The 72089-nt window shown below is 36.4% G+C and overlaps 5 protein-coding genes and 1 long non-coding RNA gene across 7 annotated transcripts; 3 read left to right on the forward strand and 3 right to left on the reverse strand.

The window, feature by feature from the left end:
• The first annotated feature begins 566 nt into the window (after positions 1–566).
• Positions 567–1718, forward strand: LOC123701003. The gene is made up of 3 exons (XM_045648408.1): positions 567–929; positions 1000–1407; positions 1698–1718. Exons 1-3 carry the CDS (start codon positions 567–569, stop codon positions 1716–1718), a joined length of 792 nt encoding a protein of 263 aa, XP_045504364.1.
• Positions 1719–13672: 11954 nt separating this feature from the next.
• Positions 13673–14623, reverse strand: LOC123701004. The gene has a single exon (XM_045648409.1). The coding sequence runs from the start codon at positions 14621–14623 to the stop codon at positions 13673–13675; it is 951 nt and encodes a 316-aa protein (XP_045504365.1).
• A 906-nt stretch (positions 14624–15529) lies between these two features.
• On the reverse strand, positions 15530–58117 carry LOC123701005. The gene is made up of 10 exons (XM_045648411.1): positions 57963–58117; positions 46318–46414; positions 24529–24654; positions 21032–24152; positions 20316–20724; positions 19848–19978; positions 19470–19617; positions 19202–19305; positions 17843–17901; positions 15530–15821 (listed from the first exon to the last, which is right to left on the reverse strand). Exons 3-10 carry the CDS (start codon positions 24615–24617, stop codon positions 15689–15691), a joined length of 4194 nt encoding a protein of 1397 aa, XP_045504367.1. The 5' UTR covers positions 24618–24654; positions 46318–46414; positions 57963–58117; the 3' UTR covers positions 15530–15688.
• Positions 16335–17233, reverse strand: LOC123701082. The gene is made up of 3 exons (XR_006752675.1): positions 17212–17233; positions 16800–16861; positions 16335–16376 (listed from the first exon to the last, which is right to left on the reverse strand). It is a non-coding gene; the product is annotated as an uncharacterized LOC123701082 (long non-coding RNA).
• A 3946-nt stretch (positions 58118–62063) lies between the features above and the next one.
• On the forward strand, positions 62064–67411 carry LOC123701081. Of its 2 annotated transcripts, XR_006752674.1 has the most exons (3): positions 62064–62560; positions 63584–64207; positions 66935–67411. XR_006752674.1 is itself a non-coding variant. In XM_045648505.1 (2 exons), the coding sequence occupies exons 1-2, from the start codon at positions 62356–62358 to the stop codon at positions 64123–64125; spliced, it is 747 nt and encodes a 248-aa protein (XP_045504461.1). In that variant the 5' UTR covers positions 62064–62355; the 3' UTR covers positions 64126–64262. The 2 variants fall into 2 exon arrangements, 1 of the variants encoding a protein (XP_045504461.1); XM_045648505.1 differs by lacking the exon at positions 66935–67411 and having other exon boundaries at positions 63584–64262.
• Positions 66905–67375, forward strand: LOC123701006. The gene has a single exon (XM_045648412.1). It carries the CDS (start codon positions 66905–66907, stop codon positions 67373–67375), a length of 471 nt encoding a protein of 156 aa, XP_045504368.1.
• Positions 67412–72089: the final 4678 nt, after the last annotated feature.

Consider the following 72089-nt stretch of genomic DNA (forward strand, 5'->3'; position numbering starts at 1 on the left):
GGACTAAAACATCCGCAACCACTGGTTGCCATACCTCGCCGCAAAAGCAGCACTGTTCGAATATGAACCCAGCACATTCTCTGCAAAGCAGAAATTGCAACAAGGACGTGGCAGCCCTCGAGTTCCTCCACGCTGGTTTTGGTCCGCGCCGGCAAGACAACCGGTACCCCCCATATCTGGGGGGCCTCCCCCTATCCGCCACCTGAGGACGCGCCCGATGGGAGACCAGAAACTCCACACGGGAACCTAACCTAACCTAACCTAACCTAACCTAACCTAACCTAACCTAACCTAACCTAACCTAACCTAACCTAACCTAACCTAACCTAACCTAACCTAACCTAACCTAACCTAAGATATTAGGCCTTACAATTGACAGCGGCCTCACCTTTAACGCCCACGTCGGGACGGTATGCCAAAAGGCAATCGCCCGGTATAAACTCTTGGCTAGGGCAGCCAGAGTTGGTTGGGGACTTAGCCCAGATATTATAAGAACTATTTATGTAGCTGTTATCGAACCGACTATTATGTATGCATCGGCAGCGTGGGCACCCACCGTGGAAAAGATGGGGGTCCAAAAAAGGCTGAACACCGTACAACGGGGGTTCGCCCAAAAGATCTGCCGAGCATATCGGACCGTCTCCCTGAACTCAGCTATGCTGTTGGCTGGGATACTCCCCCTTGACCTCAGAATACTCGAAGTTTCGAGATTATATGGGATCAAGAAGGGGGTGTCGCAGCCAGCGTTGGGAGACAGGGAGGTGGAAAGAATGGCTCCGGCGATTGAGGACCCACATCCGGCAGAGCAGGAAGGGCTGGGGTTCGGGCTGGTGGACGAGGACTCGTATTCCGACGTGGCTGATAGCCACGTACATAGGATCTACACGGACGGCAGCAAGATTGAGGGTCGAGTCGGAGCCGCCCTTTCCGTATGGGAGGGGGGAGGCCGAGACGAAGGCCGTCAAGCTTGCATTGCCGCCGTATTGCACCGTCTACCAGGCCGAACTCCTAGCGCTCCAAAGAGCAGTAGATAGAGCCTGCAAGAGTGGAGTGTCGAAGGTCGGCATCTTCAGCGACTCCAGATCGGCCCTCCAGGCAGTCACACTCGGTTCCCCCCACCCCCTTGCTGTGCAAACAAGGGCGGCCCTCCGAAAAGCTGCTTTGCAGAGGCGGGAGGTCGCTCTGTTTTGGATCAAGGCGCACGCAGGGCTAAGGGGGAACGAAAGAGTGGACCAGTTAGCCAAGGAGGCCGCTCTGGGGTCGAAGAGGAAACCCGACTACGATCTGTGTCCTGTTTCATTCGTCAAGCGTATCTTGAGACAGGATACGATCGGGGAATGGGACAGGAGATACGATGTGGAGGAGACGGCTGGAGGCACGAAGCTCTTTTTCCCAAGCGCTGCTGCTGTATTCAAAATAGTTCGGAAAATAAACATCACTCACCACACCACACAAGCACTGACTGGACACGGTGGATTCGCCTTCTACTTGAACAGATTCAAGCTGAAGGAGAATCCATCGTGTCTGTGTCAGCCCGGAGTCGACGAGACGGTTTCTCACCTGTTGCTCGAGTGTCCGATTTTTGCAAGAGATAGATATGTTATTGAGCAAAAATTGGGAATCGCGATGACGGGTGAGAATCTGCCTGCGGCCCTGGGGGATAATACGAGGACTGAATTTTTGGAATTTTGCGAAAGAATTGTGAGGGTGGTGAATAAACGAAATTGTGATAAGCTACTGTGATATTAGGGTTAAGTTTTATAAGTGTTGTGCCGTATTGTTTTATTATTTTCATTCTAATGTTTTAAATTAATGTAAGTATTTAAAAAAAAATGTAATATTTAATTGTAGTATTTTATTATCAGTTGGAAATTTTACTGTCAATTATTGTAATATAAGTAATATGTATGTGTTGTAATATTTTAATTGTAATCTTTTGTTTTAAACGTGATCTTTTAATAATGTATTTTAAATTTTTAATGGATATTGTTAATTTGTACTTCATATTTGTAATTGTAATTTTAATTTAAATAATAATAAAATAATAAAATATCTTTATTTCACAACTTCAATACAAAATATAGACAAAAACGATGGTCCCGTACTAGACTATTGTCTGTATTACGGGTACCGATGACCTTCCAGTGTTACAGTTGAGAAATATTGACGTAATTTAACAGAGATCCAAAAAATAAAAATAAAATAAAAACAATAAATATATATATATATATATATATATATAGATATCTCCATGGGCACTATGTTGATCAAACGTGCCATATAGTTAGTAATTATTTGATCCGTTTTCACTTGTTGATCCGGTTGGTATTTGTGGATCCATTGCCACACCACCGTCCGTATGTGGATCCGAACGGAGCCACAAGTGTCACCATCAGTAATAATAATAATTACGTGCTTTTTATACAAATCCACCTTTTTTGCGTTTTAGCTCTTGTTGATCCGATTCAAATGAGCCAATCAGAGCCCACCGAGCTCAGCCATTGGTCGCTTGCGGCCTTAGCCATTTGAAGGTTTAAAGACATTTATTCCCGTTATAGAAACGTATGTTGCCGTTCGCCTTCCATAATTTGTTCGGATCTTCGGGAGGGCAAGATAGCTAGCTCGTCTATTAGGATAGTGGCGATTTGATGTTGAGAATATAATATTTGTATTTATGTTTTTATGTAGCGCTTTGCGGATGAACATACACGTATTATAAAAGTATAATTGTTTTAAATTCATTATTTTAGTGTCGTCGTAGATTTTTTTAGTTAAAAAAGGATAGTAAAAGATAGTTTTAATTATTTTATTTTTTTAAATTTGGAGTGGCGCTAATTTATTTTTGTAAGCACTCCCCCATACTTCTATTAAATACATTAGGTGCGGCTTTACTAACGTGTTGTAGATGGTGTGGCGTAATTTATGAGGAATGCAAGAAAGATATTACGCAGAGATCTAAGAAGTGCTGATAATTTATTTTTTAGGTGGTCGATGTGATGATTCCATTTTAGAGAGCTGTCGATTCGCAAACCTAGTAGATAGGGAGTCATTGACACAAAATTTCGAGTCATTTGTAACAGGATGGCGGTTCTACAGGGGTACGCAATGACAGAAAGAAAAATGATGGTGTGAACGCTGGTACCGGCGGCTTAGTCGCGTGGGCGTTAGTCAAACTCGTCGGAAAAATAGCGAAAGTCAAACGATTTGTAACACAAAAATTTTAGAATTTACCGATAGCCCATAAAAAAGATGTAGACGGTAGTGTCATGCCATACTTTTCCGGTGTGACATAAAGCCCGCCACACCGACGCGAATGCGTTGATTAAAAAAAAAAACAATTCAACCATTGTATAATTATTGTGCAATTCAAATCGTATACTTTTATTTTCTTAATCGTTTACTTTGTATCCTTTATCATTAGTCACTAAAATTTATTTTGTTAACTTGCCAAATATAATGTAACATGGAATTTGCAAGGGAAGGCACTGCCTTCTGAGATATAGGAATTACCTAGTTCAGAAGGCAGAGCAATATTGTAATGTTATATTTGAAGTTACTAATAAATTTTATTTTATTTATTATTTTATTGGTACCAGGCTAACTTTTGCACAGGTAACCATCGTCGTGCAGCCATTTACGAAAATCGCCATGCATCCCCATACTTTTCAGACGATTCTAAATGGTCGCCATACCGCCGAAATGATTTCGTTTAATTGAATGAAATGTTGAAATGAATGTTTAATTGAATGAATTTTGTTTACTATTTGTTCATTTGAGCATACATATTTTTCAAATAATGTACTAATACGGCTCAACTCCGACCGAATATCCTTCATATCATCATTACATCTGCAATCTTGTTCTAGCGGTTGTTTCCGTTTTCTGTAAGTAATTTAAGTATCAGTTGGCGTAGAACTCGTAGAAAACGAACTTAGCTTCGATAGATCGGGATGCGATCCACCGGCAGTACCCACTGCACCACTGCTGGTTAAACGTGTTGGCGATCTGCGTACACTCATATTTACTCCGCAATGGATAATTTGTGCAAGAATATGAGTCGTCATTTGTTTTTGACCTAAATCTAACATTTTAATTATTTTATCAGATTGATATCAGAATCAGGGCAAAGGCGAACGCTACACGTCAATAAATATTATGATAATTATCTTGATATTTACTGATGTATCTTGGGAGGGATCACAGCACACCCAACACCATCAATACGTATCGCGTCAGTACTGAAACGTTCTTTGTATGAGCCAGACGTGATGACGGCAAGATAAATATTGCGATGTAGGTCCTGGGATCAGATCACAAGGAGTTCCAGAAATCCAGCGATATACAGGGTTAGTTCTCAATGACCGGCCAAATTTTCAGAAATGGTTCAGAATCGATAACATTTTAGAACGAATGAAAAAAAAACTTTTTTTTTTTTAATTAGATTTCATTCCTGTCCACCACTAAAAAGCGAACGTGTGGACATTACAAAAGCAACAATTCAGTTCAACAACCTAGATAGGTAGAAGTTAGCACACTCATAAATTTGGCAATGCGCGCACGCACACAAGTGCATTGATTCTGGGGGTGTTTACGATTTAGGAAATTTTTAAGACATTTTCAAATGAATGCTATTATTTTTATTTAATTTTATTCGACAATAATTTTTCAAATGCACCTTTAGTTTAATATCTAGATCTTAATTTTAAATTTTGGCTGGTCATTGAAAACTAACCCTGTATTGTGATCCGTCAATACACTACCCTACACGTCAATAAATATCGTAATCCGATAGTAAATATTGACGGATCACAATATGGATCTTACGTGTAGCGTTCGCCAAAGAGTTGCCCTGATTCAAGAGGTAGGTTGTTATTTGTAGGCTGCATACTACTTGAGAATTATCACCGTCACTGTATGACGAAAGGTTCGTCCAAATCTATCTTTTTAGGGTTCCGTATTTTTAGTTTCACAACGTTTTCTATAAGTTTCAATTGTATTACGGTCGACTTCTTCAACTTCCATAAAACTCAGGAGATTTTTTGGAAGCCCTAATTTCATATCCCCATGTCAATGTCATGCAAGTGCATATAAATGGAACAGATCAACATACGACTTATGATTTGGTATATAAAACGGAGTCAAGAAGTATTTGAGCATTTCAAAATTTGAACCGTTACGAAGTCGAGTTCGTCTAGTCTAGGCGGATTTAGCAATGTATGGGACATTACCTATCTATAATATGTTTGTGTACGGAGCCAACAAATACTGTAGTGTTTACGAAAAATTAATTAACGTTACATAATATACAGTTTCGTTTTGTCGGATCAAATAAAGCTGTAATTTTGATAATATAAATGGATCTGATCAACATACGACTTTGGATTTGGTATATAAAACGGAGCCAACAAGTGTTTATGGGTTTCTGAATTTCGGCCGTTACGGAGTCGACTCAGTTCGAGATCTTAACAATAAAAATGTTGAGTATATCAATTTCTCCATGAATATGTTTGGCAACGTCGCCCAAACATTTGCGCCGTTGCCACTCCGGGCAAGATCTATGCAACCGGAGTCGAGTAATATGGGGGAAAAGGTGGAGTCAGGAATGCACGGCAGTCGGGCTGGATCAACTTAGTGCCCAAGTTGGTATTTATATATATATAAATATATATATCTACATATAATGTTTGTGTCTGTGGGTGTGTTTGTGAGTGTATGTGTGTGTGAGTGTGGGTGTTGTGTATCATGTCTTTATGTGTGTGCATGATTGGAGGAGTGTGGGTTCATGTATTGGTAAAGAGTATGAATAGAATTAAACTCTCACGTTAACAGCGGGTTCTAGAAAATATAATAACATTTTCTGTGTTACAGTAATCCTTAGAGAGCAGCCACTTAGTTACAGTTTCCCTACATTTGTATCTAGATAAATTAATTATTCTCAACTCCCTATTTATCACATTATATAAGTGTGGTCCCAGATATAAAAATTGCCTACGGAAAAAGGTCGTATTGAAAGTATGATGTTTTACTACATCTCTAGTAGAACGCTGCGTTAAGTTTATGTTAGAAAAGTTTACATTAATGTCTATTTGATTATGGAATTTAAGGACAGTGTCTAGTATATAGAGTTGTCTAACAGACAATACATTGAATAAGTTATATATATCATTTGTGGGAAAACGAACTGGCTTAAATGCTGACACCTTAAGTATTGACCTCTGGCATCTCTCTAAAGGTAGGAGAACAGTTTTATGAGTACCGCCCCAAGCTACAATACAATACCTAAGTATACTCTGACAAAGAGAAAGATAAACAGTTTTAAGTAGGTTAAGTTCGGCTACCTGACGGAGTTTTTTAAAGATCCAGATCAGTTTACGAGTACGAGAACACAAATTATTAATATGCAGATGCCACGTCAGACGGGAGTCCAGAATAACCCCTAAGTATTTAATATTGTTAGTATTCTCAATTGTATGACACGAACACAAACTTAGGTTGTTATAATTACAAGTGTGAGCTTTAATTGAGAGGTCCATCGGCAAAACATCATTTTTTAAACTGAAGTTAATACATTTAGTTTTTTTAAGGTTTATTGTGAGCTTATTACAACGAAGCCAGTCCAGTATGATTTGAAAACCACTTTGCGCGTTGTGAAAAACATGCCTCCAACTTAAAATAAAATAAAATAAAAATAAAAAAGCCTTTATTTCTCTTTTCACAATATAATCTTACATGCTAAACAATAAGGTAACATTAACTTATTTTAATATACTACATTATAGTTGGACTTATAATTATTAATATAAAAAGAGTTATACATTAATAGATTTAGTGATTGTAATATATAACTAATAAAATGGTAACATAAGAGACCCCCTTTATGCAAGGGTGAAGGCCTCCTCCAGACTGTTCCAGTGGTCTCTATTTTGCGCTTGTGCCATCCACTTTTCGCCAGTTATTTTTGTTATGTCGTCCGCCCAGCGATATAGGGGTCTGCCGTGTTTTCTTTTGCCTTTCGGACCAGGCCAAGATGTTAGGCGTATAGTCCAACGGTCGTCCTTCATTCTGGCTATGTGGCCAGCCCAACTCCATTTTAGCTTAAGTGCGTATGAAAGGGCATCCTTAAATTTTGTTTTGTCTCTTATAGTGGTGTGACGAATTTTTTGACATTTGCGTATTTTAAGAATGCTCCTTTCCATACTACGCTGACATGTTGTTAATTTGTTTTTAACTCGTCGGGTGAATTTCCATGTTTGACATCCATATGTGAGTATAGGTAGCAAACAAGAATCCATAACCTTCTTCTTGAGTTTCAAGGGAAGGTTGCTTTTTAGGATTTCCTTGAAACTCCAGTATCTTTTCCATGAGCTGTTTACCCTTCTCTCTATTTCCAGTTCATTGTTTGTTTTGTCGAATGATATTTGTTTTCCAAGGTATATGAATGATTCAACATATTCTATGGGTGTACTGGCTAGCTTGATGGGAACGATACAGTGGTTTGTCATGATTTTTGTTTTGCTCATGTTGATGTCGAGGCCAACTCTGTTGCTAGACACGTAGAGCTCTGATAACATTTTGTCCAAGTCCTTAGCGTTGTTAGCAATTATTACAATATCATCTGCAAACCTTAGATGACTAATGTAATTTTGTTGTATCTTGACTCCCATTTTTTCCCATTTAAGTTTGCTTATGATCGCTTCCAGTACAGCAGTAAATAATCGTGGAGACAGTGGATCGCCTTGCCTAACGCCCCTTTTAATTGGAAAGATAGGTCCTGGTTTTTCAAGCATTATCTGGCCAAAGCTGTTTTTATATAGATACTTTAATGTATTTATGTACTTAATTTCCACATTTTGTGCCTGTAGAGTTTCCCAAATTGCGTCATGCGTTATAGTATCGAACGCTTTTTGATAGTCGATAAAAGCTAGATACAGTGGCGCCTGGAACTCCTGGTGCTTTTCAATGAGTTGTTCGACAGAGTGGATGTGGTCCATAGTTGAGAAGCTTCTGCGGAACCCCGCTTGTTCTATTGGCTGAAAACTGTCCAATGTTTTGCTGACTCGTTTTTCCACTATTGATGAGAAAAGCTTGAAAAGGGTTGGTAGTAGACTGATTGGTCGATAATTGTTTATTAGAGTAGGGTCTCCTTTTTTATATAAAAGAATTATTCTACATTCTGACCATTGCTGGGGGGTTATGGATGAATTGATTATTAAATTAAAAAGTTGTGTCAAAGGTTTTGCTAGCAGATCGTCGGCGTTTTTTATAGCTTCATTTGATATTCCATCAGCACCTGGGCATTTATCTATTTTAAGCCTTTTTATTGCGCATTTTATTTCGGACTCGGTTATAGGCTCTATATCTCGAGAGTTGCACGGAGGGTTCGTATGACTGGTAGTTATATTATGAGGTTTGGCTGAGTCGTATAAGTTCTTGTAGAATGAAGTTGCTATGTCTAAAATGTCATTTCGGTTGTATGAAAGAGAAGGATTAATTGGGTTAGATGAATTCGTTTGTAGGCTCTCTATCCACGATTTGTGGTTACTTAGTTGTTTCAAGGCCTTTTTGAGGCTTCCCGTAGTATTCAGGTACTTTTCAATAACAGAGCCGCGATGTGTTATATAATCCCTACGTATATATTTGCTAACTAACTTGTACAGTGCTTTTAGCTCGTTTTTGATGGATCTCGTTTTTGGCTTAATTTTTTGTAGTTCGCGTCTTCGATCGAGTAGTTTTCTAGTACGTTCCGAAATAATGTGTTTTTTATTGAAGTTAGTTCGATATTTGGCAGCGTTTTTTAAGCTTGTTTGTATGGCATATATAATTTTGTTGTAGTAGTTTTGGACAGTGAAGTTATTTCCAGTATTGATTAATTCGGTTTGAAACGATTCTAATGATTTTAAGTATTCTTTTATTTCAATTTCTGTTGTAAGCGGCTGTTTAAGCGCATTGGTGTAGTTTCTTCTGATAGGTTTAGGTTTTTGTACGGTGAATGATGCTCTTAAAAATCTGTGGTCTGATGGGAAAGAGACATTAATTATTTCTATATTTTGTACACGGTTTGGCATATTAGACAATATGAAGTCTACTTCATTCTTGGTATTTCCGTCAGGAGAGCGCCATGTCCATCGCTGGCTGTCTTTTTTATTAAAAAATGTGTTTAGTATATGAAGTTTGTTTTCGTATGCGTATTCAATGAGCCTTTCACCTCTGATATTTCTTTCTCCATAGCCATATTTCCTCATAATTAAGTTTTCGTCGGGCCTAGGCTGGCCTATCTTAGCATTAAAGTCGCCCATGAGTATAATGTTCTTTTTACAAAGGGTTAGAGCCTTGTCTAGAGTGCCGTAGAATACTGCTAGTTCGGAGTCATCAGCTGTGGCGGTTGGTGCGTAGGCTTGAATTATACTTATTTGTAGGTCGATAAAGTTTATGTTTAGAAGGGTTACTCTTTCTGATAGGCCTATAAAACTTTCTATATTGTTTTTAAGATGCTTCTTTACAAGGAAGCCAACCCCGTATAAACCAGAAGTCTCACCAATAAAATGAAATATGCTATTTTCATATTCTTGTATTGAATTACCAACACGTCTCACTTCGGATAAACCAATTATATCGTACTTAGTATTCTTTAGAGCGTCTAAGAGCTCTATTAATCGGTTATGGGTTGATAAAGTTCGTATGTTGTAGGTACCGATGTATAATATATTAGAATTTAGAGTATGGTTACAATGAGTTGAATTATTGTCTGGAGGGTTTTGGTCTACGTCTCCCACGGGGACCGGCCGTGTTGGGAGAGTCTTATCTTTATTTAGAATTAGTTGGTTTATGTTGTTAATATTGTTTTGTCGCTCGATGGTATTCGCGGTTGAGATCGGCATTAGTTGCTATTCTAGGGTGCTTTCGTTTTGGCCCGGGCTTTTTCTTGGTTGTGGGGTCCGTTTTATGTAGGATGACATGGATGCGGAGGGTGTCGATCTAATGTTTGTAGAAGTTTTATTTTTGTTAAGAACGACGTTCGGTGAAAGGGCAAATTTTGATTTCTTCTTTGTTTGGTTGCGGTCGACCGTCCCTGTAAGTATAGAGTTAGATTTTGAAAGTTCTGGAGGGCTCGTAGAAAGTGCTCTTTTCTGGTTGGAGTTCGAGCTTTCTTTTATGATTAATCGGTCGTATTTTAAAATGGCTTTATTACCCTTCTCTCTTTGTTCTTTTAATTGTGGTATTAATTCCTTTCGAGCTTCCAAAACTTTACGCGAAAAATCCTCTTTTATGTAAGATCCTGATCCGTTCAGAGCTGATCGGCGTTGTAGAATTGCTAGTTTTTTTCCATAGGTAGTGAGTGTTAATCTGATGGGCCGCGCCCTTGTGCTCTTTCTCCCGATTCTGCCAACAAACTGAAAATCACGCTTTTCGCAGTCCAGTTCCAACTTGAAATTTATAATTTGTAGCACTAAGTCTTCCAGTTCAGAATAGCTTTTTTCTTCTTCAGATATTCCAAAAAATATGAGATTATTTTGTCTTAATTTTCTATCAATATTCTCTATCATCCTTTCATGCTCCTCTTGTTTATTCTGTATTTTATCTATATTTTGAACTAAGTTTTCAAGCTTGGTGTCTAAGTTTGCATTGATTGTTTTGGTTATATTGTCCTCGGCTTGTTTCAGACTTATATTTATATCTTGCTGTATTTGCAAGCGCAAAGAGTTCAATAGTACACTCATAGTTTCAGAATCAGACATTTTTAAAATTATTTTATTTTATAACAACGCCCTCTATTGGTTGTATGCTGATCCTTGTATTTAATCGATTTGATCAATTTAGTTGTAATTCTAGGATAGTTGACTAGATGGCACTTTTAAAAGTAGCCTTATTAGGTCGGTAAAATAGAATAATGGTAACGTCGGTAATGCAGTTTGTTTACAATCACAGTTTGAAGATCGTTATTATACCGTTTGAATAATTACCGTCCTTTTTTACTAAAATGAATATATTTTTTCTTCTTATTCTGAGATTTCTTTTACTTGGTGATTTATAATAGCAAGTGTATTAATATTACTCACAGTTTTATGTAAATTCGTGGTTTTCTTGCTGGATTATTCAGTTTGCGCCGGTTTGAAGTTGAACAGCTGATCGAAGTTTTGATTTTGGAACTGCTTGTGTATGATGTAGTTCCTTATTCTGCATCAGGACTCCTCATGCCTCCAACTTGTACCATTAAAAAGCAGGACTGTGTCATCCGCAAATGTAATTATTTTACAAAAGTCTAAATTTAAAAGACACAGATCATTGATGTAAGCTAGGAATAGACTAGGTCCGAGTACACTGCCTTGCGGAACGCCATAAAGTACAGGCATGTCGGTACTCACAAGAGAATTTATTTTAATTCTTTGAGTTCTGTCAGTTAAATAATCGGTAAAAAGATTTAGTGCAACCCCGCGTATTCCAAAACTTTCCAATTTAGACAAAAGGATAGGAACAGAAACAGTGTCGAAAGCCTTGGTTAAGTCGAGGAAAATGCCTATACATTTTTCTCTTTTATCTAGCTTTTTTGTTATATAATTAGATAAGTCCAATACTGCTCCCTCTGTAGATTTATCCGCCTGAAAACCAAATTGATTTTGAGCTATAAGCTTATTAATAGTAAAAAAGTTCATCAATCTCTTATTTATAATTTTCTCAAAAATTTTACTGAAAACTGGTAAAACTGATATAGGTCTATAGTTTTCGACACTGTTCCTGTCACCGCCCTTAAATACCGGGGTTATGAGAGATTTCTTAAAATAGTTAGGGAAACTACCAGTTTCAATGGATAGGTTGAAAATTTTAGTTAGTGGCTTAGCCAAAATATTTTTGTTCATTTTGATTAAATGGGTAGGTATACCATCCCAGCCAGTAGCAGAATCATTTTTTAAATTATCTATTATTGATATAATTTCGGTTTCACTAGTAGGGAGCAGTACAAATGAGTTGCAGGGAGGATTTAAATTTGCGTTTTTATGTTGAGACTGGAAACTAGAGCAATCAGTAATTTTTTCAGCTAATTTCCGACCTATATTTGAAAAATACCTGTTTATATTATTTAATGTTTTTATTGGAGATTCTTTACCGCTTATTAAAGGTGTTGGGGAATTTTTATTAGTATTAATTTGAGCAATTTCTTTTAGGGACCGCCACAAATGTTTTGGATTATGAAGGGATGTTTGCAATTTAGACTTCTCATAAGTTTTTTTGACATTTTTCAGTAATTTATTACAAAAAGATCTGTATCTAGTATAAGTTAACTTTAGAATTTCATTGTTAGGCTGTTTCTTAGATTTAATGTGCAATTTATCGCGGTTTTTAATACATTTTAATATACCCGGGGTTATCCAGGGCTTAAGAATTTTTTTGCGTTTAGATCTAACAATTTTTTTGGTGTGACTATGAATCATTTCTTTAATGGTGTCAACTAATATGTTTGCAGCAGTGTTTGCGTTCGTAGCCTGTAAAATAGTAGTATAATCGATTTTATCTAGATCACGAGAAACCTCTTCCCAATCGGTCCTATTTATAGAGTTCTCAGAGATCATAGGTTTGACAGCATGTGTATTGGTGTCCATTGTGAGCACAATCGGTCTATGATCAGTTATGAAAGAATTTATAATAAATACTTGAGCATTACAATGAGAGCCTAAAAGAACATGATCCAAACAATTCAATTCTCTTGTAGGTATGGTATGAGCTGGCAATAAACCTAGCTGAGAGGTTAGAGTTAGATAAGAACCCGAATTTCTGTCTCTAGAATCTGTCTTGATATCTATATTCATATCACCGATTAGAACTATATTTTTGACATGTTTCACACTATTCACGACAGTTTCCAAGCCGTTTAAAAACTTGTCAGTGGAACGAAATGATGGAGGCCTGTAGACAGCAATAATAGCGCAGTCGTTAACAGATAGAATTAGACAATTCGCTTCATCAAATTTCGGTTCCCTTACTTGATATTTAAGATCGCTTTTGATATATAAAGTAAGACCGTCATTTTGATTAATATTATGGTTTGAAAAATGATGATTATAGCCTTTAAGATTCGGAGGATCTTTTTCCTCGGACAACCAACATTCCGTCAGAACCAGTACATCTAAATCTATCCCCATACTGTCTAATAGGAGCTCCAACTGATCCATGTTTTTGTATATACTACGAATATTATGCGTCATTATTTTTAGTTTATCATTTAAACAGCCTATAAAAGTGATACACTGGTCAGGATCGCAAACCCTTGAGTCAGCTATCGCCACCATATCAAGATCTACTTGAATATCATTTAACGAAGCCATTTTTAAGTATTATAATATAAATAACAGTAATAAAGTAACTATTGTAGATAGAGGGTCTGAAAGAGTTCATGATTTGACCAGTTAAAGAGTTGAAAAATAAATGCCATACTATAAAACCCGATATAAATATTATGATACTAGATGAGATTATACGTATAAGAGGTACATGTATATTAACGTGTTTTTGTAAGTTTTTAGGTGTGTTTTTTGTGTTGTAATAAGAGTGTAGTAGATATATATTAACTTTATACATGCTCAAGAAGATTTTGAAAATTATTAAACAATAATAGAATAAAAATACTAATAAAACATAAATTACAGAATGAAGAGAAGTTATGTCTAAAAAGTATATATTAATCCTGTTTATGATGGGCTTTAAGTTGATCCAAATCCTCCTCTCTTTCGATTCTAATTGGTGGTAGACCTTCTTTCCTGCGTAGAAACACTTTTCCACTCGCAGTCCAGCAGAATTTATAGCCAGATGTGTTAGCAAAATCTCTAGCAAGAAAAAATAGTCTTTTTGTTTTAGGAGTGAGATATTCCGATATATATATTTTATTGCTATTACCAACAATATCGAGATCGGCTGTGCATAGTTTGTTTTCCTGTTGATCTTTGTTGTACTTCTTGAAATATGACAGAACCTTTTCCTTTATAAAAACGTTTGAAAACTTAACCACTATTGGTTTTGATTCTGGTTTCGAACCTATGCGAAAGATGTTAGAAATATCATTCGGATTAAGCGGTACTCCAATTAGTTTCGTGGCTTTTGATACAATTCCTAAGAGATCATGCGTATTCTCCTTTTTTTGTGGAGGTATGTTTCTAATTTCTACAGTTGATAAAAATTGATTTCTTTCCAAATGTTCAATTTTACTCTCTAGTAAGTGAATACGGTGTTGGTATTCTTTTTTTTCCTTGTCAAATAAATCCAATTTTATTTTCATATCATCATATTGCTTAGAAATGAAAGTGACAGTCTCCATAATAGAACTATTTTGACATTTAATTTCACACACAGTGCTATTTAATTCAGAAAACTTTTTTTCTTGTTCTTCTTTGAATTCATTCAGGCACCGATGGAGATCCGACATAACAGTTTCTTTAAATTCATCAAAAGTTCTTTTCATTTCTGTCATAAATAAGGACAATTCGTCATCATGCTGTCTTTTCCGTGTACGGGTTCTTTGCTTCATAATACAAGTAGCGCCCTCTGTCTCGGTGTCTGTCGCAGCAGATGATATGTTCTCGGAAGTAATATTAATCATTTGTTTAGTTTTTGGAGGAGTTCGTTTTAGCGGCATTTTTATTTTATAAAATATATGCACTCTTACTCACACCAGGATATCATAAAATATTAGGTGGTGTTTTAATTACAATTTATTTAGAATCCAAACTTATCTTCATTTAAAATAACACTCCAAGTAAGAAACAAATGTACTAGGAAAGCAGAAGTATCGAACAGTTATCGTATAAGCATTACAAGCTGAGGGGTCTTGTATAATGGTCGTCGATCGATGATTTCATACAAATAACCAATCCGTCCAGTTAAGCGAGACCTCTGCTAGAATAACTTACATAGGCGAGTTGATCACGTGTTACTTGAGCAGCACTGCTTTTATTTTATGCACTCCTATTATTTCGCACTGAATTACTTTGATATAAATTATTTTTAAATTTAAATTTAAACAAAAAATACGTCCACTTCGAATGAATATCCAAGGGGAAGGGAAGGAAATATTTTAGGCCTAATGTATTAATAAATAATAGTGTTGTATTTATTTGATTAAAGAAAAACAAACATCTCTGGACAAAATTCCAGAGGAAAGCAAACAACACCCTGAGATGGCGGGTGCTTAAAAAAAAAAAAAAAAACCTAACCTAACCTCACCTAACCTAACTTATCCTAATTAAATCCAAGATGGCATCGACGAAAATTTTACATCTTTTCATGATGGATGTCATTTTTATGGTTTTTGGGGTAGCTATTAAACAATATGAGGTCAAAACTAATATCCAAGATGGCGCCGACTAAAATTTTACATCTTTTCGGAATGGGTGAACCATCCTCGTACTTCAAGGAATATAATAAAAAAAGAATTATCGAAATCGGTTCAGCCGTTCTCAAGTTATGCGCTTACCAACACATTTTGGGATTCATTTTTATATTATAGAATATCAGAGGTGATCAAAATAAAAAACAAGATCGATTAAGTATATACATTTTAATTTTGTAAAATATGAAATATTTATTTAAGTACAAAGATTCATTTTTCTCCATATTATGTATAGAAATTGTTTTTGAAATAACTCTGGCACGATGGCGCTGCCCAGCACCGATACGCCGTTACGTGCTCTGTAACATCACTTCACGGTCGCACGCAAGAGAAGCGGCGTCGCGGCGCGCACAGGCGAGTGAGGTCGCGCTCGCTCATGGTGGGCACGCGCGGCTTCTGCTCCGGCACGATGGCGCTGCCCAGCACCGATAACCCGTTACGTGCCCTGCAACACAACAAACAACAAAAGTTGACATCAACTCTCAATAGTTAGAAACTATAATTTGAAATAACTCAAAAATGCATGTTGTATTTGCCTGTAATTAGATCTACATCTTGATATGCATGCTTCTTATGTCACAATTACTCAAAGTATATTACGTATAAGATGTACATCTGTTGGCAAATCAAATAGAAATACCTAATAATTAAATACGAAACTATAATATTATAAATGTATACACACATCAACAAAGTCTAGTGCCTCCTCCACATTACTCGCGAAGTTGAACGAGGTTAGACGAATAGAATAATGTAGAGAGGCACTTCGGCTTACTTCGTCCAACTTTACCTCGCCTCGGCCTACTTCCGTTTGTTGTCGGTTTTTGCGCCCGAGTCAAAGGGCACGAAGTTACCTGAAGTTCGTTCTGAATATGAACGTATGCGCTCCTCACGAAGTTGAACGAGTGTGTAGTGTAGCACCGCGGACTTCAGTCAACTTCGGCCGAGTACTTCGCCGAGGAACTTCGCGAGTAGTGTGGAGGAGGCATAGGGATATTATCTATTGTACGAATATATTTAAGGTCTTTATAACAAAATAAAAACATTTCATGATTTTCTTTTATTTTCACTGATAATGTTAATTATTTTTCTCTCTAGGGTGGAAACTTGAGTGATAACTTGATAAGGATCTTCATTTATTGTTAGAAAACTTTAAATTTTGACTAAAATTTGAAATTTACATTAATTTAGCAAGAATGTTGGTTGTTCTTACTTAAAATTTAATACCTATGTCTTACAGCGGTATGAAGACCTGTGTTCTTTGGAAGTGTTCGTAAAGATGTTAGTCCGTAGTTAAATTTTGCGGAAAATCTCACAGAGCTCTTTATTGTGACATAGCCTAAGCATTTTTGATAGAATTAAAAGACGAGTGAGTGTGCAAGATCTTAAACTTGAATATCGTAGTAAGGAAGAGCGGCCGCACCTTGTCGTGCCGTCGCGTATGCATCATCGCTGATGAGTAGAAATTTTTGGTCCATTTGCACTCTGTGTGGGAAAAAAACACTGTTTAGCTTAGCCACCTTAGCCACCCATCACTTGAAAGATTTGATTTGATATTAAAACTGAAAAATACAAAGTCCGGCCGTCAGAATAATCTGGTCACTAAGGCTTTCATAATTTTCTTGATTTGACCGCGGACCCCTAGGGGTCCTCGGACCCCAGGATGGAAAACGGTTGGTTAACAGCAAGGACATCAACTTGCACCACACATGCTAAATATGCTCTCGTTCCTATAAAAGCCGTCGTCCGCGTTTGCCACATTGCTATGCTAAAACATGTCTTCAGACATAAAGATCAACTTCCTGCGATCTCCTGTGCACGGTTTCGTCACTTACCAACTGCTGGTGCTTGTCTTAGAGCCTTTACATAAGTTGCGCTGTTGTGATGTTGGCTCATCTTCTGACGTTCATTTGGTGAAGCCAATCCTGTTTCTGCATTATTATTAGATATTTACCCGTATGGCGTATGCCGACCAGCCACATCCTTGGTAGGTGCATTAAGTCCTTATCCGCCAAATTTAACTACGGATCAACAACTTTACGAACACTTCAGAAAAACACAGGTCCTCATTCCGTATTAAGATGTTGTTATTCAATTTTAAGTAAGAACAAGCAATATTGTTAGTAAATTGATTATATGGATGGTGGCAACACCGATTATTAATTATACTTAGTTTTTTGAAAAAAAAATGCCAAATTTTGAAATTTAGTAAAAATGTTTTCTAACAAGAAATGAATATCCTTATGATCCAAATTTCCACCTTGGTAAGAAAAAATAACATTTTTAATGAAAATAAAAAAAAAATCATTAAATCTTTTTATTTTTTATTAGACCTTAAAATGATCTATAATTCTTCCATTTACAGTATGACAAATTTCTTCATAGATTTTTAGTTATTCGTAAGTACAATACAAAATATCCCTAGACTTTGTTGATGTGTGTATTTGTAAAGGATTTCTATATCACCTTATCTGCGTAGGATCTTCTTCTGGAAGCCAGCAGTGAAGGGAGTACCCCCGACGCGTCTGAAACAACCGCCTTCTCGATGTAAATAATTGGCCAGCAAATATTATTTCAAATAGGCACGTCATCAAAATGTAAATTACGTTATTCAATAAATAAATACAATATGCACATGTGCCACTGCATACCTACTCTATGTATTATAATCGATTGAGATAAAGAAGTGCGAGTCGAACACGCGATACTAAGGGTTCCATACAAATAAGCTCTGCAACAAAGAAAAGGTACATCATACTTATGACCGTGCCAACCGTTGCTCAGCCGATTTTTTATTATAGCGACAAGTGACAACAGAAATACAATATCATCTCTGAAACTGATTATCTATATATCACGAAACATGACGCGTCGCCACGCAACATTATGGTATCTATGTACAATGTACTTAGTCTATATCACAGTCTATATGCAACAATCTGTTATTTTCTGAATTCTTTACAAAATAATATAATTGTATAAAGAGAACAAGTAGGCTGACTCCCGGCGTTTAGGAGCGCACGGTACCTAAACTCGCGAGGCGCAGGGTTTTCACTTGTCACGTTGATAATATCTATAATTATTTAAAATATTATTTTATCTATTATTTTAAATATTATTTTTAATAATTATTTTATATATTATTTTAATAATTATAGACCAAACACCGACCGCTCACAGAAGGCTCTCAGCAGGCGGGGCCCTCACGAAAACGGTCCATACAAACGGCGCGATGTACCTTTATTCCAAGATAACTTACTTGTTCTCTTTATACTGTGATAATGTCGATATATTTTACAACTGCCAGGCGTCCCGTGACGCCACAGCGTGACGCCCATTGAGATAATATTACTACGTATGGAGGAGACACCACGAACAAAATCTGTGCGCCATTTTTTTGTTCTAACTAAGTTTTAAAAATTATTATCTAGTTAACTAGGTACTTACCGATGAAAGTTATTCCTTTGCACTTTTCCGTATTATTTGTATTATTTGTGCAATATCGTAACACACACGAAGGCATATTTGATGCGTTTCACTTTATAACAAATAAAAAATGAGCGTGCAGTTACGCCATATGGCGTATGTTGAGCGGAATATAATTAGTGATGTAGGCAGTAGGCGGTGTCGTCTCCATAATATGTATATCTCAATGGTGACGCCTCACATTTTTCTCCTATACTTTAAAAATATTGTATATTAATAGTTTAAGAGTCTGTAGTGTATTGAGCTCATGAGTCATGGTGATACCTAAATAGAAATTAAATAATACCATTAGGTATGTGTATCAAAAAAAAAATCAAAATAAAAAGAATGATAATGTACCTTAAGAGAACTTTTAGTTTTACACCTTGAAGCCCGGAATGTCTCTAAATCAGGCAGAAGGTCAGAAGATTTCTTCACGCTCTTAGATGCAAGAACTGAAGAATCTGTAGACGTTTAAAAAATATTTTTACGGATTAACAATAATTAGTAATTTTAATGCTGATTGCTTTAACATGCGAACATTTCATAATATAGGTTTTGAAAAACATGATCCAAATACTTATTTTGTCTTTCTTGGGGTATTTATTTATGTAGAAAAGGGCGTTACCAGACGCCTCTTTCTTCACAGTGAGCGTGAGTCTGCCTGCGTCGTCACTCGTGCGCCGGCGCGAGTGCGGCGCGTGCGGCCCGTGCGGCGCGTGCGGCGCGTGCGGCGGCGCGCGGGACGCCCTGCTGCAGTCAGTGCCGCATTCCACCTGCCGCGAGAGACATTCTTGTGCGTTCATGTAATACGGGAACAAATCCAAGGAGGGGAAAAAATTATACTGGTCAATCAGGTTACTCTAACGTAATATAAATTTATTTTGAAATTTAAAATATTATTTCTAGAGTGTTCGTTATTTTAACGGCTCTTTGAAATTTTCAAATGTGTAACAGTTCATGAGATACAGGATAAGTTAAGTAAGTCGAGTGTACGTGCACTCACAGCGCTGAAGGAGGGCGGGGCGCGGGGCGGGTGGGGCGCGCGCGCGTGCGGGTCGGGGAAGCGCAGCCGCATCTCCACGTCGTTGGGCAGCGCGGCGGCGCACGAGCCCGCCACCGTCACCGCCCAGTCGCCTGCGCCGTCGTATGCGAAGGGAACAGACAAGTACATTACAAATGTATTCCCTGGTAGCTAAATGGGATTAGCCCGTTGTTTGCGATGGGAACAGTAAAGTACAAATGCATTCCCTTGGAGCGAATAACGAAAATGGATTTGATTCCTACATAAAAACGTCAATTCAATTTTACAAATTATTATGGGAAATAAATACATTCTAAGTCAGACATTATTAATATTATGTTATTTTACTTAATCGCTCATGAGCTAACTTATTCTATTTAAAACTATTTTAGACAATAAAAGGCAAGGTATAATAGTTACGACAAGGAAAATGCTCATTGATATTAGTACCTGAACTGCTTGCAGCTCTTCGTCTTCGCCTCCGTGCACTGAGCCAAGCGGGGGCCAGCGAGCAGAGCAGACTGCCGCCCGACTCGCTCGAGCTCGAACTGCCATCTCTATCGTCCCTACTCCCTTCCGATCCGACCTCACTGCGATCTGACCTGCTTTTTTTCTTCTGATACATATTCTTACTCAATACCTTTTCTTCGTATCTATCTTTAATACTTGTATCTTTTACTCTGTCAGACTTGCGTCTCCTTTCTTTCGTAACCTCGTTAATTTTATTGTCTTTAAGGCAATTGTGAGTTTTTACTTTACGTTCTCGCCTCCCTTCCGGATCGCTTTGTATATTTCTTATCTGCTCTTCGTACTGCGTGGTGAGTGACTTTCGTCTTTCTGAACCTTGAGATAAATAAAACTAACGTCTAGATTTTATACGCTTTATTGATAATTGTATACATAAATATCTATCTATAATAAATAGTGCTTGTGCCTCTCAAAATAACAATTTCTATTTACGTGATCGTTACCAGACGTGTGACATAGAAAACAATAACACTTGGAATTTTGCATTATTAATATTTAATAGTAAGTTAAAATTATATTGTCTGCTCATAATCACTCATGATAACGAGTCGAGAAAGAAAGGCTTTATTTCCAAGTGTCATCGTCTGAATTTGGTTTTATTAACAACTCCAGTTATAGCTCGGGTAGCGTGGGAGTTACTCTACGAAAATAGTTGAAGCAGTGCGTTGGACAACGAGCGGCGGTGCGAATGTGCGCGCTATACCTTCATCGTCCCGACGCTGCAGGGGCCGCGGCTGGCTTACGTGTTGCGTTCCATTGTTTCCTTTATTATTTGAAATACCTAAACGTATTGGACTAGTTGAAGCAGATTTACGAATCGGTGAAGTCATTGCTGCTGCGTGACTTTGTGTTTTGTACACATCGGGCATAGGTGACGTTCCTGCACTCTTGAGGTCTTTATATCTTGTTAGTTTCTTTGGAGACGGGCTTTTTTTAGGTTGCTCTTCTTGATCAGTCAATAGACTATCACCTAAACTGGGTGCTGAGGCTCGGCGACAAGCTAGGTCCTCTCCAGTCGACTCCATACTTAAACTGCTCTTCTCTTCAGGTATAATATCGAAAGAGTTTTGAAACCTTAATGAGTTAGACCTCGTTCGAGGTTCGTAAGGCACTGCATTGCGGCGGATGGGTATGTCTTGAATCGGATCATTATCTTCATGAAAAACATCCAATAGCATGGATGTCAGTAAATGTTGTGTCTTTTCACTGCGTTCGCGTGAAAGTAACGGTGGAGTACGTCCACAGGTATTTTTACTATTCATGTGAGAACTACCTTTCGGTATCCTTTGAATCCTTTCATATACAGGTATAGGGATTCTAGACTTTTTATTTTTTATTTGACAGCCATTATGATTTTCATCTGAATTTGTAGTTTCCGTGGAACTTTGTGAATTATTTACATATTCTAATATTTCTAGTATTTCTATACAGTTGTTTCCATCGTGTATTTCGGACTTTTGATATATTCTTTTTGGTATATGTTCTTCTGGTGTGCTCAGTGTATTTAGTTGTGAAGAATGCTTGCTGCGTTTAGATCTTTCCGCTTTTAAATCCTTACTGGTGTAATCATAACAAGAATGTGAATGAACCATCTTACTTTTATTGGATTTCCTATTTGATTCATTTTCTTTTTTCCATACACGTCTATTCAAATTTTCTTCTGACTTAGTCGTAGGTACGTTGTTAGACCGTTGCTTAATTCGCATATATTTATACTCATCTTGAGCAATCTTAGCTATAACATCTTCAATTAATGTATTTATGATAGCCATGCATTCTTTCTCTATTTCTTTCTTAGACTTGTAAATCTCATTGTGCTTTTGTTTGATGATATCTTTTTTTAATTGTTTCACTTTACTTCGTCTTACGCATTCCATTCTCTGTTCTCTCTTTCTATGCCTTCTATACAATCTCTGCTTAATGGTTTCAGGCATATGATCTGCTACAACTATATTTTCTTTTTCACAATCACAGTTATCATCTTTAATTCTTATAAAGAAGGCTTCTCCTTTTTCTTTTGGTGAATGAATATCATCTTGGCTGGTGTTCTCTGGTAAAAGGTCTAGTACATCGATTGATGAACGGACTAGTTCACTTCTTATGTTATTTGTGTAAGCTCGACGCAAGAGTATTGACCTCGGTGAGTTAGGATCGTCTAAGCTGTCGACAAGACTTGTGCATTCAGAACCTAAGATCTCAGTATCATCTGACGATGAAGTATTTACTTCCATCGAATCACTATGAGGCAACGCTGAAAATCTCGGAACTAGAGTATTTTCTTCAAGTTCTTCATAATAATTACCAGTACCGACCCCTCCTAGTACCTCTCCGTTATCTTGATTAGCTTGTGTTTGAATTTCGATTGTATCAGAATTCCTGTAGTCACCGGCGTTGTCGTTTAAAAATACATCAACATTAGATATTTCAATGTGTGATATTTCGGGTAAAGGATTTTCAGCCTGGTCATTTCTTCGAAATTCGTCCTTGAATAGTTTTTGTATTTGATGTAAAATTGATTTATTTACATTTTCCGTATTGGTTATATTTAAAAATTTACCTTTTTGTTGTTGATGACTATGGTTGGAGTTATTATCTCTCATGCTTTCTGACGATGTTAAATTATTGTTTGTTTCGGTACTCAAAACACTTTCGCGTATATTTACGCTACTTAATTTGCGTTGATTGTTTTCATTGTCATGTCTATCATCACTATTGCAGAGTTCTTCATTACCAAAAATAATTTGATTATTAGATGTTGGGCTTAGGTGCACTATTGTATTAACTCCCGTATTTTGTAATTTCACTTTTATCTCTTTTTCTACGATATTAAGTTTTTTGTCATAACCCATAGATGCATTCATTGATTCAAGCTGGTCCGTTAGGGAATTTAGACTTTCCACAAGTATATTGGATACATATTCATCGATATCGACATTTTGTTTACGTTTATTTAATACTGCACTCCTGATCGGACTGGATACCTTTTCATTTACTACAGATTTTACAGCTGTTGTTGGTTGAACATTTAATGTTTCAGATACTACTATCTCAAGTATATCATATTTCTGAGTATCGATAGATAACTGTTGATCAAATGGAACTAGATTACTGTCATTGTTTTCAGCACTTACTGACCTTTCACTTATGCGACCATCAATGTAACTACCATTTGACATTAGAGAACAACATTTTTGGTTATCAAATTCAGTCTCTTTTGTAGTAGGCATAGAGGTTGTAAATGTTTCCGAGGAGTCAGTGAATGAGCCGCCATCTGATACAGCGTACGTTAAATGTTCAGGTTGCAAGCTCGTTTGGCAATCAGAAGTAATGTCCGTCAAAAGAGCTGTTCGGTCTGAATATGTCGGTGATTCCGTTTTCTCTGAAGTTATGCTAGTTGTGAGCTCAGGTGGTGGATCCGAATAAGTCAACAGAGCGGATGTGTGCGTTTTTAACGCACCTTCTCGATCACGGGACGAGTCAAGTCGCAATCGTTTTGGAGTTAGACAACGTGGCGTTCTCAGTTCAGAATGTGAACCGTCTAATGAGCGGGTTCCAGGTGGACAGCAACATGCTCTGACCGGGGAGGCTCCAGCTCGTCCCCATAGGCGAAGGAGGGCGGATTTTCGCATTGGGTCTCGATCTCGTCGAGATCCTCGAGGTCCACAGCAGTGGCAGGTTCCTCGCGCCGCCGTAGAAGCCGGTGAGGCACTGCTTTGTCCGGCTTCCTCCATATCAGATTTTTGTTGTGCTAAGCGATACCTGGAATAGATATAAAATATTTAAAAATAATTCTCATAAATAATACACTTAACTATATAAAATGAAAATAAATAATTTAGATCTCAAGGATCTTGATCTTTTTTTCAATTATACTTTTCATAATTTCTAGAAAAGATGATCTCCGCGTATCCAGAGCCAACTTAAACAGGATTCACTGCATGTTTTCTTTTAGTTAATTCTTTTATTTACCTGCTTGGATACATTTGCGCCCCATTACCACATCATAATAGTTTATAAAACTAAATGAAGTCCCGTGTCCCTTAGAAAGGACAAGCAGGTTTTTTAGGGACAAGCAGGTGATCAGAGTACTAACGTACCATTACTTAAAGGGGATATGATCATTGTGGATACGAACTTTCTCATAATAGTCTCCGGCACGGAGTAGCGGCGGCGCAGCAAGCCGGGCGAGGCCGCGGGGCGCGCGGGCAGCTCTCCCTTCCACATGCCGTCCGTGTCGCTGTCACACGCGCTAGCTGCTCGCCTGGAATGAAGGAAATTCCCTATAAAGCATCATTATGTACGTGTTTGTGTCATTACACAATAGTTTTAGAGAACTTTTTAATATGCTTAATATTATTGAGTCTCAAACAAGTCCGTAAAGTAATGTGACTAACCGATTTGACCTCCATAAAGTTACTGATGGTCAAAAACCATTCTGGCACATCTCCCAGCGGATATTAACCCCTTATCGCTTCATTACATTAGTGGTTCCACTCGCTTAATTTAATGGATCACCTCGTATAAGTGGATGTTCGTTCTCACACAAACGACGTCAGACATTTCATGCGTTATAATAATTATTAATACCAGTTATTTTTTGTTTCCGTTTTTTCCTGTACAAATGGTACTGTTAATTGTTCTGAAATAAAGAATTTTTTTATTTACGGAAGGTAAACTGTAACCATGTCCCTATAACTGTGTGCAGGGGCTTTGCGTACCTATATATGGAGGGTAAAGTTTTTGAAAATTTTCTCAATGCTCAATTTCACTATAAAAGGAAGAATGGCAAATCAGGATGGGCGTTGACATGAATATTAATTACTCGTTTAGACAGTTTTCCTATTCAACCGACTTCAAAAAAAGGTTTTTTTTATATTTGTTATTTCAGAAAGTAAACCGATTTTGATAACTCTTTTTTCAAAGCTCGTGCTTCGCTTCCCTTTGATAACATTTAAATTTTATCTAGTTCTGACAATATGAAAGCGGTTTAGTTTTTTTGTTAAAAGTTATTAAATCTTTATTTGTACCATCTTTTACAATAATATTAATTACTAGCTGCGCTCCGCGCTCCTGTTGGCCTTAGCGTGATGACATATAGCCTACAGCCTTCCTCGATGAATGGGCTATCTAACACCAAAATTTCAAATCGGACCAGTAGTTCCTGAGAAACAAACTAACAAACAAACTCTTCAGCTTTATAATATTAGTATAGATAATATCTTTATTGTATTTGCATTTTTTAAATACTATTTTTTTACTTTTAAACGAGTAGGTAAGTATTCGAGGGGTCCCTATCCGTCTAAATGTAAATGAAGTATGTCCCGGTGTTTACAGCGCAAGCGGTGTCGCTGAAACAGAAGATCCTGTCCGCGAGTTTCTCCGCTGGGCGCATTCTTCACGCTCGACCGCCGCGTACGCTACGTAAGCGGAGCGGACACAAGTATGCTAAGGCTGAGAAAGTTCTCAGTATCGGCATGTCTCGCAAATTACGTTTGCAACTCAATCATCGTATAGAGGCATGCGTATATTTTAGAAACGCTTATAATAGCAATAGCAAAGTTCAATTAGATACCTCAAAATCAAATACCTACAAGATTACGTCCGCTAAAACGCCGCTAGTTAGCGGGGAACGTGAGAAACCGTCGAGAGCAAAAGAATCTCTGGCATGCATCGGTGAGTATGTGCGTGGTGGCACGCGCCAGGAATAGAACCCAAACAAGAGCCGGCAGCGCGTCCGCGTCGCGCACACGTGCACCGCACGCCCCACGCGCCGCGCCGCGCCGCTGTCCGGTGCTCAGCGTTACAGGTAGATCGTGCGACGAAACATGCATTTGAATGAAATGAAATTTCAAAACTAGTCTAATTAGTCATGTTTGCAAACATTCAACACATGGAATGTTCACTACATGTATTAAATTTTAAAGTGTTAGGTATATTGATTGAAGTCTTAACAAAAACGACATCTCCCCCTCCAACCGAACTTAAAATTATCATTCCGAATTCGCGGCATAGGTTATTGAATGGGGGGCAAAATGGGGAGCGGTTATAAACTGTTTGTGTGCAGTGATACAGTTTGTGAGCGACGTATCGATGTCGCTCGCTGCACGCTCTATATCATTGGCTAATTGACTTGTAGGTATATTATCTCATTACATTTTCCACGACTACGCTCCCAGATCTATCGATTTGCTTCATTACGGTCGGCTTTTAGGTATTAGTTCTCAGTTCTCACAGGACCGAATACGAAATATTTATCTAAATCGATAGGTACCTTCACTCCTCGAGACAACAAGATGGGTGTGGAAAAAATGCTAAAATAACAATTAATGGTTTGAAAACTTAATATAGGTACCTACTAATGCGGGACAGGCTTTTATAGTTAACCTAAAAAAGTATGATATGATTAGAATCTGGCGTTTGATTCACGGTACATTAAGGGCCAAATTTTTCAACTCGGGTCTCTAGTCGCTACACAGGCACAGTACCAACCCTGCGCTCACAATCGATGGCGCGCGGCCGTCGACCGGCGTGCGAACCGCCTGCACTGCAGATATAATTATTAGCCACGACATACGGTATTACCAACCTATTCATTTAAGATCATTCAAACGATGCGATGGAGCAACAGCGAGGTAAATATAAAAAGCGCAATATTGATGGTGAACGCGTATTTGTTAGTCTATAAGTTAGTCGTAGTACCGGGCTCGATCGCCGTAGAGACTCGTAATAATCATAAAAAATATCACAAACCATACTGTCATACATACCTATTATGTATCTAATATTATAATGTAGCTGTTAAATCCTTATCTATCAGTCATGAAAAATTGAAATATTACATAGGTACTTAAAAATTGAAATATTTCCCTATGATCTTTTAAACATAATTATGTATTTAGGTACATTTAAAATTTTTGGCATGGAATTTTCAAACGCCGCGGCCGGTGCGGGCGCGTCCGGCGCGCGGCGGTCAGACATTATAATCGTTTGTGGGCAATTGAAACTCCGATATTTTTGTGAACAATCTGCAGTCTTTGTGATAAAGATATTTTATAGTTAGGTATACGAGTAGCGTGTGTTCTAAATATTCGTCTTAAATATGAATTAATTAGTATCGTAATGAATTTTATTTGCAATTAACTAATAATTAGACTAATATAAACACGTAAAACACACAGTTTTTAGTATTCCACGCTTCACCAGATACTTCATAGAATATATTATAGGTACATAAATTAATAATGACGTGTACATTTCTAGAAGTAGAGCGGGCTGCGGGCTGTGGCCGGCTTCGCTACTCACGTGGAAAATGCCTTGTGCGAGCCGATGCGATGGAGAGAAACTAGATAGAACATGCATTATTCATTTCATTTAATTTTCTATAAAGCGGTGAAAATATTGAGAAGATTTGCAAAATGAATTTCATAATTTTTAATAACATAATTATAAATCTTCCACAGTCAACAGATTAAATAATTAAATAGAAGTATAAAAAATGGACTCACTATCGTCTACTTTGTGTCATGCTCGATATCGGCTTATAATCTTTCTTTCGAGTTATATTTTAGCAATAAAACTAGCTTTTACTAACTAGGTACTGGTTTATACATCGCCATGTTTATATTAATTCCATGATTTATTATTATAATAAAATAGGGTAATATGGTATGTTATTACAATTATGGTAATGGTAGTTACGCTATACAGGGTGTAATCGTAAAGTGTGCACAGGCGATTTTTCCGTAAGTATTACAGATAACAAAAAACTTTAAACTGATATCGAAAGTACCTACTTCACCTAATAAATTTTTAAAAATAAATCGAGAAATATCAAAAAAAATATCTTTAAACCCTATATGAATATCCCATATAGATTTTAGCTTTCTTTTTATTTTTTTTGGTTTTCTGCTTTGTTCTAAATTACTTCGCAAATTTGAAGTGACATTTTCCAAGCTTTTTCCGGATATTTTCCGGGAATTTTCCGGGCATTTTCCGGACATTTCCCAGGCATTTTCCGGAGATTTTCCAGGCATTTTCCAGGTATTTTACAGGCATTTTCCGGACATTTCCCTGGCATTTTCTGGGGATTTCCCAGGCATTTTCCGGGGATTTTCCGGATACTTTACAGGAATTTGAAATGAAATGAAATGAAATGAAAATACGTTTATTATGGATACATACCAAAAATACAAAAGAAAGAAACAAGAAACTTAAATCTAACTTAAATATAATGTATTCCACAATAGGCCTGCCACTCAGTGCAATACACTGATTTTCAGTGGTTGCCTTAGGATGCCTTGCTGACAGTGGATGTATTATTGCTCAAACTGCAGTGAAAAGTTATTAAAAAATATATATATATATATATATATATATAGATATCTCCATGGGCACTATGTTGATCAAACGTGCCATATAGTTAGTAATTATTTGATCCGTTTTCACTTGTTGATCCGGTTGGTATTTGTGGATCCATTGCCACACCACCGTCCGTATGTGGATCCGAACGGAGCCACGAGTGTCACCATCAGTAATAATAATAATTACGTGCTTTTTATACAAATCCACCTTTTTTGCGTTTTAGCTCTTGTTGATCCGATTCAAATGAGCCAATCAGAGCCCACCGAGCTCAGCCATTGGTCGCTTGCGGCCTTAGGTTTAAAGACATTTATTTCCGTTATAGAAACGTATGTTGCCGTTCGCCTTCCATAATTTGTTCGGATCTTCGGGAGGGCAAGATAGCTAGCTCGTCTATTAGGATAGTGGTGATTTGATGTTGAGATTATAATATTTGTATTTATGTTTTTATGTAGCGCTTTGCGGATGAACATACACGTATTATAAAAGTATAATTGTTTTAAATTCATTATTTTAGTGTCGTCGTAGATTTTATTTGTAGAAGTTAAAAAAGGATAGTTAAAGATAGTTTTAATGATTTTATTTTGTAAAATTTGGAGTGGCGCTAATTTATTATTGTAAGCACTCCCCCAGACTTCTATTAAATACATTAGGTGCGGCTTTACTAACGTGTTGTAGATGGTGTGGCGTAATTTATGAGGTATGCAAGAAGAAATATGTATTACGCAGAGATCTAAGAAGTGCTGATAATTTATTTTTTAGATGGTCGATGTGATAATTCCATTTCAGAGAGCTGCCGATTCGCAAATCTAGGTTATTTCTCGTGGGTTTTATGTTCTAATACAACACCGTTAATTTTAAATGGAGCGTATGGTGGAATAATTTTGTTATGAGCTTTGAATTTAGATATATTTATTTTTAGGAGATTGCATTGAAACCATTTATTTAATCCGTCATCCGTCATCCGCATAAAGTGTTAGGAGACCATTTAGCTTTAAATCTTGTAAATTATTAATATAAATTAAAAAAAGCAATGGGCCTAGAATCGAACCATGTATGCCACATGTAATTGGTAAGGGAATGATATCGTGGTTATCTATTTTAACTATTTGTGAAATATTTCGATTTTTTAAATATGATTTCAGCATATCTAGTGCTTTACCATTAATGTTAATTTCTTTATTAAAAGTTCGTGAGAAACGGTATCGACGGCCTTTTGTAGGTCAATAAACACTCCCAAAACTATATTGTTTGCGTCAATGTTCTGTTTTATTTTAATAGTTAGGTCCATAGTCGCTGACAGAGTGTTACTTTTTGGCTTAAATCCGTATTGACGCACTGAAATAAAATAAAATGAGTCTAAATATTTTTCTAATCTCGTGTGTAAAATCTTCTCCAATATTTTTGACAATACTGGCAAAACCGAAATTGGCCTATAGTTACCAGGTTCAAATTTTGAGCCACTCTTATAGATAGGAGTTACCTTCGCTATTTTTAACGAGTCCGGAAAACGTCTTTGAATTATGGCTTGGTTAAAACAGTCGCTTAAGGTATGATTTAATTTTTCTTTGATGCATTTAATTGCTATTGTAGTAATACCATCAAGACCTGTACTACAGTTTGAAGTAAGTTTTTAAGCTTATTTATAATTATATATTTTTACTGGCTTCGGTAGGTCTGAACTTATTAGTGAGGTAATTTTTAAAATTTCGTAGTTGTCTTTAGATTTCCTCTCCTCTGAGTTATAAGATGTCAATTCTGGAAAACCAGCAAAAATTACATTTTTTTCGTGGCTCTTTCTGTCTCGTAGTTCATTGATTTTTTTTTTTATTATACCAGAGGAGGCAACAGAGCAGACGCGTCACCTGATGTTAAGTGCACTGCGTCGCCCATAGGCACCAGCAATGCCGGGGACATTATTAGTGCGTTGCCGGCGTTGTGCGTTGATTAAGTTTTAATTTATATGAAGTTGATTTTTAGACGTAAAACCCGATGTGTTGGCTCATGGCTGACTGATTTATTGATTGAAGATTTAATTTCAGTAATTTTATTTTACTCTCACCCTGGTTTATCTGGGATTCTAATTGAGAAATAGTACTCTTCAATATGTTTTGTTCAGTAATTATCATACATGGTGATGACTTAATTTCATTGATTTGATTCGTATTTTGGCGAATTAAATTCAAAGATTGTTCGTTGGACGATTTAATTTCGGTAATTTGTGTTTTTACCTCAGAAATGTTTTCATGAATTTTGTTTACTATTTTGTTCATTTGAGCATACATATTTTTCAAGTAATGTACTAATACGGCTCAACTCCGACCGAATATCCTCCATATCATCACTAAATCTGCAATCTTGTTCTAGCGGTTGTTTCCGTTTTCTGTAAGTAATTTGAGTATCAGTTGGCGTAGAACTCGTAGAAAACGAACTTAGCTTCTAGTTCAGGATACATCGCCCATTTTTGCAAGTGACTACTATCAAGCTGATTTTCCGTTTGTAGCTTTCTTTTGATGAGACACCGAATAATTTCGTGTACGAAACTCTCGATTGTGGTAGCTAACAGAGATAACAAGGATAAAATTTTTTGATTTGATGGTTCTCAAATATTTATTACGCAATTTGTAGGACAATATGTCTGTTGAATTATATAAACATTAACTAAGTGAAAACAAAAAAATCAGCTTGTTAGTAATCATTTATGATGACCTCGTTATCGATACACTTTGGAAAGGGGGACTCTTTGAACAAACCATAGATTTTGTAGGACAAATATTTTTTCGAATAATTTAGGTAATTATCTTGAGATTGAACAAAAAAAAATTCATTCAGTTTGTAATAAATATTTGAGAACCATCAAATCAAAAATTTTTATCCTTGTTATCTCTGTTAGCTACCACAATCGAGACTTTCGTACACGAAATTATTGAGCGTCTCATCAAAATAAAGCTACAAACGGAAAATTAGCTTGATAGTAGTCACTTGCAAAAATGGGCGATGTATCCTGAACTATTTGATAGATACGGATGCGATCCACCGGTAGTACCCACTGCACCACTGCTGGTTAAACGTGTTGGCGATCTGCGTACTCTCATATTTACTCCGCAATGGATAATTTGTGCAGGAATATGAGTCGTCATTTGTTTGACCTAAATGTAACATTTTAATTATTTTATCAGATTGATATCAGAATCAGGGCAAAGGCGAACGCTATACGTCAATAAATATTATGATAATTATCTTGATATTTACTGATGATTCAAGAGGTAGGTTGTTATTTGTAGGATGCATACTACTTGAGAATTATCACCGTCACTGTATGACGAAAGGTTCGTCCAAATATCTATCTTTTTAGGGTTCCGTATTTTTAGTTTCACAACGTTTTCTATAAGTTTCCATTGAATTACGATCGACTTCTTCAACTTCCATAAAACTCAGGAGATTTTTGCTAGCCCTAATTTCATATCTCCATGTCAATGTCATGCAAGTGCATATAAATGGAACAGAGCAACATACGACTTATGATTTGATATATAAAACGGAGTCAAGAAGTGTTTGAGCATTTCAAAATTTGAACCGTTACGGAGTCGAGTTCGTCTAGTCTAGGTGGATTTAGCAATGTATGGAACATTAACTAATTATAATATGTTTGTGTACGGAGCCAACAAATACTGTAGTGTTTACGAAAAATTAATCTACGTTACTTAATATACAGTTTCGTTATGTCGGATCAAATAAAGCTGTAATTTTGATAATATAAATGGATCTGATCAACATACGACTTTGGATTTGGTATATAAAACGGAGCCAACAAGTGTTTATGGGTTTCTGAATTTCGGCCGTTACGGAGTCGATTCAGTTCGAGATCTTAGCAATAAAAATGTTGAGTATATCAATTTCTCCATGAATATGATTGGCAACGTCGCTTAAATATTTACGCCGTTGCCACTCCGGGCAAGATCTATGCAACCGGAGTCGAGTAATATGGGGGAAAAGGTGGAGTCGGCAATGCACGGCAGTCGGGCTGGATCAACTTAGTGCCCAAGTTGGTATTTATATATATATATATATATATTTAATTAAATATTGTAATAAATACTTGATTATAATTATACTTACTTAGTGAATAGATAATATTACACATTGACTTAAAGTAGCAGAGAGGTTATTGGATAAATACTTAAATAATCTATAAACAAATAAGAACAATATTGGGGATGCAATATTTTATAAAAAAATAAATAAAAATAAAATAAAAAAATATATATAAATAAACAAACAATTAAATAAATATTTATATAAATATTTATATAAATATTGGGGATGCTAATTTTTTCTTGTTAACGTTTTTGTAAATCGAGAAGATATGACTTTAACTTTTTTTTGAAAGACGATAAGCTTTGTTGTGAACGAATAGGCGGCGGTAGGTCGTTCCAACATTTTGATGCTCGATACCTAAAACACCCCCTAAATGTAGATGTTCTATGCAGGGGAATTTCCAACAAAGAATTTGCGTGTCTAGTCTCGTAGGTTGTATTATTATCCGCCAACCATTTCAATTTATTGTACAAATATACAGGTACTCTATATTTTAATAAATTAAAGAGAAGCGTAGCCAGGTGTAAGTGGGTACGATATTCCATTTTAAGTGAGTTGTGTTTGATCAAGTACGGTGTAACATGATCACGATAGGGAATATTGTAGCAATAGCGGGCACACGCATTTTGCACCCGTTGCACTATTTTTTTCGTTGATTCAAGCAACCTAGGCCCTACAACCACATCCGCGTAATTAAATTTCGACAAGATAAGCGACTCACAAAGCAATTTCCTGACATTTACACTCAAGGACTGTCTAATCCGGTAAAGCAGTTTCAGTCGGTAAAAACAGTTTTTTGAAATATTTAAAATGTGCTTGTGAAATCGCAAGCCTTCATCAAACACTACACCAAGATTACGCGCTTCAGTCACTCTTTCTATTGGTTCTCCGTTTAGAAATATGGTAGGTTGTTGAGCCAATATTGAATTGATTTGATGAGTTGTGCCTATGATCATATATTTGGTTTTGCTAGAATTGAGAGAAAGACAATTAGATTCTGACCAAACCGATATACGACTCAAATCATCATGTAGCCTTTCCAGAGCATTGTCCATCTCACTCGCCTTGAACGAGAGGTATAATTGGATGTCGTCCGCATACATATGATATTTGCAATGCCTTATGCATTGCGTTACATCGGCTGTATACAAAATAAACAAAAGAGGACCAAGAATAGAACCTTGCGGTACTCCTCTGGAAACTTCCGCCCATGCAGACGAACATGCACTTTGACTACTGTCCGCTTTTAACTCGACCATTTGTGAGCGGTAAGAAAGATAACTTTTAAACCACTGTAAAGAGTTATCATCAAAGCCGTAGTATGAAAGCTTGCAGAGAAGCAATTCAATATTGATACAATCGAAGGCTCTGGAGTAGTCTAAGAGGATTAACAGACTCCCCTCTCCTCGATCCTGTGCCTCAAGCATATTGTCAACCACATCCAACAGAGCTGTTATGGTACTATTTTGCTTCCTAAATCCCGATTGCCTAGTTGGCAACATATCATTTAAATCTAAGTAGCGCCTGACTTGCTCACATACAACTTTCTCGAGAATCTTCGATAGACATGGCAAAATACTAATTGGTCTTAGATCTTTAAGACAATTTGGATTGTTAGTTTTGGGCAATGGTTTAATGAGCGCTTTACGCCAGGTGGAAGGGAAGGTGGAAGTCTTAAGTGATGTGTTTATGATATTCGTAATTGTTTCAAGAGTAAAGGGCAAGGATAATTTTAACATATCTAGTGAGATTCCGTCGTAACCAATAGCATTAGAATGCAATGATCTGAAATGCTTAAACACCTCGTCTTTAGAGACAGCCGCAAAAGAAAACACTGAAGTCCCTTTTTTGTTATTTAAAAAGAAATCTAAGTCCTCTTTAGACGCGCATGATCTACCAGGAATATCTAAAAAATGACGATTTATATCATCCGGCTTTCTAAGATGCTCCGGCAACGCATTGTCAGTACTTTTACTGATATTAACATTTTTTTTAACATTATTCCAGAGTAGACGCGGGTTATTTAAATTCGTGTTTACAAACGTTTCAAAATAACATGTTTTTTCACGCTCAATCGCATTCGCAACCTCTTTCTTTAACTCCATATAATATAATTTATGACTATCATGTTTAGAATACTTTGCCCTAGTATATGCATCATTCCTACGTCTCATCAATAACCTGATATTGTATGTGATCCAAGGATAGTTCTGATTTTTTACAAGAAAGTGCTTAATGGGAGCTAGACAGTCATAAATTGATAAAATGGTTGCATTAAAATCCGAAACAAAATTATTAATATCCTGGTGGTCTATTATAGCATCCCAGTTAATGCTTGACATAGCGGTTTCGAATAGGTCCATGTTCATATCTTTAATTGGTCTGTATTGTATTTTTAGAGGGATACACTTATCTTTAACTATGTAAAATTCGCACGAAACAAACGCATGGTGACTTAAATCATTTATATGGTTTACTGATATCCGTTGCACATTTACATCCGTACATATAAGGTCAATAATAGTTTCACTATGATCTGTGAAATGAGTGGGTTCATTTATAATTTGCGTTAAGCTCGTCATTGTTAAAAATTCTAGCAATTTGCGATAACCCATGGTACTCTTGTCTGCAAAATTAATATTAAAATCTCCCATAACTATAGTATTATCAGCCCATGAAAAACTAGCGACCGATTCATAAATTGCGTTAACGAAAGTATCGACATTCAACCATGGCGGGCGGTAAGCTGTGCCGATTACTAGTTTTTTACACCGAATGTTTAAAGTTATCCACATTTGCTCAACATTTAAACAACATGGATGTTTTAAAACTTTCACATTCAAACTATTTCTAACATAAAAGCCAACGCCACCGCCGCGACCTCGCACATATGGCGGTCGAGGTATATGAACAAGGCGATAACCTGTGAACTTAGGCGCACGACCCTCTTCTCCTTCTTTTAGCCATGTTTCATTAATACCCAACACATCCACGTTTTGGTGCTCCATCGCAGCAAGAAGCTCTTCGTGACCAGTCCCAAGCGAACATATGTTTATAAGGCCAATTACGAGATTTTTTTTAACCATCATTATAGTATATTAATATCAAATAAAATACATATTGGACGAAAGAGTAGATAAATATACAGTATTTAAATAAAATATGCAATATCATCATTGAGTGAGTTGAGTGGAGTTTTAGTGTTAATTCATTTACCCAGTTAATATAGTTTATAAATAGAAAAAATACAATAAAATAGTAAAATATAGAAGAAATTACGAAAAACAAACAAAACACACCACCGGCAACAAGGCAGACCACTACAATATCAAGTTCTCTAAGACAATAATGGAAATAACAATAACGAAAAAATAAAACAAAATAAACAACATTTAACAAAAATCTTACTTCTATCATTATAATTTCCCAGACATTTTCCGGACATTTCCCAGGCATTTTCCGGACACGGACGGAAATATGCTGGAAATGTCCGGAAAATGCCTGGGAAATGCTTGGAAAATCCCTGGAAAATACCTGGAAAATGCCTGGGAAATTCCTGGAAAATAACCAGAAAATGCCTGGGAAATGTCTGGAATATGTCTGGAAAATATCCTGAAAATGCGTGGAGATGTCCGGAAAAAGCGTGGTAAATGCCTGGAAAATCCCTGGAAAATATCCGGGAAATGCGTGAAAATGTCCGGAAAAGGCGTGGAAAATGCCTGGAAATCCCGGGAAAATGCCTGGGAAATGCCTGGAAAATACCCGGAAAATATGGGTAAAATGTCCGAAAAAACGTGGAAAATGCCTGGAAATGCTCGGAAAATGTCCGGAAAATATCGGGAAAATGCGTGAAAATGTCCGGAAAAAGCGTGGAAAATGCCTCTTCAAATTTGCGAAGTAATTAAAGCAGAAATCCAAAAAAAGAAAATGAAAGCTGAAATCTTTCATATTAAATGTATATGGGATATTCATATTTTATACTTAATGTATGGGAGGGTTTAAAGATAATTTTTTTGATATTTCTCGATTTATTTTTAAAAATTTATTACAGCCATTTTACTCATTAGGTTAAGTAATTTCGATATCAGTTTAAAGTTTTTTGTTATCTGTAATACTTACAGAAAAATTGACTGTGCACACTTAACGATTCACCTGTATACAGGGTGTCCCAAAAAGTAGTGATGAACGGAAGAACGGAGTTTTCCATTTGGCTTTTAAAAACTTGCTCTGTCTATCAGGTAGCTACCCTAAAAATTTCATTTTATTATTCAGAAGGCTTCAATCGAAAAATTGAAATCTAAATCTCTCTACTTACCAAAGTATAACAATTTTATTAACATGATGATCATTATAACCAAATTAAAACCATTAAATAGGTGTTTAATTTCCAGAAATTTTAAAAATAACCCCGCTGTTGCTAATTGTAAGTGCGACATCACCGTAAAAAGTTGTCTTTTAAATATCTGAATGCCCTTTTATCATTTTTAATGGTTTCTTCTGCTACTATGAATTTCCGGGTTATTTCGTCCAAATTGGCATTCTCTCAAGTAGCCGTGGTCTTTTTAGTATCCCCATTGAATCAAATCAATGGGGTTTAGGACGAGATACCGTGGAGGCCAGGCTTTAAGGCAGGCGTCACCGGCGCATGCGCAGGCTGCAACGACCAATCCATCTTTCAGGGTATCTTTGCCCTTTAGCCTGGCCTCCACGGTCCCCGGACATAAACCCTGTTGATTTTTTTCCGTGGGGATACTACAAAGACGAGAGACTGCCACAAATTGGACGAAATAACCCGAAAATTCATAGTAGCAAAAGAAACCATTAAAAATGTTAAAAGAGCATTCAGACATTTAAAAGACAACTTTTTACGGTGATGTTGCACTTACAATAAGCAACAGCGGGGTCATTTTAAAAATTTCTGGTAATTAAACACCTTGTTATTGGTTTTAATTATTTTTTATTAATCATCATGTTAATTCTATTTTTCACTTACAACATTTAGATTTCAATTTTTTGATTGAAGCCTTCTGAATAATAGAATGAAATTTTCAGGGTAGCTACCTGATAGATAGAGCAAGTTTTTAAAAGCAAAACGGAAAACTTTTTTTATGTGATTTTATTTTATTACGGGCCCTTGAAGTGGTGAACATACTGGGTAATTTTATCTTTCTTGGTATTCAATTCTTTTTTTTATTCCATTCAAAGGTCTAACGATAGTAAATATTACCATAATGAATTGGCCTATCTTTCAGCTTAGCAAACAAAAAAAATCAAGCATCTAACGCAATAATTGACGTCACCATGAGTGAAAATATCATCATACTCGGCGATAGGTGAAAAATTGAAAAAAACCTCATAACTTCGAAAATACGAAAAATCGCATAACATATATGGGGGTGATTCGGATAGCCCTCTAGGTCCTCTACCTCCAAGCTTCCGTTCATCACTACTTTTTGGGACACCCTGTATAACTCAAGAACGGCAAAAATTACCCGAATGGAACCTGGGCGAACAGGTCGTTTTAATTAAATCCTAGAATCCAAATTTCATGATTAATAATAATAGTAAATAGATAGTTTAGGTAATATAACACGTACGACATAATATTATCTTCCATATAAATAGAATGTCTAGTTGTCATGTACTCTACGGTAACGTTCTGGCAGCACTCCACGGTCCGCCACGCTCGATGTGGCTCCATCGTTCGTCTGTTTGTTTGTGATAGCTGAGTGCTGAAATATGACGTTAAGGTTACGTTTATTGCCTACACTTTCTGTGTCGAGGAAATTATTTTTGGTGCCGAAAAAGCTCTGAATTGTGGAGACCTAATGAACTACACCCGCAACAGACACGATAAGTGTACAGAAGCAATGAAAGTTGAATTAATATAAGGAATGAAATAAGTAATTAATTAACAGGAAATAGAAATCATTATTTTTGTTCGGGGTGATAAAAGGCAATAATATAATATTTAATTATACATGTTACAGTCAAAACCCTGAACCAGTCAATAACGTTATTGACCGGTAAAATCAGTTAATAAGGATATTGACTAAGGGCGTCGGTTAATATCCTTATTAACTGATTTTATCTGATTAAACCAGTTAATAACGTTATTGACTAAGGGCATCGGTCAATATCCTTATTAACTGATTTTAAGTCGAGACATCTAGTCAATATAGGTTTTAACCGACGTGCCCAGTCAAAACTCATAAAAAGTTAAGGACGTTAGTGAAATTATACTAGAAAATCATTTAAAAAGGTTCATAAAACTTTTTAAAGTGCAATATTTAAGAGTTTTATGTTTTATTAATTAATTCGGGGTATTGTTTGTAAACTGCAACCGCGCGAGAATACGTGCCCCAAAATATTTTTGAAGATGGCAATTGTGTTTTAATAACAACTAGGTTTCCGCCCGCAGCTTCGCCCGCGCAGTCAAAGAAAAACCGCATAGTTCCCGTTCCCGTGGGATTTCCGGGATTGCGTTAGTTTCTGACTTGATGGAGTGACCTGCAGGTGTACTTCGAAGACTGCTACTGGAACTAATAGACGAGTAGAGCTAGGTGTGCCGAGTTTGGGCTCGTTTTGTTAGTTACGTTGAGACCTTACCTCCTGACTTGATGGAGTGACCTGCAGGTGTACTTCGAAGACTGCAGCTACTGGAACTAATAGACGAGTAGAGCAATGTGTGCCGAGTTTGGGCTCGTTTTGTTAGTTACGTTGAGACCTTACCTCCGGACTTGATGGAGTGACCTGCAGGTTTACTTCGAAGACTGCTACTGGAACTAATAGACGAGTAGAGCTAGGTGTGCCGAGTTTGGGCTTGTTTTGTTAGTTACGTTGAGACCTTACCTCCTGACTTAATGGAGTGACCTGCAGGTGTACTTCGAAGACTGCTACTGGAACTAATAGACGAGTAGAGCAAGGTGTGCCGAGTTTGGGCATGTAGCAAGTAGCAGTCTTCGAAGTACACCTGCAAGTCACTCCATCAAGTCAGGAGGTAATGTTTCAACGTAACTAACAAAACATGCCCAAACTCGGCACACCTAGCTCTACTCGTCTATTAGTTCCAGTAGCAGTCTTCGAAGTACACCTGCAGGTCATTCCATCAAGTCCGGAGGTAAGGACTCGACATAACTAACAAAACGAGCCCAAACTCGGCACACCTAGCTCTACTCGTCTATTAGTTCCAGTAGCAGTCTTCGAAGTACACCTGCAGGTCACTCCATCAAGTCCGGAGGTAAGGTCTCGACATAACTAACAAAACGAGCCCAAACTTGGCATTTCTAGCTCTACTCGTCTATTAGATTCAGTAGCAGTCTTCGAAGTACACCTGCAGGTCACTCCATCAAGTCAGAAACTAACGCAATCCCGGAAATCCCACGGGAACGGGAACTATGCGGTTTTTCTTTGACTGCGCGGGCGAAGCTGCGGGCGGAAACCTAGTTGTTATTAAAACACAATTGCCATCTTCAAAAATATTTTGGGGCACGTATTCTCGCGCGGTTGCAGTTTACAAACAATACCCCGAATTAATTAATAAAACATAAAACTCTTAAATATTGCACTTTAAAAAGTTTTATGAACCTTTTTAAATGATTTTCTAGTATAATTTCACTAACGTCCTTAACTTTTTATGAGTTTTGACTGGGCACGTCGGTTAAAACCTATATTGACTAGATGTCTCGACTTAAAATCAGTTAATAAGGATATTGACCGATGCCCTTAGTCAATAACGTTATTAACTGGTTTAATCAGATAAAATCAGTTAATAAGGATATTAACCGACGCCCTTAGTCAATATCCTTATTAACTGATTTTACCGGTCAATAACGTTATTGACTGGTTCAGGGTTTTGACTGTAACATACATATTAAAATATTAGATTCGACAAGACTACGGTGGTTCTTGAACCGAAAAACGAACGAGAGAAATAAAGATAGTAATAGAGAAATGAGAAACAAAATACGAGTAAGTACTTAATTCAAGTTAAATTTATTTGCGAACACACACCCGCATGGGATTTCCTGTCTTTAGCGGCAATTAAATTATTCGACAACCAACGTACTTTTTTTTCTTATTAATACATTTCACGGCGTATGTATATTTTTTAAAATTCTAATATATTTATTATATTAATTATGATGTACCTAACTATGCGTATCTTAGCTTAGGCTGTATGAGGTTGCTACAACCGGAGGACGGAAGGTGAGATATACGGCATGTCACACGCGATAGCGGCCTACTGGGCTACCGTTACTGAAATATGCACATAATATTAAAATATAGGCAACACATAAAGCATTTCAGAACCTAGAAGCGGATCTCGTATCAATATAACTATTCTATAAACATGTCTTTTAAAAACAAACAAAGTTAGTCACGTTTTGATGAGTCACCAGATTCAAAGGATCCGGAAGGTCATCTTAGTCACAATTAAGATTTAAGCCACGTGGTCGCAGAGTCAAAATTGCATTACGTAAACATTACACAGTAAGTAGTCAGTATCTTGGATTTTTTGGAACACGTTTTAATGATATATGGATGTTTGTATGTTTGTAAGGTAGGCACTCTTTCACGAAAAAATTGCTAGACGGATTTGGATGAAACTCCGTGTCAAAGGTTAAACATCAGAATATAATACGTCATGAGCTATAGAAATAATTGATTTCGCTCGCGGGTTCGTCTGCGGGCAGCGCTGCAGCGAGTGAAACCCCGCGATATAATCTATCTATTCCACCTATATATTATTATAAAGGCGAAAGTTTGTATGGATGTATGGATGTTTGTTACTCTTTCACGTAAAAACTACTTAACCGATTACAATGAAATTTAGCACACATACAGGTATAGAGGGTAACTTGGATTAACACATATATGATAGTTTTTATCCCGGAAATCCCACGGGAACGGGAACTATGCGGGTTTTCCTTTGCAAACGCGGGCGAAGCCGCGGGCGGAAATCTAGTATCTCAAAATATTAATCAAACACGGTGAAGAAGCGAGCCCATATTCCACAAGCCATATTCATACATATTTACAGGAACTATAGCTACTAGCACACATAGGTTTAGGCTTTGACATAGAGCTCTGTCTGTCTCATGTCTGAAACTATCCTCATTATTACATGTCCCTACTAATACAATTGGAAATGCGGTGCGGTAAAGTGTGTTTGTTTCTTTATCTTTTTTCACGTTGCAACGCGAATGGAGCAAATTTATGATAGGATGAAACATTAATTAATTACCATCGGAATTTTTTTGACCACTGAGACGAAGACGCGTACGTAAGTCTAATTTTTTGATAATAAATAAACAGACAATAACGCAAATAACGCAAAACAGGCAATAAATAATTTATAATAAAACATTTGAAGATTAAAATGACATGGATTAAATGATTAAAATAAATCACTTATATTGTGAGGTTGGAGGCTGTAACTTTATGGTCCTGACTGCAAAATGCACAACGAAGATGAGAGGATAGATGCATTTTGTCAGTAAAGGTGGTAAAGGTGGAAACGGATATCCACACAATTATTACCTATTTTTATAACAATTATTTTTTTAAATATTTTTCGTAGTCCATTAATAATAAAATGCCATAATTACGATTTTAAAATTAAAATAATAGAGCACTTACTTGTTAATTATCCTGACACGAAATCTATGACGCAAACACGTATCAAAACCATTAACTTAACTCATATTTAATTATTTCACTCATTGATATAGTTTTTCGAATATTTTTCGATTAGAACCAAGTTGAAGTGGAAATGTAGCAACACGTGCGACCACGGTTAGGGTTGGAGACCAACTGAGTTATCTTCATTTAAATTAGCATCATTGTATTTCTAACTGCATGTTTACTGACTGTGCAGTGTGCAAGTGGAACGATGCGATTCCCTATGAGATATGTTGTATCGATATGAGATTGTGATTCCTTTAAATTCGAATACAAAACATAATTACCTACTTACTTGAAATTATATGAATACCTATAGTTACTATTCTGATTAAATTGTAATTACAAATGTAAGATAGCAAAAAAAAGGTTTAGGAGTTTTTAATCACTGGACAAATTTAAGGTGTAATACGGGCATATTTTTCTATCTTGAGCCTGCTATGTTTTTAGGTGCAAAAGTTGTTTCAGTAAAATTAGTCATAATGATGGACATACTACAATCACAACATGGATAATAGACAGGGAGATAGACGTACATACGTACGGATCTACGAATGATGGATAGCACTAATACCAGAATTATAATTCTTTTAGTATGAAATACTAAAATGTTTAACTAATTTGTACGTTATAATATATAACATACGATATTAGTTATATTTAGGTAATTAAAGAATAGTGCTGTATTTATAAGATTATATTGTATTGTCTTTTAATGTGTTTACTGTTTATGTAGCATAATGTTCTTTAATTATCCGTGAGCATAACGTAAATCATACGGTCTTATGACCGCGATCCATCGCACAGTGAGTACACACAAACAGAAAGTAATCTTAAAACCTTTTAGCGGTGTTCTATATCCACTGCTGGGGGCTGTTGCGCGCTGAACGACGCCTCTAACCGCGGCAGCGATGTACACTCAAGTGATATTCCGCAATTCTCAAGAGGATGTCAAGTGGATTCGGATATTATCGATGCAATGCAGTCATTTAGATAAAAATATACCCTGATAATGATATTATAACTAAATTTGTTGTTAGATTATTTTCGTGTAGTAATCTTCCTTCATACGATTAGATTAGGTACTCCAATAAAGAAAAGCGCAGATATTATTTAAAAATTAAGAATTGATACAAGATTGATTCACATTGTGACCGCGACGGATGCATTTAATTGTCACTGGTCACAATCAATTTCAAAAATTTAGATCTGTCTAATTGAGAAAAATGGTTCTCACAAGGTTCCGATAAAAGGAAAAATCGCTTGAAAAATTGCTCACGACAAACCCCAAGTGGCTTCTAGTTGTGTTAGCTTTATCGGTTGCATAGAGTTCTCTAGGTCAGGCAAAGTTTGGAATTAGGTCATAATAAATCCTTACGTTTGCTAATTATAATTTGAATATTTTATAGGCCATGTCTTCTGAATCGCGAAATGCAATTTCATTGTTAATGCTGATTTAATATTGAAAGTTTAATATCTCAACGATTCTGCTCGCTCAGCTAGCCGGAGCCCGGAGCACGCCCGGAGCGACCCATATAACTCGAAGGTTTTAACAGAAATTATCTTCGTTCTGTTTACTATAAAGTCTGTTAAAATGAATTTTGCTAATCGTAGCGCCGTCGCGATAACTAAAAGAAAATATCTCTACAATAAATAATATATCCTTAGCAATTAAATTCAGTAAGCTTACCTTCATAATATTATTATTACGGTAGATAAACAATTCAATAACTAAGTTAACTCGATCGTATTCTAAGGTTTGATGAACTACGCTTATTAGAAGTCATATGGAAGTTATCTATTATACATAGGTAATATAATAAATCTGTAGAAGGGTCGATTCTGTACAATGAAAATATTGAAAAAATAAATAGCAGGGGGTGTTACTGGATCGATACCAAACCCAAATATGTGATTAAAAAAATTTTTGTCTGTCTGTCTGTCTGTCTGTATGTGAAGGCATCACGGTAAAACTAACGGTTCGATTTCGATGAAACTTGGTATTTAACTTTATTATCCTGGGCGTAAAATAGGATACTTTTTATCCTGGAGAAATACGTAGAAAAAAATTAATCTTAATTTTTCAGTTTTATCCATAGACGTTGTTCTGTAGAACCGCGAACACACGTTGTAGGCATAGCCGTATTTGGGTCCAATAGATATTTATAAGATGTCATTATCAGAGTTACTCAAAATGGAGAAATAAACCATCCACGCGAAGAGCGACATCCGCGCGGACGGAGTCGCGGGCGGAAGCTAGTACATAATATACCTAGTAGGTACTTGTAATTGATCTAAGAAATGTATGGTCTATTTAGTGTGTAGGTTTATACCGACGTAAAAGGAAGTATAATTTATACTCTACGTCTATTTACAAACAAAGTATGTATAATGAAAAAAATGGATTTTAGAAGAGCTAATAAAAAAATATAATATTATAATATGCAACTTTTATATCAAAACATCGATTAAATTTAACATCAAGAACATTTGTCACAAATACTATGAATTTCCTGAAATTACCAAAATTCCAATAAGTGTCGTGAGGCCGGGTCACACAATGGGAAGTCATTTGATAATTATTAATTATACTCATTAGCAATTTCTGTGGAAAAGTCAAAGAAACAATGAACGTAACCCAAATACTAAGCGTTTCGCTGAAAGTGCACAGAAACAGGTCAACGGTGAGTCAGCGCGATGATTTTTAGACAAGCACTAGTGTCATAGTGTCAACTGTTACCTGAGGACTGGCCGCTGCAGCAGCTTGGTCATTTTTATGTATTTTTTAACATTAGATAAGCAGTCTTGAAAGTAAACTAAACTAAAAGAGGCGAATAATTAATTTCAAATGCTCTTCTCAAGAAAATATTTTCTTATCTATTTCGTATTCCAATGAGCTGAATGATGGCTAAGCATCATGTACTTTATCAACTCACGATGATGGCTGTTATGAGTTATCTATCAGATAGATCTAGAATCCTAGATTCATACTAATTACGAAGCAACTATCGTTGTAAGCAAGCGACGGCCAACGGATTGAGAGGATTTTTGTACCAAAACTACGAGCAGTATGAGTATTCATACTGCTTATATAACTTAGATTACTCCATATAACTCAGATTTTCCACAGATACCAAGCAGCACAATCAATTACTGGTAAAAACATTCACCATTTAAAAATCCTTAATTGTTATAATGCTGAGTTAGGTACTTTCGTGTCGATCCAGTTCTGCTATTTCTTAGTATAAATCGCAGTACTTTATTTATTGACCTTGAACTTGAGACCTCTAGATGTGTCCGATAAACACTAACTCCCAACAAGTTACCGCATTAGCACGCCAATGTTTTTTAAACCTACGAGTATAGTTTGACTTCCTTCAAAGTTCAAACTCTAAAATTTATATTTTACTAGCTGCCCTCCGCGGTTTCACCCGCGTGGCTCCGCTCCTGTTGATCTTAGCGTGAAGAGATATAGCCTGTAGTCTTCCTCGATGAATGGGCTATCGGACACCGAAATAATTTTTCAAATTAGTAGTTCCTGAGATTAGCGCGTTCAAACAAACAAACAAACTCTTCAGCGTTATAATATTTGTATAGATTTATCACTTTTGAATCGCCATATTAACATTGTTACATCATTCACCACCATTTCCACAAATCCAATGGAGCAGTTAAAATTTTGCAAAATACATTGGAATTAAATACCTCAATTTGTAATAAATGATTTAATACTATCAGTACGGCATGTAGAGTAGTGTGGGTGCAGTGTGCAGTGTGTACTGACCAGCTGCAGCGGTCGGCGAGCGCGGCGGGCTCGGGCCAGGCCTCCCGCAGCAGGGTGAGCGCCTCGCGCAGCGCCGGAGACGCCTGCCGCACACCACCTGCGCACAACAAGCATTACATGTAGGTACTAATAATAGTTGTAATAGCACACGAGCTGCTGGTGGGACATCACCACCGCCCGAAGGCTTTTGCAATGTTAGGGCTTGGAAGATGTTGAGGGCATTTTAAGGTAGAGGTAGAGACCTTTTTTCATTAGCATATTATATGACACCGACAACGACCTTGGTTCAGTTTATGAAGAGATTAGCAACAAAAGATAAAATATTTTTTATAATAGCCACTAATTCGATATATTTTGTATGGATAGAATTCTCGTATATTTTATTCCGCCGGGGGTCATTGCGCTCTCTCAACTGGGTCAAAATCGGTATAATTGCACTCGACACACATACATGTGTTGTATATACATTTATAGCTGTTGTCATGGCAACGCGTATACAAGCAAACACGCCGAACACGGCAACTTGGAAATTTTTAATAGAGAAATATAAGTTCATAATTGTAACGCCTTCCGTTCGCATGTTCGGGGCAGCAAAACTAAAAAATCCAGACTTTGCCATGAATAGAGCAAAGTAAATTTTAAATTCTTCGTAGGCAGATATTATCATAAGTAACTGTCCCAGCTCCCAGCTATTTTCTATATGAGCGTATTTTTATAGAGATGCTGCAAAAAGCTGCGGAATTCTTACCTACAATTACTAATACATGGTAAAAGGCTAGAGCTAGGTAAGAACTCGTAATAATTATCTTATCAAAATTGTAAATAAGTAAGGATTGAAAAGTACTATAAAGTCTTTTTCGTCAAAACAAAACCACACTTCGGACAACATAATTTAATAAGTAATATAAATACAAATAGTTTGGAAAATCCAAAAGTGCACGCCTCATAATCTCATCCTTTACAATAAAATTGATTATTTATAAAGAGTACACTATAAATATAAAAAAGAAATAAAATAGTTTGGAAAATCCAAAAGTGCACGCCTCATAATCTCATCCTTTACAATAAAATTGATTATTTATAAAGAGTACGTGACTATAAATATAAAAATAAAATAAAATAAAACATTTGGAAAAGTAAAGAAAGCGGTACCGTAATAATTGAGCTATTTTTCTTGTGGCCCCACCTAGATGTGAAACTGCGCAGGTTTAAGGGACTGACTACCAACTTATTTTTTTAAACCTTGGCTTATAGTATAAAGAATCGAGTTTATAATGGTGAATTTTGAGTACACTATAAAAAAAAAAAAAAAGTCGATATTTTTTTTGTTTATTTAATAACAATAATTAAACCACATCGAATCAGACCCTGAAAAATGAAAGGGTTCTATTCCTGAGCATACTCAAGCGTAAGAGAAAAAAAAAGACTCGATTAGTAAAGTATTTCGGTCGCTATCGTGTTAACAAGAAAAAGGATCCGCACATACAGACACACGGACGTCCAAGACAGAACTTTTTTAAACTGTTTTTTAAAATGACATCAAAAATATCATGAACGTTAAAAATAGTGTTCTTTCTTAATATGTGTGTGTATGTATTATCTTACAAGTGCAATGTATGATACATAAAGACATTTTAAGTTTGAAAAATCAGATGTTTTGCGCGAAGTGACAGTAGTACCCACCTCAACGCTTCGCTTATGAGGCGTGCAATAATCGTCCACAAGCTATCATATTATTTTTCTCGTTCGCCAGAAAGTAAACATTTGTATGGATTGCCTTTTCCTATCTCAACATTGTACTAGATTATTGTACTTCTATAAATGTGCCTAAATAAAGCTAGGAGGAGGTAGAGAACAGTTGTAGAGCTAATGGCAATCTATAGTTTTAACACTTTACCGAGCCGCCAGCGATTAACTTGGAGCCAAACGTATTCCACTCGTGACTCACAAGTCACAAACTGCTAAACATTTATTTATTCTACAATGCGATTGACAGCGTTATTATTAATAGGTACATATTTCTTAGAAATGTGTATCAGTAGATATTTCCTCATTGAATGTTGAAGTATTCACATGATACTTGCGTTTCTATTTTAACAACAATGGGACCGACCGTGGAAATACAGGATTTAAGGATAACTCATTTCTGTTTCAACAACTTGTGCTCAATGAGTATTGAGTATGAGATGTGTGATCCGCACAATCGTGATCAGAACAGACCTTTTTAGCAGGAATTAAAGCACTAAGATTAGGATAGGCACTGGGCAGCCCTGTTAAGGCGCCGAATGGTGTTCGTGTGAGTGTCAGTGCGAATTGCGTGAGGTGTGAGGTCAGCGCTGGCCCTTCTCGCGACCTCTGGGCTCCGCGCCGCGGCCGAGCGCTGGCAGTTCGGGCTCCAAGAAGTTGCCGTACGGCTTTAGGCATACAGTCTGCATAATTACAATAGCTAAATACATACCTACCAGCTCCCATGTCAAATTTTTAGAATTATATGAGAATATAAAATATAATATAAGAGGAGAATTTGGATTGGAATTCACGCAATATATTATTACCTAATAGTCGCCCAGTAGTCAGTGGTCAACACGACAAAGCGAAAGATGCGATTCAACGCGGCCAGATTAATATTATCTGTATTATATAGTTTCTATTGACTTGAATGATTCATGATATATAATATATAAAGGTCAGTGGACAACTGCTACTGTATTACAACGTATCAGATGTACATGTAAGCTATTCCCAGTGATGGCGACCGGCGCTGAACGACGCGGACGCTCTATGGCCGCCATTTGCGTATTATGCGGCTTTGGGATAGAAAATGAGCCGATATAGCTTAGTTAACGAGCAAATTGGGTTTTATGTATTTACCTAACATGGCAGAATTGTCTCTTAAATTACAATTGTTTCTGTATTACGATCTTTCATAGAATTGGCATTTATTTATGCTGTCCAATCATAGATAGATATTTAATTAGCTTTATATGCTTAGAAACATAAGTAGAAGGCATTTTTCTGAAACTTTTAAAAGCACACAGAATGTTAATTAATAATTATTCCTCTTACATATCTGTGAAACCATAGAAAATTAATAGACATAAATTACATAAATTTTTCAACGAAAGCACATTTCTGAAACTGCTTTCACCTTATCACAGGGAATAGGGCTAGTTTCCATCGTGCACCGGTAGGTAAAATAAAGGTGGAACAAAAGGCACAAAGCCCACCGATGAGGCAGACTCGACCTTCGCATTTGGAGGGCTCACTGAGCTTAGTCATAGCACATTATGCTAAAGAAATTTGTGAAGAAAGTTCCTAGCCACGGCGGTAGATACCTGCCGAGTGTAAAGGCACAGAATAAATAACTAGTTACAGAGGTAAAGGGTTATAATATAATTCACATTATTACAGAGTTATTGTATGATGGTACCCTACCTATTTTTTATTTTTTATGTCATGTTGTTTGGATATTATAATATAATCTCTTTCTCTATTTAATAAATATAAAAAAATGAATTCCTATTTCCCTTATGGTCACAGCATCACCCGTGAACGGCAGGACCGATTTAGATAATTCTTATTTTGATGTCTTTGTTAGTGCCAGGTGAAAGATCTTATGAAAGAAGAACCCAAGAAACGTGCGCCAATAAAATTAATAAAATGCGAAAACATAACGCGCGGCCATGAAAACTTCACGGGTTTAACAATTTGCGTGAAGACATTGGGACAACGTTTGTCGGGTCAGCTTGTTTATTATATAAAGTAGGTAAACATAATCTAGCACAACTGTGAAATAAAATATGAACAAAAAAAATATATATCTTTAATAAATGTTTTTTCTAATGTAGCTAAAGTATCAAAAAAACATTTAAAAAGTATTACTAGGTAGTACCACAGACTAATAATAATATACTACGTATACAAGTAGTACCTACAGCTACCTAACTATTAAAAAGTAGATTTGAAAAATGTGTTTGAAAAGAAAACAGATAAAAGTTGCGGTGGTGACAGTCAGGTCAGTCTTTATTATTTATACTTTGCTAATTGCTATATTTAAATATAGATAATATTTTATAATATAAAAGAATATATTTTAAAATAACCAACAACATGAATACCTATGTAAACTATACCGATATACATATAACATACCTAGGTACGTAATATTATGTCTCGTGAACTAGATTACGGTAAAACTGTAATTATTCTCACAAGTTGTTGACGCCAGGTTTGTTAGTTGTTACTCGAAGGCCGGAATATTTGTCTCGCTTGGGAATTCGTACACGACCGACATGAATATTATGTAATGTTGCTTCGTTAGTTACTAATAAATACAATTATTAATGTTATCTATTTTATCATGGACCATTCTCTTACCTTTCTTGTGACTACCAAACTATATTATCTACTTACTATAATATTGTAATACTGTGCTATAACTTATACCCTGGGCATCAGACAACTTTATCAAAGTAGTATGTACTTCTGTCTGTGCTAGGATCTCTCTTATTATTTTTTGTTATTATCTAAAACAGAAGGACAAGCGAAGCCACGGCCAGCAACGTAGCCAAATGTAAAGCTCGCAAATGTGTGACTGATGAATAAGGCCATTAACAAAGTAATGAACTAAAGCTGCGCTCAGAGCAATTATGATGTGAATCAGTTGAGCGTCGCGGTTCAGTGCAGCTTCCTGCCGCCGCCCGACTCCGCTCGCCAGGGCTCGGACTCCACCCGCCTTCTCATCGCGAGTCACCCATGAGTCCATGACCAGTGTTATAAGACCTTAGATGTTAGTATGGAAATATGATGATAACTGAGATCTTTATAAACTTTAAAAAATTTAGTCAATTATTCAATAATTTAGTCCCTATGTTATGTACAAACAAAACGAATTAGGAACTTCAAATTTTTATTGCCAGTTATAATATGTTGAAGGGTTTAAATTTAATATAACGTTTTGATGAAGGTAGAGTTATTAAATTTGTCGCGATATAAAGTTGAAATAATTAGGTAAAAAATAAGAGAGCAATAAAATTTCAATAGATTAAACAAAGTGAAAATAAGTTACAAACATAAGTTGTTGTGCGCGGGCGGCCCTGCCCGCTGCCTCCCGCATTGCAACGCAAATATAGCTCTGGGGGTGACTCACACCCAGCGCCCAGCGCGCCGCAGATTTCAGATTTCAGATCCATATTTCTTTTTATGGCCTTACATTTCTAGTCTATTAGTGTAAATATGTAGAGTTAAGACAGTTCGAACGTACGACGGTGGACGATGGATACGTACGATACATACCTACGTGAGATTTTGTATGAGTGTTTCTATTTTTTTTCGCTTGATGCCATAAATGGGAATTTATATAAAATTTTAAAATAAAAAAGACATACTCAATGATTTTTTTTCGTGCAAACGAAGTTATCAGCATCATATCTTTATTTATATTTATTATTTATTTATTTATTTATCAATTTAATATACCACACCAAGTAATATTTACAATTATACAAAGGTAGGTACATAAGGCGGCCTTATCGCTTACTAGCGATCTCTTCCAGACTGCCCAAGGTAAGAGATAAAGAAGAAACGTACATGTTACGCGGGTGGCTGATATAATAAATAAAATAATAATATAGATTATAGAAGATAGAATACATAAAATATATAAATTAATAATAGGAAAGGATAAAATACATAATATTAAGTAGAAGGATATGCTAAATTGGAGAGGTGCTTGAATATAAAAGAGTTTTAAAAGATTTTATATTTATTACTAACTGCGTTTCGCGGTTTCACCCGCGTGGCTCCACTCCGTTGGTCTTAGCGTAATGATATATAAGCCTATAGCCTTCCTCGATAAATGGGCTATCTAACACTGAAAGAATTTTTAAAATCGGACTAGTAGTTCCTGAGATTAGCGCGTTCAAACAAATAAACAAACAAACTCTTCAGCTTTATAATATTAGCTGTGATATTAGTATAGATTAAAGTTTAAAAATAAACAAAATTACATTATGCCTAGAGCTTCTAAATAATATACTTAATTGTTTAATCATCATACATAACATGCCATAATACTGCAGGAAGTGATTTAAGTTTGTTTTTCCTTCTTTTAATATAAATTTAGTTTTGAATAACCTGTAAAAGATCATTAATGAATATGAAGTAATTTGTAGAATCAATTAGTATGAGAGCACCGACGGCGGCAGTATATCACTTTTAATTTTAAACTAGCTTTAGCTCCGATTCCCAACTGACGATGTATCCAATAAAGAATTTTAAATAATACAGAATACATCCCGGTCAAATTAGACTTATTTTAATATATCGTAATCAATAATCGAAGTATTTTTAAAATTTTGTTTGTTATGGCAGACCGGCCAGCTCTCCATCAACATTCAGAATGCCAAATCCGAATTATTGTATCACTAAGGTATCACTATTTTTATGTCTAGTTCGACCAGGCTGATAATATCTATCTATACTCACATTATCTTTTTTTTTTGACAAAATTTATAGTTTTTGGGTGAAACCTGAAATAAGTGTTTAGGATTCCTAGTACTGATAAACGATCTACTTACATGACAAAAGAACTAGGTAGCGTCTAAAAAATAAACCCGTAGAGTGGTTAATAACTTGATTATAATGCAAATGAGACCCCCATCACTATGGATTCTAGATTATTAGAATTCTTTATGAATATTCAACGAATGAAAACTTTGTATAATTCACCTTAGTAGGTAATGTAATGTATTTTTTTTTTGTTAATAGTAAAAATATCAAGGTAACTAGAGCCCTAATGATAAATGCTATCGAAATAGCAAAGGCTTAAAAAATATTCTAATCAATTTAAGCAATTTATGGTAGCAAAGGCAGAAATTAAATTAGGAGTCCTCTATCGATGGTGATTTAAAAAAAAAAGTTAAGTAACACCAGTGCGATTATGCGCCTATGCTTTGGTATTTTATTTTTAATCCGTTGTGATGCTTCAATTTCTAATAGAACGATACCTACTCGATCAAATTAAAAAAGTATCAGCAGTGCATCCACCACCATTGCATGTAAGGCCCTAGCTCATTCCCCATGCTACTACTGGGCGTGCCGCGCGGGCAGTAGAAATTACTATAGCAGTTTTTCTAATAAAACCTTCATTTCGTTTAAAATACACACTGAAAAACATGCTCTAGTGATTCTGTATAATAAGAGAAATTACTTAATTGAATTAAATATATTCGTTTAAAGTGAGTCAAAATCGAGTCCTAAGGAATGGGTTACATACAAACACGTGAAGCAATTAAAAAGCGTGTTAAAAAAAAACAAATCCTACTTTAGCGGCAGGATACACGCCGCTATCAGCCGAGAACTGCGCGGTGTTATCGCGGTGGAAGCATTAGCTCTTATCGGCAGGTAATCGATCCGTTCACTTGTGATCGTAAACATTCAATTTACGTCAATCCGCGTTTAATACACTCCAATATTAGGTGGCGTCAATTTTATTTGTTCTGTAATAATAATCTATTGCTTATGAAATTTTACAATGAACGCCCATCAAAGCCCAAAGACGGAGCAGTTATGGAGTTTCTTGTCGGTTCTTCTCCGTAGAAACTGCTTTCCGAATCGGTGGTAATTAATGGTAAAACCTTGTCATGATAATTGAATAAACAAATGGAATCGATGTAGCGACACCTCGCTCTGAATCGCGCAAACGAAATGTTTCGCTACAGAGCTATATATACAACTTTCCGACATCATCCATTGGGGCCTTCACGGCCGGCCAGTCGAGTAGACTGGTCGAGGATTCTCCCTTTTTCGATGGAGGAATTCCACCCTCCACAGTGGTGACCCCTGACAGTTCACAACTCCTTCTGTCCATCCATGATGTCCATGCTCACCTATCCCTTCCCCGCCCGCCAGCCAGCGCACTCGGCTTCAAATGGAAACCTGTCCACTACCATGTGCGATCGCGCATGCTTGGTCAGCTCCACAGCCATCCTCACTGCACACTCCGACTCACTGGAGCATTACACGCAGCATCACCGCCCTCAGTTCCGACTCACCGTGAACTAGCGGCTTCCTGTTCCGACTCACTGGAACATACCTGGCATTGGCAAGGCAATTCGTACTACGACCTCCGGTCTCGGAGGGGAGTCCTGTAGCGACACCTCGCTCTGAATCGCGCAAACGAAATGTTTCGCTACAGAGCTATATATACAACTTTCCGACATCATCCATTGGGGTTCGTCGCCTGAGTTCCTCTATGTTCGCGCGCGCCGACGGAGCGCGATCCCAGCATTTGCAGGGCATCGCGCCATACCATCGGAGACCGCCGGACATAAGAGGCCTACCACGTGACCTAGTCTCCTAGGACACGACCGCTTCCTCGCCGCTGGCTGATGGGCGCCCCCCGGCACTTTGCCGGCGGGCTCGACCTCGCTAAGTGGCGGGTGGCTTCACCCACGGACATTCCTCCCTGCAGCAGCTAGCAGATCGCCCGCGATACCACGCGGGCTCGATCGCACTGCAGCAGGACACCTCCCGGACACGACACCTCGGACCATTAGGTCCCACCCAGTGCCCCGCCTGTAGTTGCAGGCGGCGTTGCCACCACTGAAAGGGGCCGTCGCCCCGAACAGTTACCCCGAGGCCTGTGAAGGCCTGCGTGGATGACCCCGCGATCGATCATCCATTGGGGCCTTCACGGCCGGCCAGTCGAGTAGACTGGTCGAGGATCCTCCCTTTTTCGATGGAGGAATTCCACCTTCCTTCCTCCACAATCGACTTACATACATTTTCAAAATAAAACTGAAGAAACCACACTGAGAAATTATTAATGATCGTTTCATTGCATTCTTGTTTATTTAATGAACTATGTAGCTATAACAAAGTAAAGAGTACCTATAGGAAGTGTCGAATGACCTTTAGTTCTGACACAAAAAGCATCTACATTTTTTCACGACTCGAAGACTCGCGATAATTTTATTGCATGAAACTTCGCAATTAATTATTTTCCTTGCAATCTGTACTGTAGTAGCAGGTAAAGAAAAAGATGATAGTTATTTTTGTCCCGAATTGGATAATAAAGCAACTACAAAGTGAACAGACTGGATTTTTCATTTTATTTGATAATATAATAAAAGGTGTGATATCTGAATTTTCTATCGCTATTAAGTATAAAGAAGGATTCAAGATGGAACATTAATTATTATGATAATTTGAATGTAATGTAAGTCAGACCCGGAGGGCTTGAGGCATAGATAATTCCGCTTCCGTATTCCTCATTGGACCACTTTAAAATAATAAAAATAAAACCTTGTGCGTTATTTTCGTGTCTTCAGCGGATATCGAATACGCGACCTTATGTTGATTAATCTTCAATGTGATTAAATTGGGTTTATGTTTAATTTACAAATGTTAATATATAAATGTACATAAAACCTACAAGTATTAGGCAAAAATATTCACGTAGGTAATTCTATAAAGGTAGATTTGAATAGAGCATCACGATTAACGATGTACGCACCTACATATTTAAGGAATGCTATAGAGCAGAATAATTTGCATTATAGGTATATGATACGTGTATGAGGGGTCTAGGCCCTAGGGCCGTTTAAATCTAATATTGTAACTAAAAGAAGCAATACACGAACAACAACGGGGACGACCTAAATGCTGTTCTAATGAAAAGGATTGAGGTTACAATGCGGTTTTGTGTGTATTGAGGGGTGTACGTAAGGATTCCCATTAGTTACCTACGTTCCAACATTAAACAAACTGATTATACTATATCTAATACATAATAATATTATGTATATCAGCGCCTCGACTCTACCTAGAGCCTAGAGTCTACATTAGACTACAAGCATTTTGTGGAGAAAAAAAATACGATAGAGAAAGCAGTAAAATTTTATTCAAATGATTATTGAATAATAATTAATCATTCACACTTTTACTATTGCTATGAATTATATTTCTTAATTTTAAATACTGGCAATTAATTCAATTACTATATTTATATATTAATTATTTTTTTTAAATAGGTTGTATAACATTTTTTAAATTTATCTTTACAATGTCAAATCTTTCGAAAGAATTTGTTGTTATTTCTCTTTATTTGAGAATGACACGATACTATGAGCTAAGATTTAACCCTAGATCACTAATCATTCGTCTCACAGTCGACCGGCACCTGTCGCGTTCGATGTTTAGGTATGTTCCCAACACTTTCTCGTCCCGCCCCTCTCAGTACCTTCCTGATTGGCAATTTATTGACCCGTGTGGAGACGACGCGGACGCACGCTTTCTAGTTCCGGAGTTATAGCAAAATATTCGACTCACAGACGAATGTGTAGTGACTACGCGTGCAATGTGAACAAAGGTGTATTTTTGAATAATCGATTTTTTTATTGTTTATTGATACCGATTTATAATAAACTTTGTACAATACTTATTGTAGAAAGTTTATCTGCCTTTTTGCTAGTAATGTATACTGTTTCCTTTAATAGTTTTTGGAATAATACGAATTAAAAAAATTAACCTTCCTTTTATTGTATACATGAATTTAGAGAGAGATCAGGAGAAGATTTTGAGTATTCTTGAAGAATGCGACAGCCACAATAAAGAGGGCGAGACACTTGAACATCAGTTGGATGGTTTTCGTAGCTCAGATTTCGAAGGCGAAGACAATTTAGAGAGAGATTTAGCAATCGCTACTGATCAAAGTGAACAAGAATCTGATACGTCTTCTGACCAAGAATTCAATGTTAGAGGGAGAACTTTTGTATAAGGAGGACTCTGACGAGGATACCAGCACGCAGCCAGAAGGCCGCCAACAGCTATAATAGCACCAAAAACGCAGTCGACGCAGTTGACCAAATGTGCTCAACAATCGGAAGACCAATAGGTGGCCTTAGGCTATATTTTATAATATTCTAAATTTATGCATGGTTAATATGTCATTTATGTATCTAACATGGTGAGGCTGCGTCAAAAACCATTAAAACTAAGAACTTACATTCAAAAAATGGAAGATGGCCTAACTGAACCATGGTTGCAGGAGCGGTACAATACACCAACTTTGAGGAAAAATATCAAAACATACATAAAAGATATTCTAAAAATCGATGATGTTTTTCCTAGTACGTCTCAAGGACGGACAAATAAACGCAAAATATGCCGATTTTGTCCATATAGGAAACGCAGAATGACTAAAAACTCATGCCACTCATGCAGAAAGGCAATTTGCGGCGAGCACACAATTCCTACATGTAATGACTGCAAAGATTGGAAAAAAAAGACCTTCTTATTTCTTATAATAATATTTAGATAACTAACTTGGCTATGTTGTTAATTATTTCACTTAAATATAACAAATAAATAAAATACATGCATTTTAATTTGTTCGTCTGTAAGTCGAATGTTTAGTGACAAAGTAACACCGAAATATGTTTAGTGAGCTAGGGTTAATAAATAATAAATAAAATATAGATTAATTAATGTATGAGTATGGATGTAACTTGTAAGTTAAAAAAAACGACACGTGAAAAAAGTAAGAGTTGGAATGAATAGAGCAACACAAAAAGCCTTTATAGGGCTAATAATAAACATACTGAATCAAATATAAACACGACACGACGAAAATCGATACTAACTTTTCTAATTCCTTCGATCACTTCACTAGCCGGCTTATCACCCAGGGGGATTTTCTGCCGGTGTAATGAACTATCACTCAGTAAAGTTACGCTCAGATCAGTTCAGCCGCGAGGGCTCTAACTGACGCGCGATAACGTCCGCTGTCCGCGAGCGATCGAGAAATACTGGCTGGTGAGTTCTGACACTGGTGACACAACTTAAACTATAAAGTAAAACCCAGTGATACCTGAAACTCAACGTAATTTACAGAACTTGCACGTACATTGCTGCTTTGTTTAGAAGCCCAATCTCAAAGAAAACTGTGATAACACCGATGTATTTCACAGTTTACCGAATCTCGACTCATTTTCTGAAAGGTCTACAACGAAGCAGTGAAGGTTTCAAGCTAGCTCATGGTTGGTTACCTGAAGTTAGTCACGCTAGGAAATATTTTTTCCAATAAAGGCATAACAAGTTGAAATTCTCTCCTTTCGTCGAACTCTTCAAAACAACACAAAAACTCTACAACCACTTTTTAAAGCACATGATTGATGCTTTTATAAGTTTTTTGCAACCCCTCGTAGAGTCAGCGAAAGTCATTAATTCAACATAATATCAATTAATTACAAACCCAGGCAATGCATTTTTGGATTTTCTATAAAAATATATTTGCACAAGATGAAGCAGAGATTTTCATATGATTTAAATTTAAAACAAAGAAATTATTTCTGGAAAATTTTCTTTAATTTTAGTCTGATTCATGCATACGATCTACATACTAATATATGCTCAGCTACGCAAGCACCTTTACCTAAAAATGACTGGAATTATTAAATTCTATCGTCGCATAAAAATATCATAATATAAAAAGACTTTTTATATCAGGGCCTCTCAATTGTACTACTTTACTTAGTGTAGCTCCTTCGAATGGTCACAACTAAAGTCTACAAGCTCATTGTAGACGACGCTTCGTGTAAAGGCGAGCTAGAGAGGACAAAAGAGAAGAATAAAAAGTCGTGTCCAGACGGTTGGCCGGGCGGTTGGCCGGGCGGCCTCGCGCGGACCTTGCTCGCTAAATACACTCGCCTCGCGATCTCGTAACTTAAACGTGCTTATACTATTTACATGTGTAATTTGACGAGTATGGTGCAGTAGAGCGACCTTCGGCTAAAAGGGAGTGGGTTCGATTCAAAATATTCGTCATAATCTTGAACGCATGTGTTGCTTGCCAACTGCGAGTTAAATATCAGTTTAACGTTCAAATTTAGTGAATCATTTGACATTTATAAACATGTTAACTTAATCCAAATCCAAAAATAATACTTTTATAATTAAGTTATCCGTTATAATTGATTTTTGTTACAATACATAATATTATATGGAACAAAATGCAAAATTTATTTATATGTATATTTTATATTGAACAACTTAATACTTCCGTGTTTTTTATATCCACGAAATTTTTATGTTATGTGTTGTTTACGGTCGCTGTTTGTGTATTCGTTGTTTAAAGTAAATAATCGTTTCATATATCGCTCGTTTTCGTTTAATATCGTGTGAGATATGTTGTTGTTAAACTTCGTAAGCTCGACCTTCCAATATCAACAACCAACATCTGCAAACTGCCCCTGCGCCCCTGCGGCCTGCGCCCAAACTTATGTAGAGCTTATACAGATTTATTTGCAAATAATCGTTCAATATAGTAAAACAATCAAAATGTAATGTTTTGCTTTAGTTATTCAATTTTTTTGTTCGTTTATTTATTTATAGGTTGTTTATAGGTCAATATTTTAACTTTAAACAAATATGTAACATCGTATTTTGTGTAAATTGTTCATACTTACAGATAAAAAATTTTGCACATACATAACAGAGTCTCCATCGCAATATATCTGCATAGATACTTGCAGAATATCTAGCGAGTATCGGTAGAGCCAGCGACTGCGTGTGAAAGTGTCGAAGCCCTAGATCATAGCGCTCCACATACGGAGTACGGACTGATCGATTCCAAGAACGAACTTCCTCGTACCACTCGCTTTCTAAGAAACAACAGCCTACGCAACCTTTATTGTATCTGTATATGTAATTTTCAATATTATTCAACCTAGAATTTTCTTTTTAACTTTTTTTTAAACTTCTATTTAATTTCTATATATCAGGTTTAAAATAAACCAGAGCATTATGTTAAAATCTTGGTTAAAATTAAAATATAATCACATCACAGGTAGTTAAGTAAAAAATTACAATTACAATATTGAAAATCTCGTCAGTTGCTCCGAATACAACAACAAGACAATATATTAAAACAAATAAATGACATTGGTGTCAGTGGGAGACAAGTCGTGGAGTCGAGACTTGAGAGCCACTCGCGAGTGAGTCACCGACACACTGTCTCGTCACCGCGCGGCCGCGGGACAGGCCACGGGATTGTAGCGATTTTCCATACTTTATATTGGAACAAAGTTCCTTATCGCGACCAAAAGTTATAATGATACTTTTTGCCATATTTTTAAAGCCGTGCGGCCGCGGCGTGTGCACAGGCGTGCGCGTGTTGCTCTATCTCTCTCGCTCTCTGATACAAAGCAAGTCAGTCTTCGTTCCATCCGGTTGTCTCTTGACAACTCTCAGGTTAGTTATAATTTACTACTAGTTTTAATTATAATTTCGAATATAAGTGTAGTGGATAAGTTGACAGAAATATACTTCCCAAACTAAATTCTATTTACTTACTTGATTTATATAAATGGTGTTCTATGCGGTTCAACTAAGAAAAGGATCGATCCTGTGTCCTTTTGTGACGTCATAGTGATACAATTCTAACGAATAAATAATCTAAGTTAATAAAAACCCTATACAAATCTGAAAGAGTCATTAAAATAAAATACTTAAACCATTATTAAAATTTGAAATACACAAAGAATTTCTAATTAAATCGTATATTTGTGAATTTGACATAATAGGTATAAACTTTCTTAGCTGAATTGCATTATACACGCTGCATTGCAACTTGAACTCTACATGCTATCAAGTATAGTGATAAATGTTTTTTAGTTATTTATCTTCAAAAGAAAATTTGCGTTTCAACATATTATTATGTACCTATGTAATGTCATAATTTATTATAGTACGATTCCGCGTAAAGCTCCCGCCTTGTGGGCTGGGGCAGGTTATTGTAGCAAGCTTACGAGTTGCGGCCGATCGTATCAGCCCTACCAGATGTGCCCGTTATTTGTAGTTTTGCTGCGGCTTATTTGTATACAATGTGGTGATGCTTGTATACGCTATTCAATAATATACAGTTATCAACCCCGAACTGGATATGGGATAATGGGACAACACCATACGCGCATGGGCAAGATCTTGCGCTTTGAATGAAAGCTTTCACCTATCGCTCGAACAATTAGTTTTTTAACAAAAACAGAAATCTATTATTAAACAAATTATAAAGTGTCGTCTATTTATTTGAAAGCCCATATAATATGTATATGTATATATTGAAAAACTACTTATTGTATGTATCAACTCTTACACTATATATAATATTTTGCTTAGTCTTGTGTTATTAATTAATTAATTATTATTTATTCTATTTCAATACATTAGCATTTATTTGATGAAGACATACATACACATTCGAATTTAATCCTAGGTACCACACCTAGTTAAAAATATCTACAAGTACTTATGTACATATTCTTATTTCTTACAATAAACTGTAATGTTTAAGTTCAAATTGGTACCTATGTTTTATTGAATGCGTAAACGTTGAGCATTAAAACATCTCAATAAATCAGAGTTATGAAATACCTTTCTAAAGTTAATCATCTTTATAAAATATATTAAAGTACCTAATAATAATATGTATTCAGAAAATACGCATAATATGCAAGTATTACTTGCTCAATGATTCAACTCTGCACTGCTACCAAATCTCTATCTAAACTGTTAGTATCCGGCCGACTAACTTCGTATTCAGAATTGAATTCGGCGCGCCCCGCACGGTGGCGCGGCGGTTGCGGCGTGGCCTGGCGATGCGGTCGTGCCGCGTACCGTGCGAGGTCAGCGCGAGCAGCCGCGCGGGGAGGGGGCCGCCGCGTCCCTTCGCCCGCGCCGGCCCGCGTCGGATCGCTTCGCATGACGTCGCACCGCCCGTCGGCTCGGACGGACGCCATTCTGTTACGTTTTACCGTAAAACCTTTTGTTCTTCATCAAATAAATGCTAAATTGTGCTCACTAGTGTTAAAATCTACTTAATAGTACAGTTCATGTTTACTTCTAACAGTTCTAATAAAGGTATATTATATCGAAAGTGATTTTAGTTCGTCCCCGAGCGATAGCCGCGCCACGGCTGGCGCAGGATGTGTTAGCGTGCGTTGTTGGCGCGCGATATTTGAATGAACGCGATGACTTACGATGTCGATGCCGAAGTGTAAGAAAATATTAGAGGACATTCAACCGTTGAATGTGATCAAGGAAGTGCAGAAATGGCCAGTACTGTACCAAAAAGATAATCCGGAGAGATTGAATTTCCATTTTAAAACTAAAGTTTGGTATGAAGTCGCGAAAAACTTGATACCGGAGTGGGAACAACTTAGCGATAGTGAAAAGGAAATTAAGGGTAAGATTAACTAGTATTAACTTTGAATTAAAAAAAAAGTTCACTGAAAACTATACTATAGGTACCTAGGTAATAAATTTATACACGCAAACAAACACCACACATTTAATTAACACGACGAGTTGCTAACTTTAACCGTGAGCTCTAAAGATAAGATAAAACCCTGTCAATCGCGCGGAAACATAATAAATAGGAATAAATAATTAATAGGTATTTAAATTGTTATTATTTTCCTCACAAACTAGGTACAATTTATAAACCCAGTAATTTCCAAGAATGCTATTTCATACTCACCTAAAAATTTTGTAAGCAATTCGACATACTGAAACATAATACATATTACAATTTACAACTTTATTTTGCAGTTATTACCTACATATCGTTTAGATACCTATATAGGTACATAGTATATAGGTATACACAATAGGTCCGTTTACGTGCTTTACTCTTGAGTCTTGATGTTCATAATATGAATATTAATATTATGAATTTCCTCCTTCCAAACTTTTATTTTATTTTAATGTGCATTGCCCGCAGCTACATTATATACTATTAGGTATATTGATTTATTATTTTATATAATGCAATGCAATGTAGCATAAAATAAATGTTCTTAAGATTATAATCTTTGACGACTGAAACCTTGAATTTGAATTTTTACTAAAAGACCTTGTCACATAAGTTCATATTTTGAAAGCTTTCCATCCTGTGGGGATCGTTTGGAGGATGTTTATTTTGTAGTCATAATCTTTATCATTTTCTTGGTATATTTTTACAGTATTATTGCAATATCTTATGATACTATTCACATACTATTCTATTTAGCCAATATCTATAATTAAAACTATATCTACTTCAAGATGTCATATTATGTATATTGAAGAATGTTAATATAAGTACCTACCAGCTGCAGCGTCCAGCCCAATATTTTGCATGGTGACCAATAAGATACATTTGGATATAATTATTATACAAGTAATATTATCTTAGTCAGAGTTTAAGCCTATAAAGTTCCGCCTATAGTTTCAGATCTGACCAAGAAATGGCGCAATCTCCGCGACACCTTCCGGCGGCAGGTAGAAATCGAGAAGAAGATACGCGAGGGATACCCCATCAAGAAGAGACGCTACGTGTACTTCAAGCAGATGCTGTTCCTGCTGCCGCATGTCGCGCCCAGTGAGGTGCAGGGGGAGGTGGAACCCAAGCTTAATGAATTCCTCGACACGCATAAAGAGAAGAAGACACCTAAAAAACTCAAGCGCAAGCTCCACGACGCGACACCTGCACCGTCGACTTCCAAAAAGGTCATAGACGAAGATAAACACTTCCTGATGTCTCTCATACCGTCTTTCAAAAAAATGACTGACGATGAGAAACTTACTGCGAAGGTAGAGATATTGAAGGTGATCCAGCAGATCAGGAGTTCGTCCATAGCATACACGAGCCCGGACATAGCGTTCGTGGAGGAGCCGGCGCGGGAGGTCAAGATGGAGATGGTGCCTGAGGTGGACGAGCTGGAGAGCGGCAGCAGTGGTGATAGTGATGACAATTCAGATTTAATGTGACTTGACTGTTTAGTTAGTAAATATTTTGAACATCTTTCCATAGTGTTTCCTGGTGTGTCCATATGAACACGTTTACGTCTTAGTAAGTATAAATTTTTTGTTGGCGATGAGCGACTTGATTAAAGAGAATTTATATAGTTATTATTTTATTTTCATCCATAGTTACTATTACTTGAGAGAACGTTGATACAATAAACAAAATACAATTCTATGTATATCATTATTGTAAATTGCATGTAGGTTACAAAAAGAAGAAACGTATAAAATATTAAATAACCATATTATAATATGTAACGTATTCATTTCATATAGTAGTCTATATCGTCACTGGAAAGGCTAAAGTACTAAAGCGCCAAAATACCTAAAGTGCGTTTTTTATATGGTTGAGTTGGGTTTTTTCTTCTCTATACAATGGTCTAGGTCTTTTAGCAATCTGAGCATTAATTAAGGAGATAATGGCGCTTTAGCAGTGGCATTTTTCGTTTTTGTCGATGCGTCTATTTTACTTACCTAAAGAAAATAAAATAATTTTTATTGTAATTGTTGGTTAGTTTTTTTTTCTTACTGCCATGTGTCCTTCAAGGTAAGATTAGAAACCTAAAGTGCGTCATTCAGTTAATTGTTGTCGTTTAAGTATTATTGACTTGCCGCAAATGGTAACGAAAAGGTCGTTTAGTAAATTTGCCTTACGAGAAAATTGATGAACGTAGGACTATTACTACTATTACACAAAAAGATGTCCTGCTATTCGGGACAGAGACAAATCCAAGAAATCAAAGATCAAAAGTAAGGTTAGTTAAATTAGTTGATGTCTTTAAATTCAGTTCTTATGTATAAGTTACAATGACTAAAACTGTATTATTCTGTATATTAGTTGTATGTGGCATATTAGTTGTTTTTATTTTCCTAAATATCAATGGATGTTAGTGATCTAGACACGCGGCAGCGTGTCAAGCCGAGTTCAAGCGAAGAGAACTGGCGAGCAGCAGCCGTGTGTATATTTACACGAACCATTTCGAGCCACTTTTCACCCCCTTATAACTCGAAAACTATTTGAGTAAAATAAATCAAATTTGGTACATATCAAGAGGACCTCAAGATAAACAAGAACCTTGAATTTCATAAATACAGATTAAACAGTTGCGTAGATATTAATATCCAAAAATCGCAATTTTTAAGACTGACTGACTTATAGACATATACAAAACCTAACCCACTTCCAGATGACCTAGAAAATTCAAATTTTGTAATCAGCTAGGTAATAGTGAGTGTACAAAGGAAAAAATCAGAAAATACTGAATTTATTTGTATTTAATTTTTTTTTCAATGACATTAATTTTGTTTGTATGGAAAAATGGAAAAGTTTAAAAAAATAGAAAATAATATATTCACCTTACTAGTCTTAAAAAATAGATCAAAACTAATCAGTGGCCGAAAAAATTTTTGAAATCCATCAATAAATGACTGAGATATAGATTATTGAAGTTTACATATTTTAGGACGAAACATCTGTAGATTCGAAGCGCCTCTGACATCACACTCAGGCCGAGATTCATAGATCGCACTTTAACTTTACTTTGATGGAAAGATCTACTTTCAACCAAAAATATATTTCTTAGACGTGTCAAGCTCATCTTTACTTTCCAGAAACTATACTTTACTTAGTAAAGGCTAAGGAGCCGATAATCATGACTTTGGTCTCAAAGTAAACTTTACATGACTATGCGTATAAATTATGTAGGCCTTCATTTTAAACCAATTTCCTAGAACAGAAACACATTTTAATATGGTTGGGTTATAGATCGAAACGTCATGTCGAGTAACATTTTTTTGTTGATGTGTTGATCGTTGCATTGTTTCGTTTGTCTTATAACATTATTATTATTTATTTATTTTTCTGACGAATTTTGCGGTGTCTACCGGTTTTTGATATAATTCTACTATATAATGTTCCTACATAATGTTTTTTTTTCTAAACATTTCATTTTTGATATAAAATAATAATGTTATTATTATATAATATGTTTTTTTTATGGAAATATAACTTAATTTAATAATATTATGTTCTCAAAAACATAAATTATGCGTATAAAGTAACAGTTACACGTCTTACCCTGTACTTTACTTTGGGGCCGTACTTTTCTAAGGAAAGTCAAGCAATTGTCTCTGAAATTAAATATGTTGAAAGTAAACTTCGGTCATACAAAGTTTACTTTGTGAAGACTCTTTTGCGGTAAAGTAAAGTCACGACTGTGAATCTGGGCCTCACTCGCGCTAGTATCGCTAGGGCGGATTACTTCGATTGCATGATTTCTTTATTCAAAACTGTTATTAAACGTAAAATTTTACATTTATGTTTTTGGTGGGATTAATATTTATGCTTTACTGTGTCTGAATATGTTTATGGAGATAAGCGCTTTTGGCTCACGTAGTTTTCAGAGCATTTATACTAAAGCGACACTATCTTTGAAAATACAAGAGTAATACGCATTATATTGTTTATTTTAAATGGTAGATAGAATTTTTATAAAGATTTTTTGCCTTCAGCATTATTACATCGGAATACAAGAAAAAAAGTTATGCCTGTTTGAACAGAAAAAAAAACTTTAAGTCGCTCTCCTGTAAAATGCACTTTTGGTGCTTTAGTAATTTAGCCTTTCCAGTGACGATATGTATCTAGTCCATGCCTAATTTTTACAAATACATTATGACATAACGTCATTTTCGGGCGTACACACGGCGTACAACTATCAGAATTGAAAGATCGAAAAGTGTAAATATGGGATATATTTTAGACGACTGCCCGCAGGTGCAGGATTGCTGCTGCTGCGTCCCGTTAAGGCACGGAGCGATCACCGTTGGGATATTGGGTCTGCTTTTATCTGCAATGTTTTTCTACGGTTTTACGAGCCACGGCATGGCGCGAGCCGAAGAGCGAGGCCTGCCCAGGTCGCTCAATAAGATAATGCGGTATTTCAGCGGCATTTCAGGAGTACTGCTGGCAGCCGTGCACGTTCTCCTTATCTTTGCTGGAGTTTACGAAAGTGACTCTCTTTGTGAAGTGTACATTTGGTTCATGGTGTTCTTCTGGGTGATTTTGGTGATCGTCGCGGCCGCAGTGTGCGTGTGTGCAGTGTTGGATGACAATATTTTGTTCGCCTGTCTATTTCTTTTGGGTGTAGCCGTTTTTATATTGGTGTCGTTTTATTTCTTGCTTGTCGTTGCGAATTTTAGAATGACGTTACCGTAAATATAAGAGCATAAGATATTAAATAATTTATACGCTTTTACTGTTTTATTCTACTCAAACCGCTACACCAGTTGGAAAATTTATTTAAATAACTTCTCATCCTACTAATATTATAAATGCGAAAGTTTTTATGTTTGTTTGTTTCTTACTCCTTCACACAAAAACTGCTGAAACGATTTTAATAAAATTTGGCACACGTAAGTAAATATTTAATAGATGTTTTAAGAAAACCCCAAATTATTGTTGGGGAATTTCGAAAAAATCGTAAGATGCTTTTATGAAATTAGAATTGAATAATTTAGTGCTTTTAACGCAGTAGTGTAACATTGTATAATATTTAAAATGAACTCTACGCTTTCATTTCAATTTATGCTTTCATAAAATCATATTCTTTCGAGAACGTGAACAATAGAAAACTCGTTGTCAGCAGAGAGCAGTTGAGCAAACTAGAGCCAGGTCTGCTTCAGTCACGTCTGAGTTGGATTTCAGTTTCATTCAGGAGCATGTACTGTGACCGTAACACAAATACTTTATTAAGTATATTATTTTCACACTTATAAAATTAATGAAGACATAATAATATTTAGTATTGTTATTTTCCTTTAAATCCATACTAATATTATAAATGCGAAAGTAACTCTGTCTGTCTGTCTGTTACTCAATCACGCCTTAACTACTGAACCATTTTGCATGAAATTTGGTATAGAGATATTTTGATACCCGAGAAAGGACATAGGCTACTTTTTACCCCGGGACATATCATAGGTTTTATCCCGGAAATCCCACGGGAACGGAAACTATGCGGGTTTTTCTTTGACTGCGCGTGCGAAGTTGCGGGTGGAAAGCTAGTCTATAATAATTTAGAGTTTGTTATAATTTAAACGGAAAAGAATAATAATAGGTACCTTTAACATTCCTCCTCATGAGGCCTGTCATCATTTTACGAACACTGTTTAATCTTCGCCTTTTCTTCACGCCCAGCTCGCGTCGGCACTTCTTGGGCGGCGTGTCCGGCGCCCCGTCGTCCGCCGGCAGCTCTATGGGGGGCAGCGAGAACCGCTCGGGGTTGTAGCACTTCCTCGGCCACACCTCCGGACTGTACTGTTCCACCGCCGCTTCTCTGGCGGGGAATTGCAAGGGGGGCAGCTTATTGTAGGGGATGCGCCTCTCGAACCGCGTGCTGTCGCTGGAACTCAGCCAGATGTCGTTGGAAAAGAGAGAAGACATAGATTCCCGTCGGAGATCTAAATAGCTTCGAAGATTGATGTTATTTGGGACAGTTGCGGTGAAGGTCTGAGAAGAGGAACTTTCATAGTCATCTGATGAAGGCCAGAACGGAGCCGGTTCCATGTTGATATAGGTGCGCGCGATGTGTGGGGGGGCGGCGGTGATGGTGGGCGGCTCGGGGGACAGCACGCCGAACGGGTGGGTGAAGTAGAACAGGCAGAGGGGGCGACCCTGGAACAATAATATAGCTAATAAGTAAACAATTAATATACAAATTCCATATTATTCCTGCAATAACATTGTAAGTACTAGTGCCCGCGGCTTCGCAGCGCTTTCAAAGAAAAACCCGCATGGTTACCGATCCTGTGGGATTTCCGGGATAAAAAATAAGCCTATGCCTTATTCTTGGTCTTCAGCTACCAAATTTTATTGTAATCGATTCAGTAGTAGGTATTTGTGTGAAAGCACACACCCATCCTCACTGCAAACTTTTACCTAACTGCATTGATAGAGGCTAGAGCGTACCTACAGTTATTTCTAATTGTGTGGTTTACAAACATTCAATCGTAAACTATAAATGCTACTTAGGTTTTTCTTTCTTAACAATAAAGAATTGACACCTTCAACACGTCATCCGTAGAAGTCGATGCGTCGGATCTTCCGGTCATTTTTAAACTGTTTATAACCACTTTATTTTCCCAAACATTTCATTAGTACACGTACACACGAACATACTTTTACAACTTTAATTTTAACTAAACACTGAAAAGAATGCACACAAGAAACACCAAGGAGTAAGCACCGAACTCAGGAAAGGAGAGGATATGGGACAAATAAGCGAAGCACCTCGAGGTTCGAAGGTCGCAGGCCACTGCCGCGCCAGGCACCAGCCCTGCCCTGAAGGGTTTGTTTCATCGCCAGGGAGGGAGTTAGACCGATATTATCCATAGTATGACGTCATAATAAATATAGCAAAGAGTCTTCATTGTGTTTTGTATGTAAAACTTCATATTTCCAATTATCTCACCACAACATTCTTAAAAAGTTGATCCTTTTTTCGGATAGGTAGTAGGCCGACATTCCGCTCTTACAACATTAAACACGTAGCTGTTTCAGTTTTCGCGTAGGTAGTTAAGTCAATTTTGAATCACAACTTTAAGCTTATAGTCATTAGTCAGACTAAACTAACTGTCCGTTCCATTGACCATTATTGTGGATAATTCCTCAAAAAATAACTCAAATGCGGTCCTGTGCGTGGTGTAGGCTCTGAAACGAAGCGCGGTGCCGGCCGGAGACGTCGCTCACACCTATATTCTCGTCAGGTCAAATCAGCCTTCAGTTTTCAATGGATGCGAACTGTGCATAGCAGTGATCAATCACTTCATATTGAGATACGTATGAATTAAAACTAGCTCTTGCGAGCTACGGTTATGGCGTAAACCTAAAACCAGACCAAGTTTAATTATAAATAGTTGTACCTACACAGCATACAAGAGCTGTTGCAGACTGCAATCATACATAATAATATTATAGTATATAATATACCTAACATCTCAGATGTTCTTCATCTTCTTAACGCAAATAAATCTTGTATTCCATTAAAATATCACAAAAATGAGAGACATTTTTGTACTTACAATTTTTTGTATTAATGCAAAAAATTATTTAGCATGATCAAAAAGATACCTAATAGCGTAGTATAATATTATTATTAGTCTGTGCTAGTAGGTAAATTTCTTATATGTAAATATATTGCAAGAAAAAAGTAGAGTTATCATAAAACACGGAATTTTTACGCATGACTCTACATAATATTATTATCTTCAAAACTTAGTTATTATTCTGTGGCTTAACGTATTATTTAGGTACGTAGTAACTATATACATAATAATATGTTACTCTGTCGTATTGGCGGATGTGAGTCCCACAAAAATCGTTATTGGAAGACATTTTTACAAATGGGTCTCACACTAATTGTATTTGAAATTGTCTATAAATATTATAATAATAAAACAGTAAAAAAAAGTGTCTGAAATGTTTTTTAGCTCAGATACAATGTCTATATGAAAAATGCAATTTTTTGAGTACGGTCTTTTATTGTTTATAGATTTGATACAGAGCCATCTATTAATATTTTATGTAAGCAGTTAATATAAGTTACAACAGCAGCTAAATATAAGTTACCATACCTTACCCGTACCATAGATGGCTCTAATCTAAGTGTATATATGGTGTCCCAAAAAGTAGTGAGTGGTAGTGATATAGGTACTGAAGCTGGGAGTTTAGAGGAAGAGGTATATGTATGTTATGCCATTTTTCGTATTTTCGGAGTTATGATTTTTTTTTTCAATTTTTCACCTATCGCCGAGTACGATGAGATTTTACTCATGCCTCACGTGACTTTTTGCGGTAGATGCTTAATTTTTTTGTGTGCTAAGCTGAAAAATAGGCCAATTTAGTATGGTAACATTTACTATCGTTAGATCTTTGAATGGAATATAAAAATAATTTAATGCCAAGGAAGTTAAAATTACCCAGTATGTTCACGTCATAGGTTCAACATAGGTTTATTATATTATGTTTGAAAAATATTATAAATTAGAATTTTAAAAGTATGTCTACCTACTGTAATACCTATCTTAATATAACTACAAGAAATGTTTCTTTTGCGTTACACTAACGTAGGTAATCGTTATATTAAACCTAGATATTTATTGGGTCCATGTATTAAACTATAAATATTGTAGTCACGTCGATGCTTCCTGAAACTTATAAAAATATTAATATACGGTCGTTTAATAATACTTTTCTGTAGATTTCGTCGATTCGTTCGATTAGTAGAGGTCGTCCACTTCGATATTATGTTGTTTTGGTTATCACTTACCACACCAGTTTCTCTATTTCTTATAACAACATTCTTTGTATTAGTTACTATAATAGTAATATTAGAAGTATCGGGCCGGCAGCCTATGGCCTCTTAGATTGATATAAATTGTCTCGAGTGCGCACATTAGGTCGTCCCTAATGCGATGCTTTCACAACTTAACACAATGTAGTATTACATTGTAACCGAGTATTTAGGACACTAATTGCTCACAATAAACAAGACCCATAAATTACCATTGAGAACCTGAGGCTTTATTTCGTTAATAATGTTTGTTGTTTCTTTGGAATAAAAAAATGCATAGATAATTACCTACTTATGACCTTCTAGATAAATCTAAAGAACAGATCAAGAATATATATTCGATTATAGATAGATAGATTATATGTATATATTCTTGCTCTGTTCTTCCCACAGAGCAAGTAATATTGTTCTTCCTAATATTATTATGTATTATGTATGATCAATAATTCACATACCCATACATACATAGCTCAAGCGATTATTCCGTGATATAGGTAGTAGGGTAGGACCCTTCTTGGTTCTGTTTTTTTTTTCATCACAGACGCGGACGTACTCTTATAAAATGGGATATTTCGATAA

This window comes from Colias croceus, chromosome 20, assembly GCF_905220415.1.
Source record: "Colias croceus chromosome 20, ilColCroc2.1".
In the NCBI taxonomy this organism is placed as follows: Eukaryota; Metazoa; Arthropoda; class Insecta; order Lepidoptera; family Pieridae; genus Colias; species Colias croceus.

What these genes read in the sequence shown, in the direction of transcription:
- LOC123701005 (XM_045648411.1), bottom strand. Translation starts at nt 24,617, where the DNA reads ATGTGGAAGGGAGAGCTGCCCGCGCGCCCCGCGGCCTCGCCCGGCTTG. An exon ending in CTTCAACTATTTTCGTAGAG is followed by an intron (nt 20,725 to 21,031) that starts TAACTCCCACGC and finishes TCTAGACGTTAG; the next exon opens with TTTTATTTATCTCAAGGTTC. An exon ending in AAGAGCTGCAAGCAGTTCAG is followed by an intron (nt 19,979 to 20,315) that starts GTACTAATATCA and finishes ACGACGGCGCAG; the next exon opens with GCGACTGGGCGGTGACGGTG.
- LOC123701004 (XM_045648409.1), bottom strand. Translation starts at nt 14,623, where the DNA reads ATGCCGCTAAAACGAACTCCTCCAAAAACTAAACAAATGATTAATATT.
- LOC123701006 (XM_045648412.1), top strand. Translation starts at nt 66,905, where the DNA reads ATGGGATATATTTTAGACGACTGCCCGCAGGTGCAGGATTGCTGCTGC.
- LOC123701003 (XM_045648408.1), top strand. Translation starts at nt 567, where the DNA reads ATGGGGGTCCAAAAAAGGCTGAACACCGTACAACGGGGGTTCGCCCAA. An exon ending in GAGTCGGAGCCGCCCTTTCC is followed by an intron (nt 930 to 999) that starts GTATGGGAGGGG and finishes ACCGTCTACCAG; the next exon opens with GCCGAACTCCTAGCGCTCCA. An exon ending in TTTTCCCAAGCGCTGCTGCT is followed by an intron (nt 1,408 to 1,697) that starts GTATTCAAAATA and finishes ATTTTGCGAAAG; the next exon opens with AATTGTGAGGGTGGTGAATA.
- LOC123701081 (XM_045648505.1), top strand. Translation starts at nt 62,356, where the DNA reads ATGTCGATGCCGAAGTGTAAGAAAATATTAGAGGACATTCAACCGTTG. An exon ending in TAGTGAAAAGGAAATTAAGG is followed by an intron (nt 62,561 to 63,583) that starts GTAAGATTAACT and finishes TTCCGCCTATAG; the next exon opens with TTTCAGATCTGACCAAGAAA.